Below are 70974 nucleotides of genomic sequence, written 5' to 3'. Positions count from 1 at the left end.
TCATCTAATTATCATATAGATAATTAGGAGGTTAATATCCTCATGTGGGTGGAATATCTCTTGATTTTTATCTAATTATCACCTAGATAATTAGGAGGTTAATTGTAACATCCCACATCGTCCAGGGGAGTGGATCATATAAGCTTTATATGTATATTCTCATCTCTACCTAGCACGAGGCCTTTTGGGAGCTCACTGGTTTCGGGTTCCGTAGACATCCTACATCGTGCAGGGGAGTGGATCATGTAAGCTTTATATGTATATTCTCATCTTTACCTATCACGAGGCTTTTTGGGAACTCACTGGCTTCGGGTTCCGTAGGAACTCCATGGGTGACCCACTAGGAAGTTCTCGTGTGAGGTCCCAGAAACAAAACTGTGAGGACGTGGTCAGGGCCCAAAGCGGACAATATCGTGCTATGGTAGAGTCGAACCCGGATTATGGTGGGGACCCAAGCCGGAATGTGACATTAATATTCTCATATGGGTGGAATATCCTTTGATATTTATTTATCCCATAAAATAAATCCTACACTTTCTTTGACACGAATTAATATGAGAAGAGGAATAATAAGACATAGAATATTATATGCAACGGTAAAGACTTTTATAACTTGAATTATTGACTTTTTACTTAACACGAATCAAGGAACTTAGGAATAAAAAAAAAAGTAAGGGTAATAAACTATATCAACTAGTCACCCCAAGGTGATCCTCATTTCTGATTTTCACGTATTAATTAAATTACTGAAATTCACACAATTTTCAGTTTTTATATGCTTAATAAACAGAGAGAAAATTAGAAACTGAAATGATTTCAAAATTCAAATTTTAGTAACACATGGAACTCAAAAATCACAATAATTTCATTTTTAATTTAGTACGTGTGTAAGCATGGCGTGTTTAAGAACAATTCAGAAAATAAATAATAACAAAATTTGGAGAAAGAAAAAAAAAAAGTTCGCGTTGAGAATGTGGGATTGATATTTAATCTCTCCACCAACTTAGAGAGAAAGATAGAGAGAGAGTTCAACATGATTCATGCAGGTAATGAAATATGAGCAATTCACCCAATTAATAATTATGCATGTCATTGTATTCAATTAGAAATTTAAGAGATTTTAACATAATTATAAACTCACATGGAGCCTATGGATTTTAAATGATTCACGCACACTTACACGAATTGTAAAAGAATTTGATAGAATCTTATGTTACGGAGTTTAATGATTTTGGTGGAGTCTTATGAATTTTAATTAATTCATTTTAAACTCGTCAACTCCACACACATGGCCAACTCAATAAATCATGACTATATTTGGCTGCAGTGGTTTAACCAAGTCTCAATTCTGAATAAGAGTATTATTCAACAATTATAATAAAGAACATATTGGTTACGAACGATCCTTGCTGCTTGTTTGTCTTCGTCATTCCTTTCCAGCAATTGAGTGTTACTTTCTTATTTTTCCCATCTCTAATATTTGTAGACATCAAAATTTCGGTGAAATGAATGTTGACCAATAATTAAAATTTCAACGCTCACGTATCACATAAATTTTACATGTAGCGTGTGCCTCAACGAAAAATCGAAATAAATTGGAAAAGTCATCAAATATGACACGTGTCAATACCTGGCAGAAATGATTTATTTCATCTGATTATTTAAATCCAAAAATCAAGTTTTGGAATTCTATAAATAGGGAAGCAAGGAAAGAAGAAAGAAGAAAGAAGGAAGAAAGAAGAAAGAAAGAAAGGAAGAAAGGAAGAAGCCTTGAAACTCTAAAGCTCTCAAGCAAATCCCGAAGGATCAAGAAAGCACTCTTCGTTCATCGTTCATCATCCATCATCCTTCAAGATCAAGCCCCAACGGCCCTTGAAGAACTTCCACCAACTCAAGATCAAGCCCCGACGGCCCTTGAAGAAAGCGTTCATCGTTCATCATCCATCAACCTTCAAGATCAAGCCCCAACGGCCCTTGAAGAACTTCCACCAACTCAAGATCAAGCCCCGACGGCCCTTGAAGAAAGTGTTCATCGTTCATCATCCATCATCCTTCAAGATCAAGCCCCAACGGCCCTTGAAGAACTTCCACCAACTCAAGATCAAGCCCCGACGGCCCTTGAAGAAAGTGTTCATCGTTCATCATCCATCATCCTTCAAGATCAAGCCCCAACGGCCCTTGAAGAACTTCCACCAACTCAAGATCAAGCCCCGACGGCCCTTGAAGAAAGCGTTCATCGTTCATCATCCTTCAAGATCAAGCCCCAACGGCCCTTGAAGAACTTCCACCAACTCAAGATCAAGCCCCGACGGCCCTTGAAGAAAGTGTTCATCGTTTATCATCCATCAACCTTCAAGATCAAGCCCCAACGGCCCTTGAAGAATTCCCACCAACTCAAGATCAAGCCCCGACGGCCCCTTGAAGAAAGTGTTCATCATTCATCATCCGTTCATCCTAAGATCAAGCCCCAACGGCCCCTTTGGATCAACAACCTCAACAAATCCACACATCCGTTCATCCTTCAAGATTAAGCCCAGAAGCCCTTGAAGATCCGTTCATCCATCAACCTTCAAGATCAAGCCCCAACGGCCCCTTTGGATCAATAACTTCAACAAATCCACACATCCGTTCATCCTTCAAGATTAAGCCCAGAAGCCCTTGAAGATCCGTTCATCCATCAACCTTCAAGATCAAGCCCAACGCCCCTTGAAGATCCATTCATCAACTGTGCATCCTTAGATCAAGCCCCGACGGCCCTTTGGATCAACAACTCATCCACAAACTCACATCCTACGAAGATAGAATCAGAGGATCAAATTACAAAGAGATTGTAACCCCAAAATCATTAATACAAAAAATATATTTTGTACACGTATTCTTGTCTCTCTGGTTTCAGGAATTTCTCGTGTTTACAAATTTGGCACGCCCAGTGGGACAATCTCTACCTCTCATCTCTATCCTCAAATCATCAAAAAAAGCAAATGGCATCAAGAAAGGATCAAGCTGTTCCTGCAATCAAAGCAAAGAACAAGAACATCATCGCCGCAAGTGGTGATATTTCGGGCATCATAACCCGAAGTAAGGCAAGAGATCTTTTTGCCGCGGCTTCCGCCCCTGCATTAACTCTGTCAAAGGAACAAGAGCACCTGAGGTACGAGCCTGTGATCACCCTAGCCTCGCTAAGGGCATCAAAAGGGGAGAGCCCAAGGAAATATTCAGAGTCCCTACTCTCCGACGCTGATTCGAGCGGCAGTACAACCATGCAAGTCATGACCACTGGAGCAACTTCAATCGAGGAGCAGCTAGCTCAGATGAATGAAGCAATCGCAAAGCTCACACGAACTGTGGAAGAGAAGGACTTGCAGATTGCCGCACTTGTCAACCAACTAGATGCGCTGCCCGACGTGAAAGTCGACCCAATTGTTGGCCTATTAAAGAAAGAAGATGACGAAGAAGAGGAGCCACCAGCGGAGAAAGTTGAAGAGAAGCCGAAGCTAGACCAAGCAACGGCATCCATGGGATCTCTCTCTATCCAGCAGCTACAGGAGATGATCGCAAGCACTATCAAGACACAGTACGAAGGAAGCTCGCATGACTCCGTACTGTACTCAAAGCCTTACTCCAAGAAGATTGATGCTTTGAAGATGCCAAGGGGTTATCAGCCCCCAAAATTCATGCAGTTCGATGGAAAAGGCAACCCGAAGCAACATGTCGCCCATTTCATTGAAACTTGCAACAATGCTGGGACAGAGGGAGACTACCTCGTCAAACAGTTCGTGCGTTCGCTGAAAAGTAACGCTTTTGACTGGTACACTGACCTCGAACCTGAGTCTATCAACAGTTGGGACCAGCTAGAAAGGGAATTCCTCAACCGTTTCTACAGCACTCGTCGTACTGTAAGCATGCTAGAGCTGACCAGCACGAAACAGTGGAAAGATGAACCTGTCGTCAACTACATAAATAGATGGCGTTCTTTAAGTCTGGATTGCAAAGATCGGCTTTCTGAAACCTCTGCCATTGAGATGTGCGTTCAAGGCATGCAGTGGGGACTACACTACATCCTTCAAGGCATCAAACCACGAACATTTGAGGAGTTAGCCACCCGCGCCCATGATATGGAGTTAAGCATCACCCGTCATGGGAAGAAAGAACAGATCGCCGACTACAAGAATGACAAAGTTTTGGGGCCAAAGGTGGATAAGGCTACGTGGAAACCCACCAAGGAAGCAATGACGGTCAACACAACTCCAGTCAAAATCCCTACACGAAGCAAGGCGATTCAAACCGAAGCTTTTCGTGATCAAGAGACACGTAGACGCACTTTGAAGGAGCTTGAGGAGAAAACTTATCCATTCCCCGACTCTGACGTGGTTGCCATGTTGAAAGACTTGCTTGACAAAAAGGTGATCGACCTACCTGAGTGCAAACGGCCAGAAGATATGAACCGTACTGACAATCCAAGGTACTGTAAATTCCACCGCTTCATTAGTCATCCGACGGAAAAGTGCTTTGTGCTAAAAGATCTCATCATGAAGTTGGCTCAGAAAGGGATCATCGAGCTAGATCTTAATGATGTGGTGAAGTCAAACTATACCACCGTCACTTCTGGCTCTTTGAACTCAAAATCTTCACCTCAACCGCTGGGGGCATGCTCCAAAACCATGTCAGTCAAGTCAAGTGAAGTTGAAGGATGGACTTATGTCACTCCAAAGAAAATGCACAAGAAACATAGGCCTCCTCCACAAGTTCGCCAATCGGAAAGGGGGCAAAGCAGCTACCGTCAACCTTCAAAGCTACATGAAAGTATTGAGGATGATGAAGTTATGACACAAAGATCGTCCGTTGCCATCACAATGCGCGATTTCTTCCCCAAAGACTTCTTCAATCACTCAGTCAAGACTCCTTGCTATGAAGATCGCAAGGAATGCCCCTCTAAGATCATTTGACAAATTCACCAAAGTTCCTCGTTCGCACGAGCCTAAAAGGCGACAACCAAAGCTCCTTGCCCGCACGAGCATAAAAGGCGACAACAAACGCTCCTTGCCTGCATGAGCTGAAAATGCAAACGGCACCAAAACGCTCCTGGCCCGCAAGAGCATAAACTGTGTACGGCAAAATCATCATCAAAATCATCATCAAAATCATCACCAAAATCATCATCAAAACCATCACTCGTTTGAACTACGTCATGACTTGATCCCTCCTCAACCAAGGGTACGTAGGCAACTTGAAACTTCAAAACTTCAAGTACAGTCACACCATCATAAAAAAATAAAAAAAAATAAAACGTTTAAACTACGTTTCGACTTGATCTCTTCGTTGGAAGGGTACGTAGGTAGCTCGAACGTTTAATTTTGAGTTCAGTCACATCAAAATGAGGTTGTAGTAAAAGTGACTAATGAAAGTCAATATTATTACGTTCTTTGTACAAAAAATTACATGTTGTTGGTTTCAAAAGAAAAAAAAATACATATGTTACTATGTATTAGAAAATATATATATATATATTCTCTATCAAAAAAAAAAAAAAAAAAAATACATATGTTACTATGTATTAGAATATATATATATATATATATATATATATATATATATATATATTCTCTACTAAAAAAAAAAAAAAAAAAAAAAAAAAAAAAAAAAAAAAGGAGAAAGCAAAATGTCAACAAGCCCAAAATGGTGGGCTGGATTGTTGTGTTGAGGACGAAGGCCCATATACCCAAAAGAACCGGGCCCTACTCACTCCTCTGCTCTCCCTCACCAAAGCCCTCCTTCCTCTCTCTCTCTCTCTGCTTTTTGGCTGATGAGATGAGCAGAGCGTAGAAGCTTTACAAAAATGGATTCTTTCTCACTCACTTCTCATCCTCCTCCGCCTCCGACGACTGCACTCTGCGCGTGTGGGACGTGCGAGAGCCTGGATCCACCATGATTATCCTCGCGTGCGATTGGAACAAGTATGACGACAGCTCCCTTGCCCAATTCCTAACCGGCGTCAAAACCCCGCGACCCTACTGGGTCCTCGTCTTCTTTGATGCTGCGAAGCTCTCTGACTTGGTTATGTGGGCAAACAACCTCACACTCTTCACACTTATTTCTTTCTTCTCTCACTTCCCACCATCCTCTGTGTAATTCCAAAAACCCATTACTTTAATTCCAGCTGAAACAAAAATGGTGGCGAAGAAATCACGGGTTGTGATCATTGGAGCGGGAATGGCCGGCGTCACGGCGGCGATCAAGCTGTACACTGCTGCTGGGCCCAGGGACTTGTTCGAGCTCGTGGTTGTAGGAGGCGCGGGACGGAAATTGCGGCGGTTTTGTCGGTGAGGCTGCATTCTTCCAATAGCTCCGACGACGGCGTGCTTGATTCGAGCAGCTTATCGGACGCCGGGTTGCTATGTTGGGGATCAGGGCCTAGCTGCCGTGGGACAGTGTTGCAAGCAGCTCGAAGATTTGAATTTGCGGTTTTGTGAGGGATTGTCGAGCAGGAAGCTCAAAATGAGTACGCAGTTAGGAGCCGCTCACTCCCTTGCATTCCACGGTGGATCTTTCTGCTCACATAGACGCAGTATTTGGGTCTGTAGTGGACTCAACAAATGAAAAATCAAACCATAGTTTGACTGGGTCTACATCCATGTCCACCGACTGGTTTCAAGATGATCTGTTGGGCGTTTCCAACTCTGGGTTTTCTGGAGGTCTTGAACAGTTAGAAACACTTACGGAGGTGAAGGTTGGTGTTCAAGGCAACCAATTGCAGACCACTAGCAGCAAGGGCGTCCTTCTTCCACCTCCATCGCCAGATCCATCATCAAATTCGCCGAAGAACGCCGCCTCTGCCCAGGCACCCGCTTCATGCCCAGCGATGGTTCCGAGGTTTCTCAAATGACGCAAGAACGATTTAAATCACGCACCAGAAGCTCTTCTCCGCCGTGACCCTCTTCTACCTCTCACTTCCTTTTTTGTCCTCCATGGAAGCCATCTGTGCCATCCACTTCTGCTCATAAATCTCAGCTCGATCACCATGTGACTGCAACATGCGTGGTGTGCGTGAACCAGCTGGCAGCGAGTATGAACGAAGTAGGGGAGTCGCGGAATTGCAGCTGCTTCATCTACTCCTCTCCATGACTCAGCGCCATCTCATCATTTTTTTTTTCTTTACATGGCACAGCAACATCTTGGCTCATCCTTAGGCAACAGTGTGTCATCAGGCAAACAGCAATGGTAGTGCAACAGCCTTCGTACAACAGTCCTCATGCAGCAGCGAACGGTGGCACGAGGTGATCTTGGAATGGAAATTCCAATTGAAAAGATCTTCCTTGCACAGAAAGTGATGATCTACAAGTGCAACATCCAAGGAAAACCTGTGGTCACGGCAACACAGACTTGGAATCAAATCAGATACGAAGGTCAAAGAGAGGAGCTGCGCCTGTAGCAGATGACTCAAATAAAAATAAAAATAAATAAATAAAAATAAAAAACCAACTTCAACTCTGAATCAAATCAGCTACGAAGGTCAAGGAGAGGTACTGTGCCTGCAATGGATGACACAAAAGCTTCGCCAGACTTGGAATCAGATTTGAACGAAGATCCTCTCTGCCTTCTTTCCGCCATCTATGAGCCCAGCAACCGCATTGTGCACTCTCGTCCTGACCGACAACAACAGGGAGTAGCAAACTAGTGACCTTGGAGAGACGGCAAGTCCACGGGCAGCTGGAAGTTCGACGATGAGGTGATGTTGATGTACGAGGGGTAGTTGGCGGAACACGGCAAGGCACTTCTTCCTCCCCATCCATGCAGCTCCTCGCTTCAAGTCCCTCAGCTTTACTTTGGCCACCATGATCAAAATCAACGAAGAGCTTCATTGACCGCTGTCAAACGACTAGCCGATCGTGAAGCTCGACACTTTGCACTACTTCAAGCTCTGGCTGCTTCTGCACCTCCGCCATGGCTACTGCCTTTGAATGTGATCAACAAAATCAAAGTTTGTCAACTCACACCCAAAGATCTCATCTGTCTGCTTGCCTCTGCTGCTGCTTTTGAATGTGATTGACAAAAACAAAGTTTGTCAACTCACACCCAAAGATCTTCTCCGTCTTCTCTCGGACTCGCCTGGGTTTTCACCCACGAACTCAGGCTTGCAGATGGCCTTATAAATAAATAAATAAATAAATAAAAAAAAAAAAAAAAAAAAAAAAAAGTAACAATGATGATGCTGGGGAAGCTTTTTTTAAAAAAAAAAAAAAAAAAAAAAAAGGTAGCAATGATGATGCTGGGAAGCATCTTTCAAAAGAATAATAAAAAAAAAAATAGCAATGATGATGTTTCTGGAATCATGTGAAAAAAAAATATATATATATATATATATAATAAAAAGAAAGAAAAAAAAATGGTGGTGCTTCTGGCACCATCTGAAATATATATATAAATGAATGGTGGATCAGCGCCACCGAAAGCAAAGAAAATAATAAAAAATTGATGATGGACGGTGATGTATATGTTTTATCTGTATTTAGCATAATATACTAAATAAAACAAAGCATGTTCATTGATTTTCGAGAAATTACAAATGTGTACAAAAAAAAAAAAAAAAAAAAAAACAAGTTGAAGCTTTCACAAAGGATGTGTACGTGAAGCCCCACTACGTGACAACACTCTCAGAGCAGGAGGCATCGGAGCAGAAGGCATCGAAGCAAGAGGCATCGGAGATAGAGCATTCGAGGCCTCAATACTTGGTGGAACGCTAGATGACGCCGGAAAAATGTGCCTCTGGAAGAAAGACGCAAGCCTTTGACGGTCACTTTGAATGCGAGATTCTTGCATCTCATCAAGCTTCCTCTTCATGCCCGACGAATAGTTATTTGCAAGCACATGCAAACTTCTATTCTCGTACTTAAGCTGTTTAATCTCCTGCTTAAGATCTTCCACCTCTGCCATCAATGATTCCACCTGACGGGACCGAGCAAGCAGGCGTTGGCCCATGTTGGACACAGAGCCCGCACACTGAACACTAAGAGCGAGGGACTCTTGAACGGCCAACTCATCGGACCGTCCTGAAAGCAGCCTACTATATTTTGGTGTGAGGAGGTTCCTAGCTACTATTGTAGCTGTTGTGGCGTCCTGCATCACGGAGTCTTCACCTGTAAGAGGACCGTTAGAAGATAAGAAAGAAGGACACCATACATTACCTTGAAGCGGCGCAACCGGATCACTGCTGAGACTCAATTCTAAGCTAAGGTTCGATGGGATAGCCATTTTTCAAAGGTGTTAAAAGAGATGGGTGGATGGAGTTAAAACTCAAAAGGCCGGAGATGATTTTCAGGAATGAGCAACCTTCAAAGTATGCATGTTACAGGTGATCAATACCTCTATAAAAAGGAAGAGGCGCTTGCTCAGAAATCAAAGAGGCGTTGGTTCAGAAATCGAAGGGCCGCTTATTCAAAAGTGAAGAGACATCGCTCTGCAAATCTCAAAAGCTGGATTTTCCGGCGTAAGTTAGGCAACGCTTTCTCGGCTTTCCAGAAAACACGTTCAACTTTGTCAAAAGATCTCCGACAAAGTTGAAAACACGTGGAGGCTGGCGACGCTTTCGCGGCTTTTCAGAGCACGGGTGCCACTTTGTCAAAAGATCACGTGGAGGTCATCATCGCAGCTAATCTTTAGCTGACAAGCGCAAAGTTCGGCGACGCTTTCTCTGCTTTTCAGAAAACGCGTGCCACTTTGTCAAAAGAGACGCTCGTTCAGAAATCGAAGAGGCGTCGTTCAGAAATCAAAGAGGCGTATTCAAAGATCGAAGAGTCGTCACTATTTCAAAAAGCCGAATTTGCGGGATCAAAACGTTTGTCGACAAAGGTAAAAGAACAGTACCACCACTTGCTATTGGAAAATCCCTATATATGTCGACCTTCATCTTTTATGGCAAGGCAAACCTGCAAACAAGAAAAAAAAATGCCCAACTCTTCCTCACCTCCGAGAGTACACTCCCAGCAAAGCATCTCAAAATGCTCAGTTTTCTTCCTCTCCGGGAATACCCTTGCAAACAAATGACACCAAGGCAAAAGTATCTCATATCATCAAGGGCGAAAGCAAAGGTATCTCATATCATGCTTTTCCCCTATCTTTTCCTTTGCCCTTGTTCTCACCTGCCAGGACAAGGACAGAGAAAGCAATATGTCGGAACCTCCACTCAAACTTGCGCTGCCACCAAGAAGTGATGGTCCATTCAAATGCAAGGTTTGCATTCAACTCCTGCATCAGGAACAAATAGTACAAGAGAAGATGCTAAACCTGCATAAGGAAATACCACTTCTGCAAAGGGGAGCAAGTAAGGCAAGTGAAAATGATGCATTGAAGCATGTGGAGACAAGCTACGACTGCATATGCTGAGCTATCCTCTAACCCTCTTCAATACGAATTGGAGAGATTGAACAAAGAAACAGAAAAAAAGGAGTAAGCTCAGACCTTCGGGGAAGACCAAAAGAATCCTGCTGCCCAGTTCAAGAGTAGCACAAAGGAAAATCAACGATAGGGGGAGACCAAAAGAATCCTCCAGCCCAGTTCAAGATCAAGCCTCGATGGCCCTTGAAGAAATCACAAGTCCGATTCAAAATCAAGTGTTCACCACCCTTGAATCAAATTCAACTCCAGATCAAAGGAGTAAGTTCAGACCTTCGGAGGAGACCAAAAGAATCCTCCAGCTCAGTTCAAGATTAAGCCTGCGGAAAATCAACGATTGGAGGAAACCAGAAAATCTTCCAGTCAAGCTCAAGATCAAGTCTCGATGGCCCTTGAAGAAATTTCCTGCCCAATTCAAGATCAAGCCTCGACGGCCCTTGGGTTGACATCTACATTAAGGGACTTCAAAACGCATCTTCTACACGTGACAAGCACATGTTTACGACGCGCCTTGAAGTGGGGGCATTTGTAGACATCAAAATTTCGGTGAAATGAATGTTGACCAATAATTAAAATTTCAACGCTCACGTATCACATAAATTTTACATGTAGCGTGTGCCTCAACCAAAAATCGAAATAAATTGGAAAAGTCATCAAATATGACACGTGTCAATACCTGGCAGAAATGATTTATTTCATCTGATTATTTAAATCCAAAAATCAAGTTTTGGAATTCTATAAATAGGGAAGCAAGGAAAGAAGAAAGAAGGAAGAAAGAAGAAAGAAAGAAAGGAAGAAAGGAAGAAGCCTTGAAACTCTAAAGCTCTCAAGCAAATCCCGAAGGATCAAGAAAGCACTCTTCGTTCATCGTTCATCATCCATCATCCTTCAAGATCAAGCCCCAACGGCCCTTGAAGAACTTCCACCAACTCAAGATCAAGCCCCGACGGCCCTTGAAGAAAGCGTTCATCGTTCATCATCCATCAACCTTCAAGATCAAGCCCCAACGGCCCTTGAAGAACTTCCACCAACTCAAGATCAAGCCCCGACGGCCCTTGAAGAAAGTGTTCATCGTTCATCATCCATCATCCTTCAAGATCAAGCCCCAACGGCCCTTGAAGAACTTCCACCAACTCAAGATCAAGCCCCGACGGCCCTTGAAGAAAGCGTTCATCGTTCATCATCCTTCAAGATCAAGCCCCAACGGCCCTTGAAGAACTTCCACCAACTCAAGATCAAGCCCCGACGGCCCTTGAAGAAAGTGTTCATCGTTCATCATCCATCAACCTTCAAGATCAAGCCCCAACGGCCCTTGAAGAATTCCCACCAACTCAAGATCAAGCCCCGACGGCCCCTTGAAGAAAGTGTTCATCATTCATCATCCGTTCATCCTAAGATCAAGCCCCAACGGCCCCTTTGGATCAACAACCTCAACAAATCCACACATCCGTTCATCCTTCAAGATTAAGCCCAGAAGCCCTTGAAGATCCGTTCATCCATCAACCTTCAAGATCAAGCCCCAACGGCCCCTTTGGATCAACAACTTCAACAAATCCACACATCCGTTCATCCTTCAAGATTAAGCCCAGAAGCCCTTGAAGATCCGTTCATCCATCAACCTTCAAGATCAAGCCCAACGCCCCTTGAAGATCCATTCATCAACTGTGCATCCTTAGATCAAGCCCCGACGGCCCTTTGGATCAACAACTCATCCACAAACTCACATCCTACGAAGATAGAATCAGAGGATCAAATTACAAAGAGATTGTAACCCCAAAATCATTAATACAAAAAATATATTTTGTACACGTATTCTTGTCTCTCTGGTTTCAGGAAAAATTCGTGTTTACAATATTATTTCATAAAATGTAAAGAATGTATTCTACAGAGGAGAAAGTATAGTATATAGACCTCTGTGCGTAGAAGATGAGACTTCTAGTATTTACAGAGATATCACGCTGAAATCCTGAGGGGATGCATGATTTGTGAGGGCCTTTGATATTTATAACTCACACCCTAGAGTCCATCAAAATTCCTCTAATTCATTGAATTCCACAAATTCACTGGCTTTTTCAATATCCACAGAGTTTAAAAGACACTTTCAAAGTCTAGATTGAATACCACCATACTTGGATTGAATCCTTCTTGTTTGGCACATCGTATAAGACACCGGATAGTACTAATAATACGAAGGACGGTGTTTGGTGTCTGTTTGGATTAAATAGGCACCGAATTAAATAATCCGGGCCCACCCTTTTTATACGTGTTTACCCTCTTCCTTATACCGTCCAAAAGCATGGTATAATTTAGTCGGGCTTCTCTCGCTCCCTCTTTCCTTTCCAGACCCTCTCGTCCTCTCCAGACGCACTCCTCTCTCGTCTGAATCCCAGGTTCGTCTTCTCAAATTCTTCTCTTCGTTTGCATCATAGTTCGTCTTTTCATTTTTCTTCTTCTTCTTCTTCTTCTTCCCGGGCTTCTCTCGCTCTCTCCTTCCTCTCTAGATGGCGGTCTCCAGATGCTCTCTCTTCCTCTCCAGAAGCTCACTCTCTCTCTCTCTCTCTCTCTCCTAGCCACTTTCCCCCAACTTTCTCCTCGTCTTTATCGTTACGCTGCTGCTTTTTTCGGGCTACCCAAAAACCGCAACGCTTGCCCGGTATGCCTCTTCGATTTTGAGTATAAAGTTCCAATTTTTATTGATATGGGTTCTTATTTTTGTTGTGTATGTTTAAGATTTTGCACCCACCGGGATCAAATTTTGGTGGGTTTTGTGAATTGGGCATCGAGTTTCTGATGCTTTTAGAGAAATGGGTTGCTAGTGATGTTTTGATATTTCAATAGTTGGACTTGTGTGGCTGCATGCGTTTTTTGATTTTTGCTGGATTTAGCTAACTGGGTTGTGCTGTTAATCTGTTTGTTCTCCAACTTTCATATGATTTAAGTGCTTTTAGGTGCAGTGCTTCCTGTGCCTATTTGTTCTGTCTTAGTACTTGTAGCTCAGAGGTATGAAATTTGATAGTATTTCGTGTTAATTTTTAATTTAACTTGAAGAATGAGGAATGCATATCTTGCTTGTGAATTTGATACTATTTTTCTTTTTGTTATTTGAAAATTTATGTGGTTTTCAAAAGGTATAAATATGAGAAAAGTTCAACAAACAAACAAAGATTTGTCAAATTGTTTTTTCCCTTGTCCTATCCGGTTCAGTACCAAACACAGTATAAATAATACGGTCATTAGTCTGATACTGCACCAAACGCCCGATTAATTTAGTCAGTACTATCCGATGGCTATTTATCTTATCCGACAAAAATAATCAGTACTGTCCGAGCTGCCAAACGAGGCCTAAGATTCTAAATTGAATTCCACTTGCGTTTAAAAGAGTCATTTAAAATCATAGTTAGATACACATGAATTTATAAATCCTTTAGAATCTAGCAGAATTCTTTTCCAATACACCCCCTTATATAATATGATCAACATCTTCATTAATTGATTTTTTTTTGGTTATGGTCATTTAATAACAATTTAGTTTTTAGTTTTTAATTTTTAATTTTAATTTTTTTTTGTTAAATTGAATTTTGAAACTTGTTTGGTAACTAATTACAATTTTCTTATTTCCATTTTTTTTTTTTTTTGGAAGCTTGAAAACTCAAAGTAGTTACCATGAAAACTAAAATCTAATATTTGGCTTCCTTTAGTTTTTAAAATCATTCATATTAGTTTGGATGAATGTGGTGTCCCCTAACATACAAGTTTGAATCCTTCTTCAGACAATTTAGATTAATTGAAAATCGAACGTAATTATGACAAGTTTAAAATTAAATATTGTTTATAAAAAACGTAGTATAGATCAATATTTATTCTAGGAAAAAAAAAAAAAAAAACAACAACAACTAGTGGAGTTTAGAGCGTTTATCCCCCGCATCTGCATAAGTTCAATTTTCTCTTCTTTTTTTTTTTTTTTTTTTTCAAAAACTTTTCTCTACCTTAATATTAACTTTATACAATAAAAAAAAAAAAAAAAAACCTAGAGGGCTATGGTAGTTAAGCCCACCCATAGTTTAGGAGCCGGCCCATCTTACTTGAGTTATGGACCGCATACAATTAGTGCACCCTTTTATGGATTCATGAACTGGCCCAAGTCGATCCTTAAATAGTGCACCCTTTTATGGATTCTACAGTAGTTGGCCCTATACATGAGTTGTAACCCTCGGGATGCTACTTTGACATCTAGGACCACTAATTTCATGTGTTTTAATTTTTTTTCACATGATATTATTATTTGTGTGTGACGTCAAAGTGGCATTCTAAGAGTATATGTAAGTCCCCATTCTATTGGTCAAATCGCTTCTCGTTTTTCTTTTCGAAAGCGATTCATGCAACACTAAAAACACATTTGATGGACCACAAGACTTTCATGTCTAAGTTAACACCTACGAACATTGCACGATCAGGTCGAAAAAGCAGCCGCAGACATGAAACACCTTTTACCGATGGTCACCGTGGCCATTTCCCGCCAATCTTGCCCCTCGTAGTAGTATTCGACCTACCATTTTATACTACTGTCAAAATTACCCACAAAAGTTGTGCATACTGATGGGAACTGGAAAACATTGTAAAATGAAACTTACTGTCTCTGCTATGTTTTCATCGTCTTTCATCCCTCCGATTACATACATGGTATCTTCGACAATAGCAGCTGCTGGATATCCCCTGGGGAAATACATTGGTTCAGCCGGCATCCATGACCCAAGCCGTGGATCAAAACTTTCCACGCTATGGACCAGTGAATCTCCATCAAAGCCTCCCAGAACATATCTGCAAAAGTGAATGTCCATAATTGTGAAGGTGAAAAAACAAGTTAAACACCAAAATTGAACAAAATAAAAGGTGGATCTGATCAGATCACACCAACCAAAAATCTAATGCCTGTATATTTTCTTAAGGCCTTGTTTGGTGTCAATGATTGGATTGCATTGGAGAACTCCATAGACTTGATGTACATGAAATGAAGAAACGGATGTCAACTTCAAATTTTTGTCGAAGTTAAGGGTAGAACATGATGGAAACTTATTCATTCCAATCCTAGCAAAATTGGTAAGATTGGGAAGGATAAGTTTCCCCTGCGACTAATCCCATCCCATCCTTTGATGTCGATTTAATATAGTGAGTTATCTAATTTATGTAGAACCAAGTAACCAGAAATTAGGGTTTAACGTACATTTATTCTGCATCACTAATCCAACTCAATCTTGACACCAAGTAATGCCTTAAGTGATTTGGGCAACCGGGCAATAGTACAGTGGAGCAACCATGGACTATCTTGTGCAGAGATGGTCAACAAAAGAAGTGATTTATGTCTAACTTTATGACAAGGTCTCAATCGAAAACGAATGTCTTATCAGATCAAGCAACGGCGGAAAAATTCATTACCTGTCTAAGTTCATGACAAGTTCTCATGTCAAATTATCTGCATGAGTTATGCATTTAGCGGAATATACATATCTAAGTCATCGTGGGAGCGTGTCTGAGATGCTGATTGAAACAAGTCAAAGAAATGTACTGACATTTTTTCATTAAGAACAACCAATGACTCGCAGCTTCTTTTCGAATGCGTAGAGGCAATTTTGGTCCGACTGCGTTCTCTGGGGTCGAATCTATCAACAGAGCTGAGATGCAAACATTTCAAGTCAACCATCGATATAGGAAAACTAAACAATAGAAAGGAGGTTCAATATCTTACTTCAAATAACTATTCCCATCATATCCACCGGTGGCATAAAGCACACCTTTGAGTTCTACCGCAGCAAGAGCCATACGCTGGAACAACAAAAGAAGCGCAAATCAAGAGCCACGAGGTAAAATTTTTGTACAAGAAAAACATATCATAGGGAAAGCGACTAAATATATATTACCTTTTGTAACATTGACTGTGTACGGATCCATCGTCCCAAGGCTAAATCAAGCATCTCAACATCTGCAAAGCAATCAACTCTGTTCCCACCACCCATTGCAAAAAAATTGTTGTTTGTCGTAGCTGCAGCTAAGCTACCCTTTTTCTCTCTCAGAGAAGGGCACTGCTATTAGGATTTTGGCTCGTCAAATATGTCCTAGTTGGTTTAGGATTGTTTTAGGAAACCTAGAAGTATACCAATTCTTGTCCTAGAGGGATTAGGAAAGAATTTCAGTTTCCTTATGCAATTTAGGTTTGGATTTCTGGAAGTCTATTTGGATTTGGATAAGTGTAATTTTCTAATCCACTTGGAAATAGGAATTCAATCAGCTTGGGACATGTAAGCCAACCCTATGTCCTATAAATAGGGTGAGGCAAGGCTGATTTTTACAGAGAAAGAAAACATCCAGACAACCAAGAGTTTTGAGATTAGTTATAGAGTTTGCAAAAGTTCTACAATCTCTATTATTAATCAAAGGAGCGGTGAGAGAAATCACAACTGGACGTAGACAAAAGTTCTTCCGAACCAATATAATTCTTGTGTGTTTCTAAGTTTTCTAATATTTGCTAGTTTAGTCTATTGTCGTTGGTTACATTAAAGAACAAGGTCTAGTGTGCGGGTTTTTCAACATTTGGTATCAAGAGCTAGGATCAAGGTGTTCTACGATGTCAAAAGGGAAGATGAATGTGGATCAAGTACCTGCGTTAAAGCCCTTTGACGGCAAGGATGACTTCACAGACTGGCAAAGGATGATGAAAAATGTACTGATGCAGCAGGATTTGGATGATGCACTCAATGGTGAGAAGCCGAAAAACATGACATAGGCAGCATGGACTAAGGTTCTCTAGAAGGCCAAGAGTTCTATCGAGATCCATCTCACAAGATCAGTTTGGTCACACATCACCGAAAAGATGACTGCCTAGGAAGCATGGGAAAAGTTGGAGAATGTTTATATGGGCAAAACCGTGTCCAATGAACTTTTTGTAAAGGATGAACTAGAGAGAGTATCGTATAGTGAGTGTCTAACAAGGGTTGAAGGTGGACGAAGGGACCTTGCCGAGAAAGGGAACGCCAGAGCACAAAAATAAATTAGCTTCAGCTCTTACTTACCTATTTTGGCATTAAAACATACTTGCATTCTTCCAATAGATGATATTTCCAAATAAAAATCATTTCAATGTAGATCAATTAGTCATTCAAATGTATAGAACAAATAATCCATGTATGTACATTTGTTAAAAAACACAATAATAAAATTTGTGCACACGTATCAAACTGTGACAACTAAACTTTGAGTGTGTGCTACCATTTTGATTTTTTTTTTTTTAACAATTAGTGTTCAAAATTATGAATTTAAAGCCTCTCAATAGAGTGAGTTTGAGTACCGCTAGACTAAACGATTATGTCCTTTATTAGATGAATTGTCTCAAATATAACAACCACGTATTAAATAAGGCTAAATTTCTTCAATATTTTCTTCATCTAACATTATTCTTTTCTATTTTTCCTTCCAAAAGTGAGAAATAAAATTGGGCAATGTCACATGAGTGATCTTGTCGTCTTTAACTTACAGTGTGATTGTGAATAAGGAAAAGTAAAAGGACCGATGGATTAAATTCAAGTTGTTCAAAAATTTTAATTTTCCGATGAACTGTCGTTTTTAACTTATTGCTAATTGCGAAACCTATATTTTCTTTTTTAGGCCCATTCAATCAAAGGGTAAAAATTGATCAAAACAAAATAATAAAATATAAATAAAAAGAACTTATGAAAACCACAAAACCAAAAAACAAAAGAACCATGAGGCCTTAAGAGCCCAAAAAGACAATGGCATGAGGTGAGGCCCAATGGGTTGGAGTTGGGCTGTCCCAAAATGTCGTTAAAATAATTTGGTCTAAAGTACAAACGTTTCATTCTAAGTAGCCAAATAAAATTTGCATTAGGAAAGGTGATTATTTTCACACTCTGTATTTATCTGTTTGTGCTCACATTATTTTATTTATATAATAAGCATAAATGAAGTGCAAACAAATAAAATTGGAGTGTAAAAATCTACGTTGAAACTCGTTATGGTATTATAGTAACAACTAATAGTTTCAGTGATAACTACTCAAAGGTTAAGAGATACAAACTCAAAGGAAAAAAGAACCTACACGTTGGTACTTACAAACTCAAAGGTTAAGAGATACAAGCAGTACAAACTAAATAAAACGAATTAAAGCATGATACAATCAAACAAGGCAAGCCAAGTGAGCTGCCAATACAAAACACAACTCAAAATCAAATCAAGACACAGCAGAAGAAACTTGGAGATAGATGGGGAAATATAGCAGACCCAGCCTCCTTGAACATGAGAAATCTTTTGCCAATCTTCGTTGATTTCGCACTAGATTCCCCTCTTCAATTGAGGACAATCCTTTACTTTAACTTCGAGAGGATGCATCCCTTCTGGTAGAGAAACCAATTTTGGACACTCTCTAAGGTTAAGTATTCTAAGGGATGTGAAACTTGTCAACCACTCAGGTAATGCATCCAAGTTTTCACAACCCCAAATACACAAGACTCGTAGGGTGTTAGCAGCTCCCTGCAACCATTCAGGCAATGCCACCATCCTTGGTACTCTAGCAATAAGCAAACTTCGGAGCCTCATTGGAATTTGTTGATAGTTTCCGTTCGCCAAATCAAGCTGCTTACAATCCTCTATTGTTAGAGTGTGTAATGCAGCAAGATAACTCATATCACGTGGCAAAGAGGTTAGATTACCACAATGCACAATAGAAAGATACCGAAGTGATTTCATGCATCCCACTCCATTGTCTGGAAAACTTGTTTGCTTTGTAGTTATGTAAAGCGATCTAAGGCTGATCAACTTGCTTATATCTCTAGGGCAATTCTTCAAGATTCACACATCCCTCAACACACAGAATTTCCAAGCTTCGCAACTTACAAACTGCAACAGGGAGTTTCGTGATTTTTGCATTTCCAGTTAATTCCAGGTATCTCTTTTGTCAATCTAGCAATATCTCACTAATTTTTGTACCCAATACAGAACTAAGAATCTCTTTTGTCAATCTAGCAATATCAAAATCTAGTGACACATACTGCCAAATCCTCAATTCAAAATTCCTAATGACTCTTGTATCATTGTACACCAACTGGGCAAAGTGTAGTCTTGCCTAAACCTCCCATTCCAACTACAGGAATAATGGAGACATGATCGTCACCTTGCTCAATCAAACGGTTTACTATCGCTTCTTTCTGAAGCCCTCTACCAACAACCTCCGAAGCACGGACGAAAGAGTGTGTCTCTCTCGCCTTGATCACGTACTTCAGATTGCTATCATGGTCATCACAGTAACCTTTACTATGACTAGTGAGAGAATCAAAGATAAACTTATTGGCTTTAAGCTCTTCTAACCTCTCCCATAACTCTTTGATTTCATGAGCCACCCTCAAACGGAATGCAACAGCATTAGAGCGGGAGAAGAAACGACGTACCTTTCTACATGTACCATGAAATTTTTCACCACTTGCTTTCGCAGGGCTTCACACTCAAACTCATCCAACACATCCTCGGCATCAAGAAACACATTTTTTACTTGTCTGAGCCAACTGCGTAGCTGCTTGTTATTTGCTTGCTTCTCTTCAGCATCCAAGAGCACATCTTTGATGGTGGACATGGTGCGCTCAAGCTTTCTCAGATCGGATTGAACCGCCCATGCCAAGCAAATCTCGTCGTAAGCAAGGGAGCCTAGCTTCTCCGTGAGTCTGACTGCCAAATCAAAGGCAAGTTCAGCCATTTCAGCTGAGTACAATGATTGTGGTTCTTAGTGAAGGTATGGATATATACAAATTGATTGTGAATATGCGTTTAAATAGCCGACGGTGAGGGTTCTACAGTAAAGAAAGATTACTCGAGGTGAAGGGTGGGTGGCATAGGACAATCATCAGACATTTAGAAAGATCTTAAAAGATTTCCCGTCGACGTCGAGGGGGTTGCCAATAAAGAAGACTACTCGAGCCGTATTATATAATAATTTGGAAGACATCCTTGACGTGTGCATGGAGAAAACTTATTCCCATAACATTTCTGAGAGATTGGAATGTTGATTTCCCATTTATCTAATCCATTAAAAAGACAACGGATTGGAATCTATCGAACGCAATCAAACGCAAGGCGTGTAAACTGCGGAATCAAGCAAGAGCTGAATGATTAAAAACATATTCTTGAGAATAAATAAAGACAAGAAAACCCATTCATCCAATCTAGGGTTCAGGAACTTGGAGCACAAGCTAGTGTAAAAATAAATAAATAAATAAAACTTGAACCATATTTTTTTAAATTTGGAATTAATACTACATTTTTTCTAAATTATTATTATTAAGGGAAATGAGAAGATTTGAAACTATTACAATAATTTAGAAAATTGGGAGTTTCGAACTCGGAACTTTAGGTGGAAACCCAACACCCTATTCAAATGATTCAGATAACTATTGTGTTTAGTATCTCTTTCCTTGTAGAAAATAAATACAGAGAAAACTACTCTGAGTCTTTGACAAGTGAGGGATGAAGTGGCCTTGCCGAGAAAGTGAATGCAAGAGGGCGAAAGCTTCACCCCCTTAGTCACTTGCTTTAATTTCTAGTCTTTGATTTGATAAATTAAAGAATAATCGCGAGGCAGAAATAAGAGGGAGAGTATAACAAGAAAAACGTTAAGTGTGAAAATCATGAGTCACAAATAAAAGAGCCCAAGTATGTGCCCATGCTCAATTTCAAACCATGACGTTTTACCTTTATGAGTATTACAATTTGACATGCACAATATTTAAAAAAAACCGAAAAAAAAAATTTATGCGCACACGTATTAAATTATGATTCTTAAGAAAGTAAACATGCCTCGATCCAAAGAGAGCAAATTATTTTTCATTCACAAGTTAGTATATGCTCACACTTTTTTCCTTCCAAATGGAGCAAAGTATTTTTCATTCACAAGTTGTGTATGCTCGCACTTTATTTGAATTTGAACCATAGCCTCTCCAATTGAGTGAATTAAGCTTGAGTTCTACTAGATCAGATGATCATGTGTTTTATCAGGCGAAGGTATCTAATGTCACATTCTAGTCTGGGCCTCCATCACATTTCAGGCTCGACTCCACCGTAATACGATATTGTCCGCTTTAGGCCTCAACCACGCTCTCATGATTTTGTTTCTGGAAACACGTGAACTTCTTAGTGGATCACCCATCATGGGATTGCTCTCCCGCGCTACTTGCTTAACTTCAGAGTTTCGATGAAACCCGAAGCCAGTGAGCTCCCAAAAAGTCTTGTGCTAGGTAGAGATGGAAATATACATATAAGGCTTACAAGATCGACTCCCCTAAACGATGTGGGATATTACATCTAATACAATATAATCAAGCAAAATAATTTCCGCACCTATTTTTAACTTTTAAATTAAATAATTCAAAAGAAAATAAAAATGTAAATATAATATATATATATACACACACACACAAGGTAAACAAAAGGCAATGTGAAAATCAGATCTCATTAAATATCATAGGGAAACGACTTTGAACTCCCTATTTAGCCCTTTATATTGAATAAAAAACAAAAGAAAGTCGGAGTATAAAAACAAGGCGAGAGTGCAAGCGGACATGACTGGAAAAATTGTTGAGCGTGCGAATCCCACATCTAAAATTACAGAACTCTGCAAAGGCTTGAAAATAGTGGATTCACTCTTCCTTTGCCAATTGATTTCAACGAGGCACCTCAACTTCCTAAAAAAATCACTATCCTTTATTACGATCAAAAGAAAAGATGATTTCTTCTCGTAAGTAAAAACATTCACAAAACAGATCAATCTACCATTTAGGCACTTATAGAAGAGATTATACGCACCCCAGAAAAAGGTTATGGTAGATTAGTACTAGATTAATTTGATAATACAAACTATATAATTGTCAGTGGCATATACAATCAACCATGCCTCCACGCCTTCATTCTCCAGCTTCTCTACCCTTGCCTCCCATGTCATGTACCACATACAACTTCTAAGGTGTGGACTCCGATTCAACCTTCATACCAAACTTTTAACTGCTGAATTTCAAGCTCCGCCTTCTTCTGAAATACCGGAACAGAAATCCAAAGTCACAAGAGGAATAAGATCAATGAAGTCGATTACGCAGCATTGACTAATTTCACAGTTTAATCTGCCTTTTTTGTTGTAGCAAAAAATGCAACTCTCAGTTTTTGTTTATTCGTTAATTGAGTTATCTTAATCGGCTTAAAGACCAATGCAGCAGGAACGCCAAAACTCACAGTAAGAAGACAATTAAAACCAGAACTGTTATCGACAAGAGTATGCTCCCAACGATTTCTCCGTACAACAGTTAAACGCAGTCATTCAAACAAAACTTTCATCAGGTCTGGACCAGGGATCCTGTCCGGCAACCTCTTATTTTGCAGATTGAGAAAGAAGCTAATATGAAAGCATAAACCGGGCCTTCAATACTCATTTAGTATTATGAATTTTTACTTAGGTACCAATGCAGTGCCACTGATGAGCAAATGCATTCTTAACTTGCTATTTAATGTTGGTTAGATGACTCCGCAGAAGAAGAAAAGCAGAGAAACCGAAATTTAGTGAATGTTTAACAAACATAGCATGTGTTACTTACCAGCTTGTGCTCCAATAAACCGATCTTCACAGATTGTTCTTTCTTAGAAGCCTTGAGCTCCTCCACCTCTTCAATCAACTGATGCCAACATAATAATACATAAGAGAGTGGTTGTAATTAAAACAAAAAAACAACAAGGATACCTAACATTAATTGGATTTATGATTTACAAACTACTAAAATGTTCATCTACCTTGGTTATGATTGGACTCTCAGAGAAGGATCGGGAACTCTCTCTGCTCTTCTGCTCAAATGAGGAGCGAGAACTCTCTGGCCTCTTCTCATCTAAACCCAACGGTGCCATTGACTCCTCAGTGTCCTCCCAGGTCATTTCATTTGAGACAGCACTATCGTCAACATTTCCAGAGAAAGACATGTCTTGACATTCACCGTTAAGATCATATTGAAGAGCCAACTCTTTCAGTTTTCCGTATACCCATTCCTGCTCCACTTGTTCAGCCTCTTTCACATCATATTGGGAATTCAATGCATTATATCTTCCAAATAAAATTGGGGCATCCCAATTCGGACATGAATCACTCAAATGCTCAGTCTCCGAGGTAAGTGGTTCAAACCATTCAGGTTCCTCTATTGTGTCATGTGAAGTAAAAGCCGGACATTTCTCTTTTGTGTCATGTGAAAGAGAAGCCGGAGGTTGTTCTTTTGTATCATGTGAGGGAGGAGCTGGAAAACAAGCTTTTCTCCAATTCAGCGCACCTTGTGGCACAGAAGTACTTGGAGCAACATTTACAGATGATGACTTAGGTATCTGTGGTATGGGATTACTTGGAGCAACTTTTACAGATGCAAACTTAGATGTCAGCTTGCTTGTTTGCGAGTGATCAAGCTCAAACCAGAAATGACTCTCGGTGTAGTAGTTGTCGGCAATGATGTCTTTATACTCGCTTTCAAGCAGTGGTCGGCATTGCATCCGCGTATGGAACTTAACCTTAAACGTAGGAAACAAAATATATCAGCACAAAAGCCTCATCCTGACTAACTTGTTCTAAATTGCTAAAAGTGCTTTTTGACAACTAAAAGTATTGTGTTTGGCAGAAAAAGTTAAAAGTGCTTCTGGGGCATAGAAGTTTTAGAAAACACTTGGATTTTCAATAAAAATTTCAATGTGTTTCTAACTAACAAAATCACTTTTTATCAAAAGCTCTTATGAGCAAACATTCTTCCTACACAAGCAATCCCAAACAAGCCCTTGTTTACCTACGATATAACTCAGGACAATCACAACGATTTTGAGAAACTATTTATTTTATACCTGCGCAGGATACTGCGTTCTCTCTGAACCATCAGTGCTCCATCCGTATGGATTGATATTCATTTGCCCAAGGCCAGTAGCCTCAAAAATTCCATGTAGCTTCCTATCGGAATAGTTGAAGAGAAAAAGTGGCAAGCCACGAGTAATGTTCTTCACATACATATAGTGTGCAGCTGGTAAGCCTGGAAGAATGTTGAACATAACTCATGAGTGCATTGACCCGAAACTAAACTAAAACATGAAATGAGCACTAGTATTGCACGAAAGCAACAGACAACGTTCATCATTTGCAGAAAGTTGTGTGCTTAATAAACTGGCTACACTGTTTTCAGGCTCGCGAAAAGGGAATTTACGTGAAGCTGGCAATGCACTTGCAACACAGATAAGGAAAAACGAATTGGCGCATATTCACTACACAACTGGTTTAAACCAAATTAAAAACCGAAAACAGGAAATGCAGAAGTTAGGAACAAACAAGTAGTAAAGCTAAGAACACTGACCAAATAGTTGTTTAGATAGACATTCGTCAATTGTGAATCTCGTGGCACCGAAGATGACTCCACCAAGGCTATTCCGCCGCAAATTCCTCATGGATGCAGAGTAGGGTGCCATGTCTTGAGAAGAAGATAAAGTAAAGGTCTGTGTCTTCCTGCCGGCCCCCATTTTCGATACAAAGGTCGAAATTATAACGCAAACCTGAAAAAGAAACAAAGATCATGTGCTACATACAGAATCATTTGTGACAAAATACAGTCTACCACCAAATGAATGAAATAGGACTGGGAGGGGGGAATACTCAGAGATTCCAAGACCTGCATAGACATGAAATTGAAGAAAGGAAAGTGGTTAGGGTTTAACCCGAAACTCTAAAGGCCGTAAGAATTCCGCCATCGAAATACATCCGAAATCAGCCAAAATTTCCAAATGAGTACAGTTATAACGATACATAAAAGATTATAAACATGGTTGTAGAGAACAAAGAAAAAATGAATGATCAAACGCCATTTTTGACACACAAAATAGCTTCACAAATTTCAGAACCAGAAGAAGAAGAAAAAACGCCATTTTTGAAAACTCCATCCTCAAAAAAACACAATTTCAGAAGAAATCCCGAAAAATATGCACTACCCATATTTTTATTTACTTCATTAACCCAAAAAGCTGCTACCTTTTAACAAAACCAAGTTCTTGAAAACAGTTTCTAACATAAAAACCCCAAGAATCCATGAAAACTCTGCAACTAGCTAACAAAAATTCAAGCTCGTCATCTCGATCAAACCGAGTAACTCAGAGAACCCAAAAAAATTCGACCTTTTTGATCAAAAAAAGCACGTCAAAACAATGTATTGAGTAAGACCCTAGCAATCCATGGAAATGTGGAGCTACCCAACAAATAATAAGCTCATCGTCTTGATTAAAAACCCATATGATTCAGAGAGCTAGTACACTCTGTATCTCTTCCTTTCCAGAACATTAATTGAGAACTTAAGAGAGAGAGAGGAGAGAGAGAGAGATTACCGTACCCTTGAGTCTCTGACAATGGTTTTATGAGAAATGATGAATCTTTCTGCAGGAAACGGATACGAGAAGCGCGAAATGGGACGAGATTGATCCGTCAGTTGATCCTACGGCTCCTATAATCTTATAGTTCATAAAGAACGAACCGTAATTGAGAGTCAGCTGTAGTACATACACCCCGGGCGCACTTTAGAGCAACTCCAGCGTTGGAGCCCTCCCCCCTGGCAATTCACTATTCAATCCACCTAATGAACAGTAATTGCCCTTAATGAACAGTAAGTAGCCCTGGCAATAGATTTTGCATCTCCACCGTTACACTTCTATAGCCCTGGCAATAGGCAATAAAATATTAGTATTTTTTTATTTATAAAATTAATACAAAATAATTTTAAATGTAATATCGGATAAGATTTTTAATCGTTGTCGGTGCGCCACGTGTCATTATCCTAAGTATTATTAAATAATACAAAATAAATAATTATAATATGGATTTCTGATAAGATTATTAACCAATCACGTCGCGCCACGTGTCATAATCGGTTCACAATCTTTGAGGATAGATTTCCATCAGATTTTAAACGAATGACGGCATGCCACGTGTCATAATCTGTTAACAATCTTGGATGATAGATTTCCATCAGATTTTTAACGAATGACGGCATGCCACGTGGCATTATGCAGAACCTAAGCCTTTCTGAATCCTCTATATAATCCACCATCCATCTTCACAAATCTCACACCAAAATTCTCAAGATCTCTATCATTGATCTCAAAATTTCTGCTTCCTTATTCACAAAAATCAGTTTCAATATTCATAGTTTCTGTTTCTTTCTTTCAATGTCTTCTTCTTCTTCCTCAAGGATGATGTGGGAATTGAATCAAGAAGAGGAAGACTTGTTTAACCAATCAGAATCAATGTTCAATCAGCAGGGGGTAAGAAATGAGAGGGAAGAAGATGAGGAGCGTCAAATGAGAGATGACGACGTAAGAAGGGGCAGAGCCTCACATTCCCGTCGAGTCATCCAAGCTGCGGCTCAGATCTGCAGGCCCAGGCGTTCCGGAAACATTGATAGAAGCAGGCAACGACGAGGTATGGAACTCTTGGATGATTATTTTGTTTCTAATAGTGCATTCCCTGATACGTACTTTAGACGTCGTTTTAGAATGGAACGACATTTGTTCAACAAAATCATGATTGCTGTTTGCAACCATGATTCTTATTTTGTGCAAAAAAAAGATGCTTTTGGTGCTATGGGTCTACTGCCGGAGCAAAAAATTACTGCTGCCTTGCGGATGCTTGCATATGGAGCATCTGCAGACCAAGTGGATGAGATAACGAGGATGGGGCAATCAACCATTCTTGAGTCCCTGATGAGGTTTTGCGGAGCAATCGAATCTATCTACACCGCTGAGTACCTCCGCAAACCCACACACATGGACTTGGAGCGGCTGTTGAAGAAGGCGGAGATGCGTGGCTTTCCTGGGATGATTGGAAGCATTGATTATATGCACTGGACGTGGAAAAACTGTCCAAGTGCATGGCAAGGCGCTTACGGGGACAGAAAAGGGGCAAAAAGTATCATTCTGGAGGCGGTGGCATCTTTTGATACATGGATTTGGCACGCCTTTTTCGGGGTCCCGGGAGCTCAAAATGACATCAACGTCCTTGCCCAATCCCCAGTGTTCAACGATGTCCTGCAAGGAAAGGCACCAAAAGTTACATATGAGGTCAACGGACGTATGTACGACGGGCCATACTACCTAGCTGACGGCATCTACCCGCGCTGGTCAACATTTGTCAAAACAGTGCCACGTCCGCGGAGTGCGAAGGAAAAACACTTTGCAAGCTGTCAAGAGGGGTGCAGGAAGGATGTGGAGCGTTGTTTTGGTATCCTCCAAGCTCGCTGGGCGATCGTCAGGGGTGCGGCCAGATTGTTTGATGTAGAGTCGCTTCGATCCATCATGATGACGTGCATCATTCTTCACAACATGATTGTGGAAGATGAGTACGATTATGAAGCTGTTGATGAATATGAGCCAGACCCGATGAACAATTCAAGAACACGTATATATTGTGCTCATGACGCCACCGATGACCCCGTGCAACACGAGCCATTACAAAGGGATGGACGTTACAATGAAAGGCTCATTCAACGATATACTGCATTTCAAATGCCAGACATGCACAATGCCCGACAAATTGACTTGATAGAGCACCAGTGGGCATTGAAACAAGCTGAGGATAATTAAGTTCATTTTAGTGTGTTATTTTGAATTTGGTATGTTTATGTTATTTTATTTGGTGTGTTTTATTATTTGGTATGTTTATGTAATTTTTTTATGTTTATGTTTATGTAATTCTTAGTATATGTTTATGTTTATGTTTATGTAATTTTTTTATGTTTATGTTTATGTAATTTTTTTATGTAATTTTTTTATGTTTATGTTTATGTAATTCTTAGTATGTTTATGTTTATGTTTATGTAATTTTGTTTATGTTTATGTTTATGTAATTCTTAGTATGTTTATGTTTATGTTTAATGGACTTTTAACAACATAAATAACTTACCAAATTAAATAACTTACCAAATTAATTCTTAATATAAATAACTTACCAAATTAATTTGAATAAATATTCATGAACATGGAAACAACATAAATAATACAAACAATAAATAATAAATTACAACCCAAAGTGATTGGAAAATTATGGGCTCCGATTACAAAAAGTACTCTATTCATCATCACTTAACCAATTTGTGCTGCTAGGATGATCTTCTCTTGCGGTGCTAGAACCACATTGGCTTGCTATTGTTTCTCTTGCACGCCTCCTTCGCACCACGTCCGCTTTCTCTGACTTCCAAAAAAATTTAGAATTTGGAGACTTCCCTTCTAAAGACATGTTCATAATCTCACGATCTTGTTGAGCTCGTCTTTCTTCTCTAACATGTTCCCTTTCTTGCCTAAGTAGCTCTCTTTCTCTCTCATTAGCATAAAATTCTCTCTCAACAGCTGCTGCTTTTGATGCCTTATCAGCCTTATCAGCCTCATCTTTCGCCAGTTCCCTCGCCAAAGTCAATTCACCTTGGCGAGTAAGTTCTTCCATGAACTTTGCATAATCGTTCTTGGAAGCACTCCCTTTTCTCTTTGTAGCCTTCTTACCTTGAGGCCTAATTGGAAAACGGGTCGAACCCGACGCTTGTTCAGGGAGGGGCGTTTCGGGCACTTCTTCTGCATCATCTTCATGAACATGATCGGGTGTAGAGTTTAGAGGGGTGCTGTTCATGTGCACTTCTGGACCAACTGGCACAACTCTAAATTTAGGACAATCTTTGACAATATTCCAACATTCCCACCGGTTGAATGATTTATTTTTGCCTTTGGTTTTGGCAGCATACCAAGCTTGTGCTTGAAGTTCCTACACAATAAAAATAAGTAACAAATAAATAATACAAATAAATAATTATAATGAAAATAAGTAACTAGCAAATATATATATATATATATATATATATATATATATATATAAGTAACAAAGATAATGAAAATAAGTAACAAAGCAAATAAGAAGGCTTCAAGTTTAGTAAATAATGAAAATAATTAACAAATATATATATATATACATTAATTTTAATGAAAATAAGTAACAAATAAATAATACAAACAACATAATTATAATGTAACAAATAAATGTAACAAATAAGTAACAATAACATAATTATAATGTAACAAACAACATAATTATAATGTAACAAATAAGTAACAATAAATAAATAAATTTTGTACGTAACAAATAAAGAATACAAACAATAAATAATAATATCTTGTTACCATATCCGAGTAATTTTCCCCACTTCGAATATTATTACTAGCTTGTGCCAAAGCGTCTCTCCACGTACTAAACGATTGGCTAAGTAATTTCCAACGACTGGACATCGATTCTTTGGTTCTTTTCCCACCAATTTTCTCAAGATAATTGGTATGAATAAGACTCCACATTTCTCGCAACTGCATCTCATTACCCGTAAGCGAACTATGAGTAACTTCAACCCAGCTAGTACACAACGCAACATCTTCAATAAGCGACCAATTCGTACCTGCACCAGTGGTCATTTTGTTGAAAAAAAATGGATTCAAACTTTGAGACAAAGAAAGGAATGTGATTGAAAGTGGTTGAGAAAATATGAAATTGTTGTGAAGGTAGATGATAATGAGAAGGTATTTATAGAAAAGTAAAAACATTTTTTTTTACAATTTCTTTCAGATTTTTTTTTGAATTTTTTTGAATTTTTTACATTTTTTTTTGAATTTTTTTGAATTTTTTACATTTTTTTTTGAATTTTTTTGAATTTTTTACATTTTTTTTTGAATTTTTATTCAATTAATTAATCTCTGCCGTTGGATATAAAAAAATTTGAATTCCAACGCTCCAGATTGTGCCACGTGTCACAACGGTAACTTTTCAGATTTTTTAAACTATTTTTTCATTTATTTTTTAATTTATAAAGCATTTTAATATCCACCGTTGATCTCAGATCGAACGGTGGATATTAAATCTGACAGTTTTAAAATTTTTTACCGTTGAGATCTAACGGTCCACATTAAGTGACCGTTAGGATCTAACGTACCGTGGGAAGCCACGTGGCTTCCCAACGGTAACAGACAAAACTTTTTTTTTTTCTGATTAAAGTGTCAGGACGCGCCCCCACGCGCGGGTGGGGTGCACGCGCCTGACACAAAAAAAATTAAATAATAGGCTGACGCCACCCTGGCGTCAGCATGGCGTCACTCCCACCCCGGGCTCAAGGCCTGTCAATTCCTCACGGGCCTGGCCCTCGGGCCTTCCCCTTCCCCCCGGCTTCCCAACGCTGGAGCTGGTCCACCTTCACTCGGGCCTCCGTTTTGGAGCCCGTCCCCCGAGCTAAACCCCACGCTGGGGATGCTCTTAGCGGGAGGCGAGCTTTATAACCCAAATTTGGAAACTCACGAATTGGGTATGTGAAACATTTTTTCTTTGTGAAAAACACACTTTAATTATGTTTGGACCTTTTTTTGGGCGCGTTTGACTCTTTTTTTATTTATTTTTTATTCGCACTTATTTTTACTTTTTATACATCTCTTATTAATGTATGTTCTTTGATTTCTTTAATTCAGTTGATTCGACGATTATATTAAAAAGCTGTGTAGGAAGTAAAAAGAGATGTGTCGATAGCACACCTCTTTTTTTTTTTTTTTTTTTTGCCAAAGTATGAGGCATCCCACATTCTAAAGGGCAGAATTAAATTTCATTAGGGTTTGGAAGACGAACGACATTTCAGTCTCCTTCTCATCACGGTCAAATTAATGGTACACGTGCTCCCAAAGTTTTCAACCAAATAACCATTTTTGCTTTTGTTAGTTTCATGTCTCGAATCCAAGACAAGAGAGCAAACTTGACTTGAAATTCTATCACATTTAACTAGACCACTTGTCATAATTTATTTAATTATGTTCGTCAATTATGTTAAAATATTTAATTTAATAATAAAAACTAAAATAAAAAAGTATGCAAGAGAGATTGGCAAGTGAATGTCCACTTATTTTCTTTTCTTTGGAAAATTAAAATATTTACAAAAACACTTGCTAAATTAACTGAAAAAAAATAAATTACAAATTTGAATGGTTAACATATCATTATTCAGTATTTAATCGATAAATTGTGAGTATGACCAGTTCATTAATTTAAATAGTAAATTGTTCAATTTAGTAAGATTTTTCAAAATATTTTTATAACGGATCAAACTTCCTATGCTTAATATTGTTTTCTTATTCATGTGAGTCAAACTTGAGACATTTTTCAATCAAGTGGAGATTCAGTGCGCTACTAATCACGTGCGTTGTACTAATCCTTTACAATATGTGTTGAGAGGTGCTACTTAGAAAAATTATCATGCACTTCTCTAAATGGTTATGTAAATGTATTAAATTTAAATAGAGGAATAACATTATTAAATTTAAATTGAGGAGGAATAACATTCACATGTATCCATGTGGGGCCAAAAGTCTGATGGTGAGCATTAAAATTTTGTGAAACAAGGAAAAGAAAATAAAAGGGAAAGCTATTGACCGAAAAAGAAAAAGAAAGGGACAACGGGATGAAATTCTGAGTTTGTACTTTGATGTAGGCCATAAATGGTTTTCGTAGTTATAAAGTATTGGGAAGATAGTCTGTGTGGTAAATAAAATTAGATTTAAACTCATGTGGTGACATCTATTAGGATTTATGTTCACAATTAAAGTTTTCCGTCATTCCTTTGTAAATAATCTATCCATGAACCTCACGAGTGAGGTTAAGATAGTCATTTCATCCATTCCATTCATTGCTCATAACCAAAACTCTCATTCACAGGTGCTCCCTATTTCGAAGCAATGAAACCGTGAGTTGAAGTGGAATCTGATTATGACCACGGGAACCATTCCGACTAGGCCATAGTTGGAGAAACTATTGGCCAAAAAAGAAAAGAAAAGAAAAGGGAAAGTTGGAATGATATTCTGACTTTGTACTTTGATACATAACTATTATAATAAAATAAAATATTGAAAGTTGTGCGTCTAAAGTATGAGAAATTTTTACATTGTACGCGTACACCGTTATAGTGGTGTTATTTATTAATGAAATCAATATAAGTTTTTGCTTACATATCTTTAACTCATTAGCAAGATGTCACGTGTCAGTTTACTCGTGTCGTATAAGTCATTCTCTTAAAGTAGCCAAATTCAAGTTTCATGTAACTTTACATTATCTATGATGACAGTGGATACTACTAAGTTGTGAGTCTCTACTTAGTCTCCATCACCGTCGTAGGCGTTGGGTAATGCTCTTTTAAGTTAGAAGTTAGGGAAATTAACCTAAATGAGGATTTTACACATTTTGATTCTTCAAAAAAAAATAATAATAAATAAATAAATAAAACAAAGAATTTATTTCAAAACTTTCATATTTTTTAAATTATTGTAATAATTTTGTTAATAATAATAAATTAAAAAACACACACACACATCGATCATATATTGACAACAATATTAATTATTGACAAAATAATCGATAAAATCTCCAAACAATTGAGATTTGTATTTCCATCATTTCATCCAATTTTTCAAGAGTATCATTCACTCTAAATACTCATGATAAGAAATCGACTCTCGCATTTCTTATTTTCCACTTTTACCTGTTGTGGAAAACCAACATAAAAATGCAGTTTCATCTTGTGCTATATGTTTTCCATCTCATCGAAGATTAATTCGCATTGTTGTTGCCTGGGCAAATACCAAATGTAGTATTTTCTCTATGTTTGGGTGGGTCCTGGACTCATATACTCCAACATGGATCATCGATATACTTCTTGGGCCCAGTCCAATGTTTCTCACCTGGGCTGGAATCACAAATATTCCTTATAGGCCCTGTTAAAACCAAGCTTGTATCTTTTGGATCATACCTTTCTTGATTTTTTTTTTTTTTCTCTTCAAAGGCGATATTTTATACTTCACGTAGGAGAGAAGGCACACTATCTTGATCATCTGGCCTAACCTGCCCTCAGATTGTGTAAAAAAGTGTTTGCTCATTTACAACTTTTTCTCCGATTTTTTACAAATACCTACAAACACTCAATATTGACAAATATTTAACCGTTAAATTTGATTCAAAGGCCTAAAGTGTGTGACCGAGAACCGTTAAATCAAATCCGACAATCAAATATGCATTGGCCATGAGTGTCCGTATGCATTCCTTTGCTTTCTTTTCTTGACTTTATCCATTATTTTCTTACTGGGTGCCTGTATTTGTTCAGTTTCTGGTTGTGAAGTTTGGTCAAATCAAAATCCAATGGTTATGTGAGACAAAGAGTCTGGGAGAGTGGCAGGGTTACATCTATGTCAATCCACTCAATCGGTCCAATCAGTCAGTCACTGAATTTTTTTAAGGTCCAGTCCATCTTTACATTTTTATTTACCAAATAAAGCAACACACTGATCGCGCAAACTTTTTGTGGTCTGACTCATTTTTATTTCTTATACATCCGCATACTTTTTTATTTTTGTAGTAGTTGGACTGAATAAGTAGAAGATGATTCAGTAAGACAAAACAAAATTGGTGCATAAAAAACAGCGTGTAAAAATTACTATTCATACAGAAATTACAGTTCAGAGTTGCTATTATATCTTTCGCAATCCTTTTTTCATTTGGGAATTTTTTGTGTGGTTGATAATTGGAATGCATAAATCAAAGTAAACTTCACGACAAAAACTATGAAAGAAGTATGACATAGGAAAACATTTTTCTTCAATAACGCGTAACATTGAATGGTGTGTAAATATATAATTGAGAATAAAAATAACAGATCGAAGAGTTATGAAAATTAAATTTAATAGTTGTGACATCCATGGTATTGAACAGAGTCAAGAAATTGTAAATGTAAGTGGACCAATTTTCAGCAACGGTTTCATACAGAAAGAGGCCAAGAACTCTCCAAATTTAGCATTGGGTACGAAAAGAGTTTGAAATTCTGTCCACCAAGCCTTGACTATTAAACCCCCATGGTCCCATTATAATGTCCAACTTTATCATTTGGTACTATAACTTACCCAAAAGAAAAAAGCAATCTTCCATTCGTATATAACTATATATGCACTATGTTTCTACAAACATAATTCAAAGAGCAATGACAGGCTAAGTCTGTCTCGCCTATTGTTTAACTGTGATAGTTGATACATGTGAAGTATATTCAAAGATTTTTTTCTTTTTTAAAAAAGTGATCAGTTGGTGGTTTTGTCAATTCAATCCACTCTTTCGATGGCTAAGAAAACTTACAGGTTATATAAAAGGTTTTTTAGTGTCATTAATTATATGTAATTATATTTCATCTCTTCTATCATATAATTGATCATTTAAAATATAAATACATAATTATATACAATCGACGATAAAACATGCTTTTTGTGGAAACAGAGCATATAGGTTTGGGTTTGGGTGTGTTTGAAGATGGATGAAAGCTAGGGTTCAGACGGCTGACATCAACAGTTTATAGACCTCCATTATTGAAACTTATAAATTGAAAAGAACATTACTTTTTTTAATAATTAATGCCAATGCTACAAGAGTATGCATGTATCCACGGCAAATCGAGCATGCCCCAGTTGGTGTAAAAAACGCTACCCCCCCCAAAAAATATTTCACCAAAAAGAAACCTCCTTGGTTTGAGATTCCCTGCAACTCTGCACAAACCCTATTACTTTTATAGCAAGTTTTAGTTCAATGGTTCACCACAAATATTAAAATAAAAATAAAAAACAATTTGGCCCAATTAGAGTATTGATCCATTCAAAATTCGAGATTATTTATTATTCAATTTGTCGCAATGTGAGTGTTTTGGGTGGTATTATTTAAGCACATTTTTTTAATTTACGGTTATCAGATCAAATGAATTAAATAAGATTAACAGATAAAAATTAATAGAGAATGTGTTGAAGGTGAACTCTCATATCTCATTTACCTTTTTAAGCATTTTAGTTTTGATTCTAAGACCTACTCTTATCCCAACTTGCTTCAAACTTTAGGCCAAATATGAGTTTTAAACCAAAACTCATTTTTTGGACAAATTGAGATCAGAATTCCCCCTAAGTCAATGGGCTTGCTCACCATATATGTGTGTTTATATATATATATATATATATATATATATATATTCATTGAATCCAACCACTAAGACCTAACATAATTAAATTTAACGGTTAACTGTCCAAATTTAAATCCAATGACTAAAATAATTTAAACAAATTCTTTAATGTGTTTATTGTGACAGCCCGTCCCGAATTAATCGTATTGTAGGTGTGAAATGACGATTTTGCCCTTGGAGGGTATTTGTCAATTTGGGTGGTTGTTGTGTTGTTTGGCTGGTTGCATCTGGACCACACACTCTCATCCTCATCTCCTTCCACCATGTACCTTCTCTGTCTCGAACACACACACACACTCTCTCTCTTTTTCTCCATTTGTACGGATGAGACCCAAAACCCTTGCAAACGTTACAGATAGAGGTGGAAAATTATACCTTTGTGTTCGTGAGGACCATACGAGTTCAACCATCCTAATTTCAGGTAAGGAATCCTTCGATTTCACGTTGAACCAGGAATCTCCGATTTGGTCACTGTTCATGCACACGTGAAATGTTGTTTTTCAGGGAATTTGAAGCTTATAGGAAGCTTAGTGAGGTCCTTAGGAAGCTCGGGGTGGTTCGTTGAGTGGAATTGGACGTTGGGATTGTGAGTTGTAAGTTTGGCCGATTTTTCTCGAATTTTTCCGGTGAGATCCTGTGATCTTTGAGGTTTCAAACAGGTATAACGTTGTTCTACTCATCTCCAGCTTTCCATTGGTGTAAATTTCATAGAAATTGGTGAAGAAACGAGTGAGAAACAAAGGTTTTAAGTTTTTCCGGTGACCAGCGATTCGCTGGAGAAGAAGATGGTATATTCCTTCAGTTTTGGACGGAATATGCTGGCGCCGTCAGTCAGTTTTAACGGAATATTTCTGACGGCGTTAACTAACGCCGTCAGTGTGCCTGGCACATGGCTGTGCCCTCGCAGGCGTGTGGAGCCTCGAAAAATTATTTTAAAAATATGGGGATGTTCGTGAGGTTGAGTAGATCACGTTGGTATATCCAAACACCCCATTTGAGCATTGTATGAGAAGTTATTACCTAGTTTTGGTTATGTGCTTTAAATTGACATTTTTATAGTTGTTTCGCATATAGGTGAGACCTATCCTGAGGACGAGCGCAGTCACTCAAGACAAGGGGGTTACGACCCTTCCACATATCAGTGAGTGGGCTTTTGGTTTTCTGTAAATACTTATATACTTGTGGTTTTTCCCAGAAAATGAAATCGAATGATTCCTTACTTGAAATTGATATGGTTGAACTCGTATGGTCCTCACGAACACAAAGGTATAATTTTCCACCTCGATCTGCAACGTTTGCAAGGGTTTTGGGTCTCGTCCGTACAAATGGAGAAGAAGAGAGAGAGAGAGAGAGAGAAAGAGATAGAGTGTTCGAGACAGAGAAGGTACAAGGGGGAAGAAGATAAGGATGAGAGTGTGTGGTCCAGATGCAACTAGCCAAACAACACAACAACCACCCAAAATGACAAATACCCTCCAAGGGCAAAATCATCATTTCACACCTACAGTACGAATAATTCAGGACGAGTTGTTTGGCTGGTTGCATCTGGACCACACAATCTCATCCTCATCTTTTTCCCCCATGTACCTTCTCTGTCTCGAACACACACACTCTCTCTCTCTCTCCATTTGTACGGACGAGACCCAAAATGACAAATACCCTCCAAGGGCAAAATCGTCATTTCACACTTACCGTACGAATAATTCGGGACGAGCTGTCACAATAAACACATTATAGAAATTTTTTAAAATTATTTTAGTCATTGGATTTAAATTTGGACTGTTAACCGTTGAATTTAATTATGTTAGAGGAAGGGACTAGCTTTAGTGGGATTAAACCTCACTCGCCTCGACTACGGGGCTCGCTAAATAGTCTTAGTGAGACCCCCCCCCCCAAATACCAGCGGATTGCTAAGACCCTTCTTTTCTCTCGCATTGTCCCGCTCGACTCCTCACCCTGCTCGACAACCTCGCCGAACCATCCTAGGACCACCGCCGCGTCCTTGTAAATCACGGCTTCCTCTGCAACTTTCTCTTCTTAGTTGCTCCGCGCGTCGTCTCTCCCTACTTCGCCGCTCTCATTTACTTCTTCCTCACTACCTCGCACATCAAAAAACCCAAAACATCCAACCCCATAATTCAAAACAAAAAACAGAAAAAAAAAAATTTACAAAATCGTTGTGCCTATGAAACCCAGTCGCTCCATCAGCCACACATCAGTCATTGCAGCACCTCCAAAATCCAAATCGCGCCATGGGCTCTATTGATTGTATGATTTGTTCATTTTGCTTGGCTGTGAGAGGATAAACTTTTGTCGACGACGACTGGGATGAACACCAATACTTTCTGTACTAAAAGGGAGAAAGAGGAAGTGAAGAGGGGGAGGTGTGTCTCTACAAAGTTGTGAGAGAGAAAGGAAGGGGTTTTAGTAAGGGTATCAGTTATCTTCCAAAAAGCAATGGCAGAAGCACAACAAAAAAAAAATGTAATGGCAGAAGATATTTTTATAATATAATTGTTATTTTGTTATTTTTATAATTTGAAAGTGAATTAAAAATAATAATAAAATATTATGGGTCTTAAAAATATTTTAGTCTGTAGTTTAGTCCGACATTGCATCAAACATTTCACTAAGTTAGTTCAGCTTTGTCTAGTCTAAACTAGTCCAGCTTAGTCATTGCAGCTAGTTCAATTTGAGATAATTTGGTGCAACAAACACACACTAACGGTGTTATCCAAAACTATCAGCGTTAAAGATACATTAGACATTCCTTTACATTTGAAATAAATTCATGGGAAGTACTCACAACTTTTCAGTTCAGGAACCGACTAAATTTCAAAGATCCATGTTCCGGTTTTGTCTTTACTTTTAACATTTAATCAAGTAAACCCAAAACCTCATCTGCAAAATCAGAAATATCTGAATCTTTGGGTGGTAATGGGCTTCCTTTCCTCCGAGAAACCCATGAGGGAGGAACTGACAAAATTGAAAGATAGATGGTAAAATGTGTCCACTTATTCAGAAGCTTTCTACTTTACTTGCTTTTGTTTCTTTCTTTTTCTTTGTCTAATGCTGCACCGTGTCGCTCTGCAGTACTGTATTAGCTAGCTGTAGCCCCTCATATACAAATGTTGGATTGGAATTTGGAGAGAGTTAAAAAATGATGATATGTTTGGAAGAAAAATAGAATCTTGGTGGGATTGAGCGGATTTGTGGTTTAATTTCCTGTGATTAATCTGATCTTCTTTTCAGGTGTGGCAGACTGTTATATTTTGTTTTTGGATTAAAGGCATGTTTGAACTTCTAGTGGCCACATTTCACATGCAAATCACTTTATTTGTTGTTATGTTATGTCATGTCATGTTTTTTAATGCAATTTCTTTGCTTAATTCCACAAATTAGAAGAAGTTCTTACTTACGGTTGGTCGTGTATGGCCTTCTGCCATAAAAATTTGGGTCACAGGTTGGGCTCGGTAACTCAATAGAACAAGTTGAAGTATCGTCTGTGTGGCGGTATAAATTCTATTGGTCATGTGTTATAATTTCTCACTAGTTCGAAGCAAAAATAATAAGGATAAAGAGTTACTTTACACCCTCGTAGTTTAGGTTCAACGACAATTTGAACGTCGTTAAATGATCAATTTTGAAAGGGAAATAGACAGAGTTGACAGAAACATAAAAATGCATCTCAAGACCTAAGTTGGAGGACTCGAATGCAACTTGAACTATAGTTCAAGACCATTAATGTAAGTAACCCTAAAAGTGAGGTGGTAATTAAAGGGGGTTATTAATCAAGTGGGGTGGTAGCACAGGTCAAAAGTGATTTGGCTCAACCCCGGAAAAGTGGAAAAGAATGATTTACCTTGATCATTTTTTTAATTAAACATTAGCTTTCACGGTTTTCAAACTAATATAATGTCAACAAACTCTAGTTTATCCTTAAAAAATCTGTACGTTTAATATGTCCAGATGAGATTTTTTAAGGTTTAAATGTTGGGAGCATTTTTGCTCAGAGGTGGATTGTCTGCCTTCCATTTTCATATTCTCTTCATACCCTCCTGTGATATGTGATCACGATTAAGCCACGTCAACATTTTATATTAATTTTTTTATAGAAATAATAAAATAAAAAGTAATAGGAATATAAAATGTTGACGTGGCTTAACCGTGACCACACAAACAGGAGGGCATGGAGAGATTATGGAAATGGGAGGGCAGACAATCCACCTCCTTTTTGCTCACCATCATAAAGTATGATGTATGCTCACCATATACCTAATCAATTGACACGTGTCATTTAACTTAATCTTAGTTAATTTTTTTCAAAATTGAAAAACTAATATTTAATGTGAAAGTTAACTGGAGTTAGGTAAAATGACACGTCTCAATTGATTAAGTATATGATGAGCATTGTGTTTATCTCCAATCAATTAAGGACATTTCCATCTAATTTCTATAAAAAAAATTATAAATTATAAAAAACTTATTTATAAAATTATTTATTTGATTTAAAATATTTAAAAATTAAATTAAATTAAAAATTAAAATAAAAATGATTCTCCTCCCAACTTCCTGACCCTTTCCCTAACATTAAAAGAAAAATTATTCCCCTCCCACATAAAAAAAAACATAAAAGCAATAATGTAATTGGTTGATTTGAAAAAATAATTTCTAACTACTTATATTACAAAATTTGGTATAATAAGTCGTGTTCACAACACACTGAAATTTTCTTCAATCGCAGGCCTGGGTTGTTTTTTAAAAGCACATATATGGATAGTGCCATATGGTACATAGTTTTTAGGCTAATACTTCATATCAGCATTGCTATAAGCATGCATTTTGTATAGATAATGCTACAATTCAAAGAACTAGCTGATCCACATAAGAGTTAGTGGGTACATTTGTCTCTACTTCTACTATTTTACACAGAAAATTATCTTTGTTAATTTGATATTCTCTTAAATCTACCTATTGTGTAAACAAAATGCAAGATAAAATGTCTTAAATAAGTTGAGGTAAGATAGGTAGCAAATGACAACTAGGGAAAAACATTGTGCATTATTTAAGTCTAATACATGGATAATCGCTGAAGTTGAAACACTTTTATTGTTGTGCTCAACACGTGAATAATCTGCTTTGATATTATGGACGAAATTAATAATTAATCCTGAAACCAATTGGCAATAAAAATGATTGAACTCCTTATGAATTCTTAGTACGAGTTTCACACTCTTAACACATAATAATTTAAATAAATTTTTTGAATCCACCACTACCAAATAGGGATATCCCATCTGAGACTAACTTTTGAAGTACGGAGCATGATTTTCAATGATTTAGAGCTTGGGTTGGTAAAATGATGGATGGGTCCTAATCCCATGGTTTATTGCTAAACAACCATATGCCTAAGGATGATAGGATTCAATATTTTACTGTATATGGTGTTGCATTTTTATTCATACGTCCTATATTTGAAATTTCATTTTCTACTAAATTACGGTAGCAATTTTGAATTATTTCCGTCTTCTTAATAACAATAAAATAAAATAAAAAATCAGATCCCAAAAATTTCTCATTAACGTCCTTGTCTCTTAGGTTATATTTTTGGTTTTCTCAAATCCTATGCAAATTATTCGGTGTTTCTTTAAAAGTGGGGCCGAAAGCTCATTGCCCAATTCTTTTCAAAGTCTGTGGTCTTTGCTTTCACATTTTCAGGCTTACTAGTGGTAAAAGGGCGACCTGCAAAACATAGCTCACATGCTTACATTTTGCATGACATCATCTGTATATAAAGTGAATAGACAAAAAAATAAATATTCTTAATTTTAAAACTTTTTTTCTCTAATTAACTTTTAAAATAAAACAATTTATTTTAAAACATTCAAATTAACAGAATAAATTACTCATGTAGTGGCCATTTCTTCTTGGAGAAAGCTTGGTTGCTGAAAAAATCAACAGCAGCTCTTGCTACTAGCGAATCACAAATGAACACATGTTCAAGTTGTGATTAAAAAATTAATTACTTGGACACGTGTCCACTCATGATTTGCTAGCATCAGGAGTTGCTGCTGATTTTTCAGCAACCAAGCTCCATTCTTTCTTCTTTTGCTTTCATTTTTAATAAAAAATATTTATACAAAAATAAAAAGAATAAAAGTTACAACACGGAGGATTTTTACTGTTTGATTTCTTATAATAAATCTTCATGGTTTAATTTTTAAAATTAATATTTATTGTTCATTTATTAGGCAATTCAATAGTTTTGAATTATTAGGATTTAGGAAGAAAATTTTGAATTAGCTATGAATTATTGAAGAAATTTTTTTCAAAACATACGAAAATATCTTTTCGTAAAAGGACATGATTAACTTGATGAGCATGATTTTAGGGAGAAATTGATCCTTGTCAAGGAACGAACAAGTGTGCTTTGCAGCTTTGAGGCGTGGGAACGCGATTGGGCCCACAGAAGACTGATAAGAAAAAGAGCAAAACCAAATAGGCCCACTGCCCCAACTCCTCACGATGGGCCCCACCTTCCTACGCAACGATCCCGTGCCCTCTTCCCCCCTCCCCCGGATGAAATCCTTCAATTATTATGACGCTTTTTTTACTCGGCTCACCCCCTCCTCGGCTCGGCTTTGTTCCCTCGAAAACCTAAACCGCCCGCTCAACGGCGCGTGTAACCCACACCGTTCAACTTTTGCCACTGCTGCAAGTACACCCCAACTCTATTTCCCAAGCCGCTTTTAAAACTTCAAACCCAAAACCGCGGCTCCTTCAACAAATCTCTCTCTCTCTCTCGCTCTTCCAATCTCTGTCTTTCTCTCTCTAGCTCTCTCTCTCCTCAAATCCCTGTCTTTTTCAACCTCTCTTTTGTCCGCTTCTGTCTCACCCCCTCGTTCTATCTAATAACACTCCAGAAGAACCTCTGAGCTCCCAGATAATCGAAACCACACCTCCTCCTCTGGTACCGCAAACCCAGCACACCCAGCAAAAGCCCATTAACTCCAGCTGCATTTCCTCATCTGGGTAATCTCTCAAAACCCCAAAATGGACCAGAAAACCCCTCTGCAAGCCCTCCCGGAAGCCTCCCCAAAACCCAGCAAGAAAAGCTTCGTCACGTCACTAATGTCCCCCCGCACCCCCTCCTTCCATGAAGACACCTACTTCGTCTCCAACCTCAAATCCTCCGAAAAGAAGTCCCTCCAAGAACTCAAAGAGAAGCTCGCCGCCTCGGACTCCTCCTCCGCCGCCATGTGGGGCATTCCCCTTCTGGGAAACGACGAAAAGGCCGACGTCGTCCTCCTTAAGTTCCTCCGCGCCAGGGACTTCCACGTCCCCGACACTTTCACCATGCTAACCAAATGCCTGGCGTGGCGGAAGGAGTTCGGCACCGACGGCGTCGTGGAGGAGGACTTGGGGTTCAAGGAGCTGGAGGGGGTGGTGGCGTACATGCACGGATTCGACAAACAGGGGCACCCTGTTTGCTACAACGCCTATGGAGTTTTTAAAGATAAGGAAATGTATGAGAGGATTTTCGGGGACGATGAGAAGCTGAAGAAGTTTCTGAGGTGGAGAGTGCAGGTTCTTGAGAGGGGGATCAATGCCCTGCACTTTAAGCCAGGTGGGATCAATTCGCTAATTCAGGTCACTGATCTGAAGGACATGCCTAAAAGGGAGCTCAGGGTTGCTTCCAACCAGATCCTCTCTCTGTTTCAGGACAACTATCCTGAAATGGTTGCAAGAAAGGTAATTTGATTAATGTCTTAATTGTTTTCTACTGGGTTTTTTATTTGGCTTAGTGGACTGTAATTTTGGAGGTAATTCTCAAGTTTACTTGCTAACTTAATTGTTCAAAATTTTAATTAATTTTTTTTGGGGTTTTGGTTTGATTTACTGGGATGTAATTTTTTGAGGTAATTCTGATGTGGGTTTTACTTGCTTCCTCAATTGATGTAACAAAATTTTAATTGATTTCTTGTGTGTTTGTAGTTTGATCTATTGGGATGTATGTAATTCTGATGTGGGTTTTCGATTTGGATTGGACTGTAGTTTTTGAGCTAATTGGGGGGTTTTCTTCCAGATTTTCATCAATGTGCCGTGGTACTTCAGTGTTTTGTATTCTATGTTCAGCCCATTTCTGACTCAGAGAACAAAGAGCAAGTTTGTGATGGCCAAGGAAGGAAATGTTGCAGAAACACTATACAAGTGAGTCCCCTTGTCATCGAACCCTTATCTGCGAAGGTGTTATTGTTTCTGAACCGGTTTTTTATTCCTTCGCCAGTTTTCCATTTGTGTTTGGGGTTTTGAAACAGTTTCTTCTCTTCTGTACCCTGTACAATTAGTGGCTACTCACTAGAAATAGGTGTTTGTTGTTCTGAAACAGGTTCATAAGGCCCGAGGATGTTCCGGTTCAGTACGGAGGCCTGAGTCGACCGAGTGATGAGCAAAACGGCCCCCACAAACCGGCTTCCGAGTTCACTGTCAAAGGAGGAGAGAAAGTGAACATACAGATTGAGGGGATTGAGGTTCATAAATCTTCTGCATTATTGTTACAACCCTTCATTTTAAGCTCTATAAATTAGCGGTATAAATGCGATTAATGTTTGTTAATTTTTCGTATGTTGGTGTTGAAATTGATTAGGCTGATGCAACAATCACATGGGACATAGTAGTGGGAGGGTGGGACTTGGAGTACACTGCAGAGTTCGTGCCTAGTGCAGAAGGCAGCTACACTATCCAAGTGGACAAGCCAAGAAAAGTGATGCCCTCTGAAGAAGCAATCCACAGCTCCTTTACTCCTAGTGAAGCAGGCAAGATGGTTTTCTCAGTTGACAACTCTGCCTCCCGCCGGAAAAAAGTAGCTGCCTATCGCTACATTGTCTGCAAATCTGCTCCCGTCTAGAGCCAACTTCACAACTAGGAGGGGGCATAATTTGTTATAAACTCGTAGTAAGGTTTTTGCTTTTGCATTTTGCTTTCTATGTCCTTTTTCGAGGGGTTTAGGTTGTGAACCCTGTTTTTAGTCTGCTTGAGAGTACTAGTAGTGTAATCTATAAAAAGGATGGCATGATATATATCGTTTAATATAGAGGAAAACATATCTATTGACTTTGGTTTGATACCACTCTCATTTCTTATTAGTGCGTTTGGGCGAGTGGCTTTAAGTTCCGCGGAACTTGAGAGCTAAATTCGCCGCAGCTAGAACTGAATGCGGGAAGTATGGAAAAACATCTTGTAATGTATTCAACCAGAAAATAGGTGGTAGCTCTGTATATCTTTTATTTTTATTTTAATTTTTATGACGGTATCATTCCCAGATCGATCATGCAACAACTATTGCTTTATTTCATAGGAATCTCCAGTCACCTTTCTTTTTATTTTTCTGGCCAATCAGTCTTTGTAACTTTTAGTTACAAGCGATCAAGAAGATCCTATCCAAAAGGTTGAGTCGACTTTTTACTGTCAAGTTTTAAAGAAATCTTTTGGGACCAAATACGAGCTGATTTGATCGGTCGAAAGAGAGATTTTCTCTGCAGTTTGAATTCGAACTGCAAAGATTATGATAGTAAGGAGTCGGCTCAGCCTTTTCTAGCCTTTCCAAAAGCCTGAGTCGACTTCTTACCATCATAATCTCTAAAGAGCCACTAAAATAACTAGATAGAGTTACTTAAAATTGCCTATATGCAAATTATTGGAGAGAACTTTCAAATGAAAGATTGATAGGTGTCTTCTTGGAAGTCCTTTATTTAGTGTGTTTGCGGTGCGTTTGTAATGTTCGAGTTGCGGCTTTCTAGGCCTTGAGTTGGTAATGCTCTTGTATATTTTAAAAAACCGAGTCAAAAGTTTCATGAGAACTTTAAAGTCGTTCATTCAAACACAGCATTAAGTTTGTCTACCTGCATCGAAGAAGATAGCATTTTTTTTGGGGTCTTTGGGTAATGGTAAGGAGGAGGAGAGATTCTTAAATATAACTTGAAAGTTATCTCAAAGGCAATAAAAATGTGTAAACGCAAATACATCTGAGAGAACTTTCAAATGATGCATTGAAAAATTGTGTGATGAGAGAAATAGAAAGATGACTTTTCACTTACATCCAAGTTTTTCTTGGAAGGAAGAGCTTTTGCTGGTGTGCAGCTGGTTGATTTGCCTAATGGCTCCAAATAATAGTCACTGCTGAATTATCATATATGTCTGGAAAGCTTGAAACTTGAAAGAGACGGATTAATGGTGACAATATTTGCTCTGATTTGCTGTCGCTTGTTGTACAAGATATGGGCGGAGGAGGAGTGTTGGGACTAACAAAAGATAGCAGAAGTGGGGATGATAGATATTGATCACACTCTGGGGGCCCCTGGGTTTGTTGCCTGGGCCTCTAGAATCTGCATTGGGTTTTCGGAGGTTTGCCAAGGAAAATTATATCTTTCGAGTTAAGAGATAAATAAACATATATATCTTATTGCACTGATTGAGAGCGTTCGTAGTGATTGAGTAATATATTATCATGTAAATATGTTTAGATTCACAATCTAATAAGAAAACATTTCGACATATGTAAATATAAGCTGATGGTGATCAAGTTCATCAACTAATAGTCCTTGTAAAGAAAGGGTAATGGTAATGCTAAATAATATTTTCTAAATTACAAAATTGTAAGATACAATAACAGAAGAATGTGTCTATGTATTTCTCTATTAATAGGTGTAGTCGTCTTACTATCTCACAACAAAAAAAATACTTATGTTGTCAAACTAGAATTGTGTTCGCAATCGAGAAGGCGATAACAAGCACAAAAACATTCGAACTAGAAACTTGGCTGAATCCATACATGTGGTGATTCCAAATAAGGAACCGAGCAGAGGTACTGGATGGTTATATCTTTCAAATTGGTATATATAGCTCTAAACTTGGCACCCGTCACCACTACAATTCGAAAGTACATACAATTGGCTTGAATTGAGAGCAGTCCTACACTTCAATAGAGAACGAAGAACTATTGAATCTCAAGAACATGGTATTATTCCCTAAGTTTTTTACCCTTCTAATGTACAAGATTTTAAGATAAGACAACCAATTTGACGAAAGAAAATGTCTTATATATTCTTCCGCTGTCAGACTATTGAAACAACGTATGCTTATGTTGTTAAACTATATTCACGTTGACAATCTGATGAGGATATAAGGATACATACCAACAAGAAAAAAGAAAACCACTACTAGCAACAAAAGGGCAAAGCATGACTCCCGAAAAACACAACAAATCACCAAAAAAAAAAATAAAAAATCAATATATCATCATCTACTAGAGGTTATTATCCCAAATTTTTAGTAGTGGTCAAGCAATATAAGGAAGCGTGTTCTAATGCTTATAACTACATTCATGGATCACTACTAAAAATTTGGGTCAAAGGTCACAAATTCATTCGCTATAATATGCTTATCATCCTAAATTTTTAGTAGTGATCCTTGAATATGGTTAATAAGTATTAGAACACGCTTCCTTATATTGTTTGATTTTTACATCTTCCATACTGAGGTCTCAGCACGACAATGATTAGTACGTCATTTTGTAGTAGATGCGATTGGCTTCACATCCAAGTTGTTTACCTCAGCGTTTGAAATTCTGTAAGATATCACCACCATGGCATTGGCACCTTGAAAACCCAACACCTTCGTCGCCGAACACTCCAGGTTTCACCTAGGAACAATCTCTGTCTCCTGATCTCCAAAATCTTAACATCGAACGTAAATTAAAAGCCAGGACTACGTAATCAGACGTCCAAGATGGGCTTGATGATAAGACACATTTGTTTAATGGTAGTCGAATACATCACAATTAATATGTGGAAGTTTAATTTGTGCACGGCTTAAAGGATGCAACAGAATAGTTCCTGTTTCTTTATCCAGTTTTGATAAAGTCAGCAACCATCCAAGGGAAGAACTAAAACGCATGCTCTGATCGACTTCTGGGAGACAAGGTTCGTAACATAAGCAGTGGAAAGTGCCTCGATCAACTGGTAAAGTTGTTTTTCTTCGCGAATGATCTCCTACTCGTGGCTAGCTAGGTTTTTGTTTCTTGGGTAGGATTTTTATTTGGGTATTTCAATTTTCAATCCACATGTTTATCTGGGTAAATAACACCAAACGAGGTGTGACCGTCGCACCAAACAAAGCTTCAAGGTAGAAGCCAACTTCGTATATTTCATATATTTTATATATCAGTATTCCTCGTTGAAATTGCACTTCTAACTTCATGGTTAGACAAATATCTACATGTACTCTTTTCTCCTAGCCAATTCTACAAGCAGAATTTGTGGCTGCACTGTTTCTTTCGAATTTGGCAGGAAGCTGAAATTGCACCTTCCGAGAGATGTTTGATGAATATTGTTGGTTGCTGATCCTTAACCACGGTCGCAAATTGCTCGATTTAAGGCCTCGTCACGGAAGCTAATTAATCAATGAGCTTCAACCTCTTCGTAATCCTTTGATGTTTTCCTCCGACTCAAACCATTAGAAAATTGAGGAAGCTTCAACATGGTATTTACTCTGTCAACACCTTTAATGGCATTCCACTCTTCCTTTGCGTCTTGTGAGACATTACAGTTCAACACGGTATCCTTCTCATCCTCCATCATCTTGCTGTTGATCTCGGATGCAGGGCCTCCCTGATCGCTTGCAACATTCGATCTTTTGCTATAGTAAGAAAGGGAAAGCTCAGAGTCATTTCCTTTGCCTACACGGCTCGCATGGGAATCGGATTGTGTTAATGAAGAAGCCGGTTGGTCCTTCAGGAACAAGCATATAACTGCACAATCATCAATTTTCGATTGGGGGAACTTTCGTTTCCATGCTCTAACTGCACGCTTTACTAGTAATTCTGCTGCCATGGATCGCTTCCTTGCTGATGCAACTATCTTTACCACATCACTGTTTGTTAAAGCATCCCAAATCTGCGCAATGCACAACATCAATATCTTAATGCAGCTCGATACTGTTAAGAGTCGCCAAATATATTCGACTTAAATGAAACTCTATCACATTACTCCGTAATTAAATTTCATGACTGTGTAGACCAAAAAATGAGTTTTATGAAGCAAAACACCAAACCCATTGGAGAAAAAAAATCAAACACTAAGAGAAGAACTGAACCCTACAAAGCAAAAGAACATAACCGTATGAAGCTAAAAACTAAACCCTACGAAATAAAAAACCGATCCCTACGAAGCAAAATCCAGACCCAATGAAGCAAAAAAAGGAACCCTATGAAGCGAAAAACAAATCCTTAATTGAAGGGATATTAAGAACTAGAGGGAAGCTTATGAGTAAAACCAAATTTTTTCTGCACTCGCTTCCCAAATAGTAATTAGAATATTAGTAAAACATTTTTTTTTTTGTTTTCTTACCCCATCAGTTGCCAAGACCACAAATTCATCATCACTTGATATCTTCCTGTAGAAAACTTCCGGACTTGAGGTTAGACCGTAATCTTTGACACAGAAATCCCCGAAAGCTCTTGCCATTGCAAGACCAGGGCAGTCTTCATCCGGCATCCATAATCTAAACACTTGTGGTTCTCCCTCCACTGATAAAATCCTGCCTTTGCATTTCATAATTCTCTCAGCTTCACCTAAGTTTCACCAGTTGGAAAAAGTACAAGAAAATCAATCAGGCCCAATAACTTGATCGTCATCATCATACAATTCTTAAGGAAAATATTAAGTGAAGTGGCTTCCGCACTCCTCTTTCTCCGCTTGTACACCCCTCTTCCTTTATGACCTTTGGATTATTGAATAATTCAAAAGAGAACCAAAGGAACGGAAATATACAGAAGTGAGGAGAAGGAGAGAAAGTTGTGCGGAATCCGTTTCCAAAAATTTGGAGCAGAAGTACTAAACATACTTGGAGTATCAGGTTTCAAATCAACTGTGAGCTGGACAGGAACGATTTGGTTTTTCTCTCCTGATCTAGTTCCAAGAACTGCACGAGAATCGCCTAAGTTGGCAATCACCAAATGATCACCCTGAAAACCAAACAGCACAAAATTAGAACAAACATCAAATTTTATTGAATTCCTATCTCTAAAATTTGATTGCAAATAAACATTGTACCTGTTTAACTACAGTTACAGCTGTTGAACCACTGCAGAAGCTATCAATGGTGTTATCAAGGCTAAGTTCTTCATCCATTTCCTTGAATGATTTAACGAAACTGGCTTCCCATGACGGAAGAGAGAGATCGCTACTGGCTTTCCTATCGTGACTTTTACGGTTGTTTGCATTGAGCTCGCTTCCGGCAACATTGATGTCGCTGAATATGCCGGTGTTGAGCTGGTAAATTTTGATGACTTCGGAGAGCTTTGAGGGTAAATTGTCACGTACGCATCTTGCAACTTTGTGACCGTCGGGGCCATGACCATCAAACACACCGCAGAAGTGCATGCCTTTCTCAGTAAAGTCCTACAAAATTCAATGACATAAAATAATATATCAAGGGAAAGGACCAAAGGGTTTCTGTAGGCTGAAGTCCACATTGAAGAATTCATGGATATAATAGCAATTGAACATGATAAAGAAACTTGGAAATCGGAAAGAACAAGTTTTGCTAGGGGTTCAAGAAGATTTGACATACATTGTGAAGAAACAAAATAAACGTAAACATTATTGGCATGTTTACTTACTTGGAATGAGCAGGTTTTGGTATCAAGAAAATCATGAATATAGAGGGAGAAGGGAATTGAACGAAACAACTACCCTCTCCCAAATTAATCGATCAAATTCCTAGTTTTTTCATGTGTTAGATAACATATTATAATGTGGAGCCACACATTTTTTGAGTTTCGTATAAATACAATCAAAGTTAGGAATCAGAATGATTCCAAGTCAAAATAATTAATATTCGTTCTAAGTAATTAAATATACCAATGTACATCGTAAGATTAGAAAACATAGCAGAAATTAATCACCACAAATGAAAAAAAAAAAAAAAAAAACACCAACAAATTGAAAAGAGACAAATTGACTAATCGTACCTCCCAAACTGTCATTGCATCTTGATTGATCCCTTTTCTTCCTTGCTGGGTGTACATGGATACGTTCCTAGAACACCCTTCCAACCTTATGCGTGCCCCATCGTCCCCACACCTTACACTATCCTCTTCCTTATCAGCCTCGGAATACTCATTCCGATTGGCCATACGATCATCCTCCATGTACCCTCCTCCATGCAATTTCTCCTTGCTACAACAAGCTCCCATGTCTCTCTAGAAATTAAACCAAACCTCCCACAAACGAAAAGGACCCACCAAAAACCGATCCACACCCAAAAGACAAAAGTGGGTGAAGAGGCAAAGGAGGGGAAGAGAATTGAAAGGTGATGGTGGTTTTAGGGACTTTTGTATCTGTGGGAAAATTGAAATTGATTGATATATTTCTGAAAAGACGAAATGTAAATCGTCGATATTGGAATAAGCATGCAACGAGTCAATCACGATTTCAGGGTCGTTCGGTTGAGGAGCATGAAGAGCACAACACACAAAATTTTAAGAATTTTAAAATGTCGTGTGTTGTTGTTGGAGGTTTTGCATATTGTGGAGGAGGGTGTTATGTTCTCTGAAATCTGGACGTGCTAATCTCAAGAAATTGTTACACAAAAATCACACTAACACCCTTTTTCTTTGCTAACTAAATTTTGCATCTCCCAAATGTCTTTAGCTAATCAAAGTACATAAACCATAATTAGGTAGAAAATCTTCCCTATATCGTAGTTGGTCAACTAATTAAATCCTATTTAAGGTGCATGCACAATAATATTTAGATTTGTATGTGTTTTAGTCAAAGAAGAACGTATTGCATTGCAATCACAAATTCGTAAGATTCAAATATTTTGCTTGGATTTAGAACTAAAAGTGATCCGATTATCTTAACAAATCTTTTTACCAGCCATTAGATGAAAATCCGATGGTTATAGTCCATTCCCCTAACATTTTAGAGTAGATTTTTGTTTAACTAATCAAAACTAAATTCGTTTTATTTTGGTGGTAAACTGCAAGAAATCTTCCTTTTTAATCACGCGTGCAACGCTCCATTCATCTCGTAGCATTACAACAGTATAAAATTGGGATTAAACAGATTGTTCCTTGACTTAGTCAATCAGATGGTTCGAACCATATAATAATTAGTTTAGCTTACGACCATCCTATTCAAAAGATATTCGTAAATGTAACAAATCTGTAGTTATATACTTGATTAGCAACAAACACTATATCATGTAAATGTTTAGTCTTCACAACTCTAGTAGTACGTATCTCGACTTACAAGTGTGTCTCATTTTCTTTGTCGGGACTAAAGGGGCTCGAGCCAACATCTTCCGCCTTGACAAGACGGTGCGAAGGAACTTCCTAGCTTCACACGACCAACTGATTAGACTTCCTCTTGTAACAAGTACAATCCATTTTTAACCTTGCCAAAGCCGTCATGGCCCAATCATGTATAGTTTGTACCAAGGGTGAAACTCACCATTAAAATATGCGTTTGGGTCATAACCATTAAATATGGGAATATTTTTCTTCACCACCTTTAAGTAATGGTGATGCTTACCTTCCATTGATTGTCGTTAGATGAGTTTAAATCTCAAGATCTGTGTAATGAATAGATACAAATTTCAAAATTTAAACTCATCCAATGATTATAAATATAATGGTGAGCGAAACTCTATCCTGATGAGTCACTTGTCTTAAAATTCAGGACAACGTGGGCTGGTTATTTGGCAGGCTCACAACTCTATCCTGATGAAGCAAAACATGTGCTGAATTCCCAATTCCATGTGCACTACCATTTCAGAAACAAATTGCTGGCAATTGCAAAATTGAACAAAAAATTATCAATCTCAAGTCGATGACTCAATGATTGGTTGAAATAAGTAAATATCTGGTCTGATCAAACTTCCTATTTTAAGGTTCAATTTCTAGTCCTTCGTGGGAAAACAATTTATATGAAATAAATTTATCGTCACTTAAAATCATACGTTAATATATTAGACTAGAATGTCACAAAAGTAACGTATCCATTACATATATATCATTCTCCCTCTTGCAACCAAGCAGTACCATGCATTTAGAAGCTTTGGTAGTTAGAGAGGACCTCATGTTGGCTGTTAACAGGGGTTATTAAAACCTTATTCCCGCAAGCGATTCTCACCAAATTGTCTTAGTTTTGCAAGAGCAATCCCTCAACCTCTCGCTGGTTGGCCCTACTGTTGAGGATGCAAAGGCTTTGCTAGACCGGATCAATGGAGCTTTCACCACCCATATCCACCGCCAAGCGAATGAAGCAGCGCACCGCCTTCTCAACTCATCACTTCTTTATAATGATTTTCGTTCTTGGTTTGGATTCAATACATCACTTCTTTATAATGATTTTCGTTCTTGATTTGACGAACCTCCTCATCTCTTAATAGATTTTTTATATAGCAGACGAAGACGATCAGATGCAGACGATCTTTCTTTCGTCTTCTCGTCTTTGTCTTAATCTCCCATCTAGCACTAGAACTGGGCGCATCTGACGAGCAAGGAGCCCTCTTCCGCATCAAACAAAGAAAGGGAAGGAAAATCAACAGTCCCAGAGCCTATTCTTTCAAAGATGAGGAGGGTCTCTCTTTTGCGTGACTCGTCTCTTTCATGCATTCCAAAAGAAAAAAAAATTGTGGGATGACACCTATTACCTATAGCGACATTTCACAATTCCAAAAGGAGCCGCAAACTCCATGGATTTATCCTAGTGGTGGATTCGCTATTCCATTTTCATACTCTCTTCATGTCCTCCTGTTTGTATGGTTACAGTTAAACCATATCAACATTTTATATTCCTGTTACTTTTTGTTTTATTATTTCTTTAAAAGATTAATATAAAATATTAACGTGACTTAACTATGATCACACATCACATAAGAGCATAAAGGAAATATGGAAATTGAAGAGCAGACAATCCACTTCCTTCTATCCCTTTGTCTGTCAAGAGGTCCTATTGTAATGATTCTGTTTCCAAATACTTTGAAACTTAACAAACAAATTATTTACTTTTTAAAAAGGAAACAAATATCATTTAGTAATTGACTTTTATGGTCCACAATACTTTACGCTTTGAATCATCTCAAAACCAATTTGCAAACTTTCATAAAATTACCCAAAAATGCTTTTGAGACGTTATCACATCTTCTGTCCAACCATTTTCAGAGTAAAATTTTGTTCCCTCTTATCTACGTTCTCTTTCTTTTCATTTTCTCACATTTTACCTTTTGTCTCATTATTTTTATAAAAAAATCAAGGATTAAATGTCAAAATGATCTATGTATTTTAATCATAGGATCAATTTAGTCATGTGTTTTCAATTTGGCCAATTTGATCCTTGTGTTTATCTCTGTTAGCCAATTAAAAACATTTTCATGCAATTTTTGTAAAACAAAAAATAAATTATAAACTTATAAACTTATAATTTATTTGATTTAAAATATTTAAAGTGAAATAAAAAAAAATTTAAAAAAAAAATTATTCTCCTCCTAACTCTCTGACCTCTTCTCTAACATTATCCCTTCTCTTTTCTATGTCACAACTCTAATCATTTTTCAGATTGAAAGTTTTATTTCTTATAAGTATTATTTCTCATTGATCCGTATTTTTCTGTAAAGAGAAAGCGTAATTATTTCTCATATGATTTTTCTTATGAATTTTTTAAAAGAGATTGAATAAAATGTCCTTAATTGACTAACAGAGACAAACACAATAACTAAATTAGCCAAATAAAAAACATGGGAACCAAATTGACCATATGGCTATAAAATAAGGACCATTTTGACATTTAAGCCAAAAATCAATTAGATATTGACGTGATTTAATCATAATAGTTCAAAAATGAGTGAGAGGAAAAAGAGAATAGGAGAGGAGAAAATTCTCCTCCACCATTTTTAGGGAGCCGAATGAACTTTCCTGCAATGTAGACGATAGCGTGACGGTATCTCAAGGTAATTACTCCTCACAACACTGAAAAGTTGAGATGCAATAGTTCCCTAAGGCACTATTCCAAACCAATCATGCACCGTGCCGGAAAGTTAAAATGCAGTAGTAGCAGAGTGCCAACTAAATCAATACAAGAAAATGAAATCTTCATTTAAAAAAAAAAAAATTATTTCAGCTGCAATTCTAAAAACAAACGAATTCTAAAGTTATTCCTTTTTCCTTTGCAAAACAAAATTACAAAAAAGAAAGAAAAAGCCTGCTAGAATCAAAGAACCTGCAACAATGTTACCACCATTGATGAACAAGAACTCCACTTTGTCTCAGTGAAGCAAACAGGTCCAAACACTGACCGTAACTCTTCTCATACTTCGAACTCCTCTCGCCGGGGCAACACCTCTGCCACCGATTGTAATGGCACTCGAGAAAAACCTCGTCGATCAAACAGATTGCCCCTGTCTCGAAAAGCCTCGGAATCAAATCAAATTCCGTCCCTTCCACATCCATCTTCATCACCACAAAATCCTTTTCCGAAAAGGTGTTCTTCAACCAATTTGCGAAATCAAACCCCTGAATCCGATCCACCTCTCCGTTAAACCCGCCATTGGATGGATTCGCCGGCTGGATCCTCCCCATTCCTCTGCCTTTATCCTTCACCTTCTCACCCGGGTCGCCATTGATCTCGAAGGACAATGTCTCGTTCCTCACCCAAGCTGCGTAAGGCAGCAATGTGACCCCCTTCTTCAACTTGTACTGGTCATGAAAAGTCTTATCGGCTTCAATGGCGAAAACTTCGAAAGTCTTGTTCTGTTTCGGGTACTGCTTCTTGAACCAGCTGCCAATGCTGGAGCCATAGCTCCGAGCTCCGACATCCACGTAAGCATACCGCTTCTTGAAGCTTATATCCGCCATTGTTGGGAGGTACTTCACGTTCTGTATGTTCTTCTTCAGAGTAATCCACGGCTTCAACGGCTCTATTTCAATCAAAGGCTCGGCCTTTCTGATGAGCTCCATCTTATGCCCAGGAACTGAGCACTTATTACCAGCACTGCCACCAGGGTTCTCGACCCTGTGACCGAAACCCTCACTCTCGCCGCAATCCTTCCTCAAAACCATCTCGCGAATCTTCGGCATCGATGAATCGAAGCCGTCGATGTCGCGCGAAGTCACGAGCTTGCTGCAATTGAACAATTCAATAAACGAATGGAAGCTGTAAGTGTCTCTAGCGCCGACGTGGACCACCGCAAACCCTTCGGGCTTCAGCGTCCGCACGATCTCAGCGGCGAAATCCGCCGGCTTTGGTGACTTCTCGAGCCGTCCGCCGGCGGAGAAAACAAAGTCAAAGCTGTTGTCAGCGAACGGCAAACGGTGCGCTTCGCCGGGAATTACCAAAGGCCTCGACGCTTTCTTGAAAACACCGACCGCGCCCTTGACGCCGGACTCTCTCAGGGCGTAGACGTCGTGCCCGGCGGGGGTCTCGACGCAGAGCGACTTGGCTTTCCGGGAGAGGAAGCCCTGAGACATGAGATCCTGGAACACGGCGGAGTAGAAATGGACGGCCTTGATCCAGTCCTTGCTAGTGTAGAGATCGGGCTTCGTGGACCCCGCCAAAATCGACGGAACGGCTTCATTTCTTACAGCGATGGCCGTACCGCCAGTATTCGCTATAACGAAGTTGAGATTTTCCGGGAGAGAGAAGAAGCAGAAGTCCCCGAGCTCGCACGACTCGCCGGTGACGGTGACGACGTAGGCGAAGCGACAGAGCACGATCAAAACGCCGAACAAAAACAACCGTACAAAAACGTTCTTCAGTAGGCCTGGCTTTCCTGCTGCGGCGGCACCGGGTTCCATCTCTGCAAAAGATAAACCTTTTTCTCTACAAAAAATTGGAAAACAAAAAAAGAATATTTTTCTATCTGTTTTCGGAATCGAAATCTAAAAATAAATTGAATTTGTATAAATTTAAAGAAATCGTATTGGGGGTTTTGGTTTAGCGGGAGCAGAATCGGGAGGAGGTGTGGTTGCCGCCGATAAGGGCTGGTGGTTTTAAGAGGGAGTTACAGATCTTGGAGATGTGAGGCGAAGGAGAAGCCATGGCTGGTAAAAACTTTATTTCTGTTTCGGCATGCTCTCTCTCTCTCTCTCTCTCTCTCTGAAACTGGGAAAACTGAAAAAGACTGCGTAAGAGTGTTAGAGAAGAAGGTGTAGGGGAGATAAAGGGGGTAGAGAATGACGCGGCCGCTCTCGCAAGTTTGGTGACCGGGAGAGCCGGTTTGGCACGCGTGATAAGAAGATGCGAGAATGGCGTTATATTCCCAAGAATATAAAGTGGGGCTTTACGATGGCGCTTGCTGAAACTTGAAATGACGACATTGCCATGCCGGCTTGCACAGTTGCACGTTGAATTGAGAAAACGGCTTTACCCGAATTACTCTCCAAATTGCAGCATTAGGTGGAAAACCTAATTAAATTGTCACAGCTTATTTTGTACTTTTAGTTAAGAGTGTTGTTATTGTCTCGTTCCTTCTTAACTTTTCCCTAACTACTCAATTAGTGTGACAGTTCCTCCCTCCCTTTTTGTTTAGGAAATAGTTCACTCGCTTTTTGTTAAAGGGCGATTGTTCCGTTAGTTGATTTAGAAAGAATTCAAAATGAGTAAACAAGAAATGGTATTAGATGATTGAGTAGATAAGGTTGGATAGATTTTTTACTGTGTTCAGAACACGAGTTAGTACAATACGTGTTATTATATAAGTGATGTGATATTTGTATTAAAAGTTTAACAACTTAAGAAATAAATTTTCCACCACTTATAGAATAACACGTGGTATACCACTTAAGTATTCCAAGCACAATGAAAAATTTCTCGTAAGGTTGATAGAAATACATTAAATATATATATATATATATTTATATAGCTCCATGTATTAATGAGTATCTTCCTTAATTCTAAGCTAAGGATGTGATAAATAATCAAAATCATGTACACGTGGCAGATTGGAATTTGGGGGAAATGCTGCATGTGATTACAATAAATGGATTTCTCGTTAAGTGAGTTGATTATATATAAATCCATGATTATTTACTCCCATAGCAAGTAACAATGTGTTTACTTATCAAAAAAGAAAAGTAATAATATGTTAAGAATCTTATTACTTATGTCATCAAGTTGATGCAGTATCAAATAAGATCATAGACCCTCATTTTGGCTTTTTACGTATTTGGACTAAGAGGAGTTTTTATTTTTTATTTTTTATTTTTTTAAATTGCTACGAGTTAGAAGAAAGTAGATATTAGAATAATTTGATGAGCAAATTTTAAAGATCGTTTTGTTTATAAAGAGACAAAAATTATAATAATAGTTCAACGATCAAACCTTTATGTATAGTTCAACCAGTCTAATCATTGTAACTCATCTTTATTTTTTTTCTGTCCAGTTTTTTGTGTTTTGGTATTGCCTTCTCCTCTTTGTTAACATAACATCGAGTCATCTACCTTCCTTGTAAAATAAAACTTAAAAATATTCCAAGGGCATGAATAAAATTTTGCCTTATCAAGGGGTATTAATTTACATAAACAAACCTCAATGTTCTCATAATTACCGGATCAGCCGGTCACCGCATCCCCACAAAGCTTGTTGGGGGCACTACACACGGGTAGCATACCATGCTGACGGTGGGTGCACAGAACACCGCACTAGCCGTTGTTGTGAACTTTTTCTGTTTTCGTGAATGTCCTTTTCCTGTCCATGTTAATAAGTCATGCAAAAATTGATACGCTTAACTGATTAGACTTGAGAAATGAGAAACGAGTGATGTTTGTGTCATTTACGCGTCATACTTATTATCTTAACAAGTTTTTAACGTAATTCGTTAACAATCTAACTCGTTAATAAATTCTTAACGAGTGACCAGAATAGTTTTGTTTACTTGTTAAACATCAAAGGCAGAAGGAACAACTGCAGCGCTGACACAAGAATATAACAACTCAACTCGTTGAGTTTACCCAAAATTTGCTATTTTCGTTTTGTTTTGCGTTAAGTTGATTAGTGGTGCAAGAACTTGTCAGGTTTTTCAGTCTAATAGGCTCTATCCATTATGTAATTCAAACCATTCTCGAGGCTTTGTTTGCCTCGCCGGGTCCATAAGCGTTTTTTATCTTGCAATCTGGATTAGTGGATTGGGGTAGGACCGTCTCCGAAGCATACCCATCCTCCGGATCCTTCTTCTTTACGGTTTGAGTTGGCATCCTAGCTTCCCTGGCGCTGGTAACCGGCAACTTCAAAGTCGTCTGGAACAACGAACTCTGCTCGTCATTCTGAAAAATAGGATGCGTAGAAGTTCTCCAGAAACAAGCAGAAAAAATGAAGAAGAAGAAGCAGGATTGAAGAAGAAGAAGAAGAATTGAAGAAGTTTGAAGACGAAGAGGAAGCAGAAGCAAAACTGAAGAGATGAAAGAAGAAGAAGGATCCGGAGAGGATCCTCCCTAGTGGATTGGCCGAGCCAATAAAAATGATTGTAGCCCTTGTGTTGGAGTTTGTAGTTTACCCATGTATGAGGTTAAGTGATATCAAAATATAGATATATAAGTGGGAGTCTGTAAGTTTTATTATCGTGAATCATAGGGAATGAGCTAGGTTTTGCATGTCAGTACATTTTATTATTCTAAACTACTATAAGGAGAGAAGCAATATTTGAACCCCACACAGAAGCGTTTGAAGAAGAAAATCGTAATTAGCAAGATAATCCATCGTTTTTTTGGTATGTCAGTTAACTTGAAACAACATCCACAACAATACCTATGACTGGAGGAGCAATATTTGATCCTCGAGGGAGTGTTTGGAAAAGAAGTAGTCCTAATTACCAAGACAATATGTTAATTTTTTATATGTCAAATAGCTTAAAACGACGTCCACAACAATACTTATGCCGGGAGGAGTGATATTTGAACCCCATGCAAAAGTGTTTGAAGAAGGAATCCTAATTACTAAGACAATCCACCTTCTTTTTTATTTATTTATTTTTTATGTCAGTTAGCTTGAAAAAACGTCCACAACGAAAGGAGCAATATTTAAACTCCACGCGAAAGCGTTTGAAAGAAAAAGTTCTAATTACTAAGACAATCTACTATTTTTGTCAAATAGGTTGAACAACGTCCGCAGCAATACTAATGCCACATCAGCTCCAATACGTTAGGTGTAGTGGTTATACGACACGTAGTTTGGTAGACAATCAGCTGGGAGATGAGGCCTTTATGAATATGAGCTGGCAACGGTGTGAAAGGTGTATTAGGGATGACGATACGGATTCTCTTTGTGGGATCCTCACATCACGATCGTTTATCGTATATCGTGCGATCAATTTTCGTAAAGTGATATTTGTGTTTAAATTTAAATAAATAAATTCAAAATGATTTCTTATTACACGATGTAAAATAAACTAGTTAAATATAAGGATTCTGAGGATCTTCACAATTTGAATCCAAATGAGATCCAAATCCAGGTATTAGTGATACGTGTAATACATGGGTGGTCAGGATGTTTCCACGGCAACGGTGATGGCGTAGATAGGAAGTTGGTGCACCGTGTAAGTTGTGGGTCATGCAAAATAAAAAGAGCCCAAAAGAGCAAAAGAATGAGAGGAGGCCTGCATGTCGTATTAAGTGCAGTGTAGCCAACGCCGGAATCAACGCCCTCACTGACTCGTCGTTTCCCCACACCCCATCTAACTTCTATTATTTCCTTTGTTTTGGTTGACAACCCTTCTATCAAGTTATGATTGTAGCAACTGTAATTTCATGGAATTTTTTAGCATGCTCAAAGGTGCTCTATACATTGTAATTCAGTTTTTGTTTATGAATTCTAGAGCGTAGAGGGGAAGCTTGGTAAGGCCACATAATAGACAATTTAATTTGATATCGAATTCACCATTCACGAGATTCAAACTTAAGACCTCTCACTTTCAAGTGAAGAGGAATACTACAAGATCATAGTACTAAGTGATTGACATAAAATATTATGAAGTTTAATAAAATTTTCGATAATTTTGTTGTTTGGGACATTAATTCGCGTACTGAATTTTGTGTCTTGTAAGGAATCGTAATCTTTCAGTTTAACCGACTAATTATATAGGGAATTGTTATTAACACTCCAAAAATCTCATTATGCATTCCAAACTTTATATATTAGAAAATAAAAATACAATTATGAGAAACGTAAAATGAAATTTTTGAAGTACCAATAACATTTTCCATTATATATTGATCTAGTTATACTTCTCAGTCTAATATAAAAAAAAAATTCTCCGACGAATCTGCACTACTCACTCTTTTATGTTGGACCAAGTATAGTCGTTTCATTTTATTTTATTTAAAATAAGTTGTAGAGTTATCATCAAGTTTGACCCAAAAAGCTAAACAATTATTAACATCCATGCTAAAGTTAGCATTGGAGAAGGTACGTATATTTTATGTGCCCTTTTCAAATTGTAACTCATCATTCGCTGTCTTTCCTTTATTTTCATATAAGTAGGTAGATTATATTCATAAACAACCTTCCAAATATGACAATTTGATTCAACATTAAATTAAATATTTACATCACATAAACAAACCACTGAGTAATATATCATTTTAGTTTTCGCAAGTGTAGTTGCTATGCTTGTTTGGTGCTAGTTTCAAATTGAACTGGATAATTCATTTTGACCCGTTATTTATTAAATTGAGATTAATTTTGTCATTTTGACCTTATTTGATAGATATTTTTCACAAAATGATCAAAATGATTGATGGTGAACAATCACAGGGACCACTCTTATCGATTTCAAATCTCAGGAGCCAGAGTAAAGAGTTATGTCGATCTCATGAACTATTTTGATCAAAATACCTGTAATATATGAGTTTAAAAGTAGAGGCAACTAATTTTTCCTTTGTGGGATCAAAAGAGATAAGATTTCTTAATGCATAATTCAATTTTACTTTTTAAGTTGGACACAATATCTTTATTTTCCCTTTCTAACATATTTTTAATGTAGCCATTCAGTATTTCAGTTTAGTAGTATTCTTCTCCATTTGGAAGTGAGAGGTCTTAGGTTCGAATTTCGTGAATGACGAATTTAATATCAAATTAGACTGTCCATTGTATAGATGAGCTGAAATCCTTCTCCCCTGAATGTAAAAATATCGATATACTAAAAAAAAAAAAAAAAAAATTAAACGTAACGAATCATCCAATCCAACGTGATCATAACCTCAAACCAGTCCTTATTGTTTCCATAGTTACCTTCCATTGAATTTAATTCATTTTTTGTACTCGAAAACATGGCTGAGGAATCAATATTGTGGCTGAGATGGAGGACCCCATGCATGTGAACATTTTCAGAACCATTTGAGGATACATCAGTGGCGGATTCAGGATTTCAAGATAGGGGGTCCCAAGAAGTTCAAAAAAAAAAAAAAAATATTAGACTAGTTAATTTGCATTAGTGACGGATCCAGGATTTCAAAATCGGGGGGTCCCAAGATAAAAGTTCAAAAAAAAAAAATATTAGACTAGTTAATTTGGTTCCATATCATGATTTTTTATTGAATTTGGTTCATTGAATAATCAAAATTAATCAACCACATTAAGTGATCCAGTGGTAAGGACACGGATTTTGGCTCCCAAAATAGAAAAAATAGGGAGGTCCAAGGTTCAAGGCTCCAAGCTGGTGAGTCTGCTTGACTGTGGCTAGGAGAAAGCTAAAATGCCTTTGTGAGTCTTTCAGGCCCCTAAAAGGGGTGGATAACCATGGTTTGCCACTAGTTGTCCCGCTTTTTTAAATAATAATAATAATAATAATAATCGAAATCAAAATTAATCTCAAATGTAATAAAACCAATAAATTCTTCTTAGCAACATAACACATCAATTAATGACTCTACAAAGATGAAATTTGTTAATGTAACATATATATTACAATTGGGAGTTGAGACTAGAGTCTAGTATTAAAAAACTTAAATGAATTTGGAGGAGAAAGCTAAAATGCATTTGTGAGTCTTTCAGGCCCCTAAAAGGGGTGGATAACCATGGTTTGCCACTAGTTGTCCTGCTTTTTTAAATAATAATAATAATAATAATAATCGAAATCAAAATTAATTTCAAATGTAATAAAACCAATAAATTCTTCTTAGCAACATAACACATCAATTAATGACTCTACAAAGATGAAATTTGTTAATGTAACATATATATTACAATTGGGAGTTGAGACTAGAGTCTAGTATTAAAAAACTTAAATGAATTTGGAAGAAATAAAATTAGGCAGCTAGAGGTGGTGGAACAGCAAATGGTGCTGGGGGATGGGGTAACTTAAATTTAAAGTTAGGAGGTTGTGACGATTGGGGGTTGAGAGTTCTTAAATATAATTTGGGAATACTGGAAAGGACCGGGGTTCTCGGGCTCTATATAAAAAACAGAGATATTTTAGTTTTTAAATCTTTTATAATTACCTGGCTAAAAAACGCTATCGTTTCGGCTATGTCTTTTAAAACAAAAATTAGAAACCTCTTCTTCTTCGTTATAAGCATTGATGCATGCACATCCATGGAGGCAACAAACCTCTCCACTGCACTTGTCCAAATTATTGGAGGATCCTGAAGTTCGATCACAAATGTTTTTTCGAACTTCTGGAGGATCCCGATTCTCTAAATGGATCCGTCCATGGATGCATGACCGATCGATCCGAAACATTTGTACGTTTTCCTTGTTCTCGTCTCGTGATACTGTACCGTTAAACTTGGCCATGCATGCAGTTTTGTATCTAGCAATATGAAATCTTGAGCGGTTACTATTCTCAAAAGGAGAAAGTTCCATGGTGGCGATTCTCACACCCTTTATATTTTAGATGATGATTCTCTCCTTTCCCTTCTTCTCAAATTTCTTCTTCTTTCTCTCTCTATCCTTTTTCTTCTTTCTTTCTTTACAAAGATGAAACCTTGAGCGTTGAAACAACAACGGAGGAATGAAAAGAAAAAAAGAGGAGAAATAATCATTGTCCTTACTTTTGTGCTTTACTTATATGTGGGGTCCTCTTTTGTATATAGAAATTCTATATAAATCAACGAAAGAAAAGACCCTAAATCAATTAAAGAAAAGCCCTAATCATCAACTGAAGATAAATTCTAAAGGATTTGTAGTCAAAATGGTTCATGATGTTGACATAATTTCTCACTTTGGTCTTTGACAATGAACATTGATAGAAGTGGTCATTGAATTTGTCTACTATAAATCATTTTGGTCATTTCGTGAAAAATTTGTCAATATTCTTGTTAAGTGGAGGGGTTAGTTTGACAAAAATATCGTTAAAAAAGAGGTCACTTGGTTGTTCACATAACAATATGACGAAGATATCCATAGGTCAAGACAAGAATAGATTGATGTAACATAAGTGGTCGCCTTCATAAGGGTAAGGTTTCAGCGCAAAAAGATTACGCCCCCATATCTCTATCTCTCTACCCGGAGCCCTCCTATTCATATATCGGTGCGAAAAAGCCGCCTTCTTTTTTTTATCAGTTGGAAATTTGTCAGTCGAGCTAGTAACCGTTTCCCGTAAGTGAGACGAACTTAGAAGGGATTTGCATTCTCCTTTCCGCTTCTACAATCGGGAATAGGTCTGAGGTCAACTGTACTCTAATAGGTTTTAACTGCTTGGGCAACGCTCATCCCTTGTTTAAGGAATCGCTTCTTTTAATAGTATCTTTCTCCTTTGCCCGTGAATCCCTTCTCTTTCTTTTCATTCCAGTAAAAAGTCTTATACGGTCTGGCCTCCACGAAAGGACAAAAATAATTTACGATGTACAAACTTAGAAACCACTTCTTTCGATTTTTATTTTTAGGTACAAAATAAAGAATTATGTCAATCTCAGATATCATTTTGGGTAAAAAGCCAACTCTAAATAATCAACTATGGTTGTGATCCTTCGCAGGCTTTCGTGTTTACATCTCCGACATTCTACGAAAATTGTAACTTATAATTGGCCAAGTTAAAGTTATATTTAGGACATGAGTCCTTTCAGTTTGTCAAATTGTAAGGACAACATGAAAACACATAGAACATGTAATTTGGTCGCTTGAGTGGCCGGTGATTGATGCCGATGCTTTTGTCCAGACTGCCAAGTGCATCTGTATGAATAATGATCAATTGGAATTCCTTTCAGCCACTTTCAGGTGTGTGGATGAGATGTCTATGACTACAAATGAGTCGGTCTCTGGATGCCAGTGGCCCTGAGCCTTGGATTAGCATTAGAAGCTTTTGGATGCTGTCACAAGGGCACAACAACACAAGGGCCCCGGGTTTACTAGCAGCCACCCCCTTGACAGCACACCCAGTAACATGCACATGTATGCTATGGCTGGTCGGTCAAGCGTGTGAGTGACTTTCGACTGTTAATGCATGTAGCAATCATGTTGACGTTAGCAAAATCCACAATTTTGATATCTTTCTCGTGCATTTATAAGACATAATCCATACAATTTATAGTAAGATATTAATCCTAAGATTACAATCGATCAATGCCTCATTAAAAATCTCCTGAGGGTTTGTAATCTTTTCAAGAAATCGTATGGATTCAGTCTTATTTAACTACCTACCCTGGACCCTGCTCCTTATTTAACGAACAAAGTAGCACATCGCATGAGTCTAAGTCAACATGATTGGGCTTAGCCTAGTAACGCTATATTGGGCTTTATACATTGTTATTATTAACCTAAGGCCCTCAACAGGTTCCAAATAATTTTATTTATTTATAGACAATAGATAATAAATCATGGAGAGAGGAAGAGTTTAAACCTGAGACACGGTGGAAGATCCTATTCACCAAGGCAATCCATCACTTGCATTTCTATTTGATTAGAAAAGTTTAGGTCAGGCGTCCGCCCATGTTATCCATGTGAAGTGACTGCTTTTATTACAAACATACTCGTACAAATGATGTGATCACATACACCCGACACAATATGTTCTCCATTGTGATACTACACAATTATGCAAAATATAAGTGGAAAACGACTGTATTCTAGAAGATAATCGCAATCACATGTGAACATGCCTTTTTCTTCTTTTTTCTTTGTGTGGTCTTTCCTTTGGTCGGATGGAAGAGCTGAATATGTCAACACATGATGCGATTACCAATTCCTTTGGTGCTGCTGCGCTCTACTTTCCGCCTTATACTATAATACTTTACACATTGGCCACCATAATACTTCGGCTTAAAACTTGTAGTTAGATGTCACATTTTAGTTACAGCGTGCAATTTCATTGAACAAATCAACATTAATGTTCATCTAATAGGAATTGAAAACTAAGACTTCACTAATTAAAGATTGCACCTTTTAATTGTTCAACTACGATTGTTTATCACAAGCATTTTGATATTTATGCATATTTTTCTCGCCTTCTAATCTTTCCTTTTAGTCAATCGTGTTTCACGTATGCATACAAGAAATGAGCAATAACTACCCCATATAGTGACTATTTAGTTGTTGTTGTTGTTGTAACAATGATGTTGTCAATGTGAAATATGTGATAAAAAGCCAAAAACATAGGTAATAGCAACAGAATAATAATGACTAATGCATTAAAATATAGTTTAACATCATTGTTATCCAGCAACATACAACAAATAGCCACTATATGTGGTTACTCTTGCTCACTTTTCTTGCAGTGATGTTTAAACGCATTCTCGAGCCTCCGTGCAAGATGAATGACTAATTGTGATCAAAATAAGTTGAGTTCTGGTTTCAAATAAATTTGATATACTTATAAAACCTCATTACGCGCGGTTTCAAATAAATTTGTTATCCACGTTATACCCTAAACTCTAGGATTCTCTCTCCTCCTAGTCTCTCTCCTCTTTTCTCCCTTACTATTTGAACGGTTACGATTAAATCACATCAACGTTTTGTATTAATTTTTTAATAGCTAGAAGAAGACAAAAGCAATATATGAGAGGAGAAAAGATAAAAGCATGAGAATATGAGGAGAAAAAAATCCTACTCCGTTGATCACATAGTAATATTTCACATGCATCAATGATAAAGGTGCTCACTGTCTGTCCTAATCTTGATTTCTACAAAAACAATGATCATCGATCTAGGAATCATCTGGAGTCATTGGCCTGCGGTCACCAAGGAAGTTAGTTAGTTAGTTACAATCGATCAGCAGTGCACCAACTAACTATATAAGTGCACCACTCACCCAATCACTCTCTGCCACGTCACCCCATTTGCAAATTTTACCCTAATCACACACGCATTCAATGGTTCACTGAGGCGTGAGCGCAGTGGTTCCCACGCGGCATGCCAGACCGCCACAAAACGCTGACTTGTCACTATAAAATAACCCGGCAAAACTCCCTTCCTTCCTCCAGTTCCAATTCATTCCCCAGCAGAATCAATGACCAATCAAGACGACACGCCCCCGATGCAGGAAGAACGGGCAGCCGGATCACCGCCGCCAGTTGTTCCCACGGCTCCACCGATTAATGATGTGGAGAACCAGACCCCGTCCCACGCCAGGACTACTGGGACGGGGATTGGGGTCGGGGGGATCCTGCGGCGGTGGAAGAGGGAGGACTTGTTGAGGAGAGGCTCTCTGGCTCTGAGGGGACTTGCTTTGGTTTTTTCATTGCTGGCCTTCATCATCATGGCCAGCAACAAGCACGGCCACGGGAACAATTTCGACGAATATGAAGAATACAGGTGAGGGATCAAATTCGGTGATTATTTGTTAATCTGAATATCTGTTGTAATTAATAAATATTAAATTATTTTATATGATTTAATTTGATAGGTATGTGTTGGCTATAGCTATTCTGGCGACGTTGTACACAGTGCTGCAATCATTCAGACATGCACGCGAGCTTTCCACCGGCAGAGAAATGTCTCAGCGACGGACGTCGGCGTTGGCTGACTTCATCGGCGATCAGGTAATTTGTTTATTAATATCCTTCATTTTTCTAAAAAATTGTAGAATTTTATGATGAATACGCGTAAGCCTCCAATAATGACAATGAAGTATTAAAGAAAAGAAGGTTCTCCTAAAAGTCTGACTATTTTAGTCAAATAGTCTTGTGAGTAGCATAACTTTTTGTTTCGGTTCCTAAGATTTAAACTTGATAAAAGTGGTTATTAAGTTATACAACATTGATTATTTTAGTCATGCCGTAAAAAATTTTGTTAAATAAGACTAAAGTGACAAAAGGACCCTTAGTTTTTGTCAAATCACAACGGCCTATTATTTATTAAATTGAGGGTACTTTGTCATTTTTAGTCCTTATTTAATAGAATTTTTTTACGGGATAACCAAAATGATTGATGGTGGACAAACTCAGAGATCGCTTATATCGATTTCAAATCTTAAAGATCAAAATAAAGAGTTATGTCAATCTCATAAACTATTTTAGCTAAAATTGACAACGAAATTGGTAAAGGGACCATGACTTTTCATATGAGTGCCAACCACCACTTAACAAAACTAGAAATGCAAATGAAACAACTGACAAAAATTTGATTTGTGAGTTGATGGTGTGCTGCAGATTATGGCCTATTTACTGATATCGTCATCATCTTCGGCAATTCCGTTAACGAATAGAATGAGAGAATATCAAAACAACCTATTCACAGACGCCGCAGCATCCGCCATTAGCATGGCCTTTCTTGCTTTCGTTGCTCTTGCACTATCGGCTCTAATTTCCGGTTACAAATTATCAACTCAATCTTACATCTGATAGTTTATTACGAGCTTTATTTCATATTTGTAACAAAATGTGTTGTAATTAGGTGTACATTAATTCCTCTGCTTATTGGAGTTCAGTGTTCATATTTGGTTTTGAGGTGATTACCTCATTCATTTTAGATTAGGGATTATAATGCGAATAATATGATGAGATATGTATCTTGTTTTACACGAGTATAAAGACATATACTTATTGTTGATTGATTGTGGGTTGAATGCTCGTATTCTAACGATATGTATGTTGAACAATAGATTGGCTTTCTTTATTAAGAACTGAAGTTTCTAAAGTCACTTTACAATGGGATGTGCCTATGTAGGGTTGTATCCACTCTGGCTTTCTATCTCCAGAGCAGTTGGATTCGGAAATTTGAACCGCTCAATTTAAATCATATTGTCCTCATTAGCCCCATCCCACTGGTCCATTGTACAGAAAACAAAATCTTTACAAACAGTTCGGATCTCTCTCTCTCTCTCTTTAATGGCTTGGATTTCCAGATTTAATTACTCCGAACAGAGATCTGGATATGATCTCAACTCCCCAAATGCAAAGGTTCATTCCTTTGTGAGAGTGGCATAATCAACCACGTACTAATGAATTTTGTGACATGATCAACCATGTACTAACGAATTTTTTCTTTAGAGTGGGGTTGAGAGATTGTACAAAATTATGACTTCTAAAACTCTAAAAAGTTGGACTTGGAACACTGGCAGACATCGTATGGCTTTGTTGTTATATTTTGTAGATGTTAAGAGTTCTTGAAAAGCCTATTACTGAAAAACAGAAACAATTTAGTCTTTCCGTTATTCAGGCAGAGCCCATTAGGATTGGATTGGCTTTTTCTTTAACTACTTTTGGAACTTCAACAAATCCTAGTTCATATCATTCAACTTGTTACTTCTCTTCAACTTAAACTTCTTATCGCAACATGGAGCAAAAAGAATATACAAATGCAATACTACCAGTCTTTACATAATTACTACTTGGGAACTATACAACAAAATGTGTTGTCCTTTGCTTCCTTGGCCCCGAAGACACATCCTCGTGTAACATCATTTCCGATTTGCAGCGCTCTCAATTCGCTTTCAGAAGTCAGAAAATCCATGACTTCCTGCACTCTGCAACATTTTGAGAGTGTACGATTGGTTTTCAGTGGTTGCTGGCTGCCTTCTGTTCTGAATAGAGTTGAGGTAGCTCAAATTAGAATGGTTAGGCAATGCCAAGGGCCTCACAGCCATGGACACATTGTTGCTGTTATTATCGGCAGCAGGTCTACTTGCATTGCTATAATTCCCGCTGCCTCGCGCTGCCGGAACATCGTGGTTGTGCTTCCCTTCGTACGTGGTGATCACCGCCCTTGTGTCCTGCGATGCTCTCTCCACATGTTTCCTCACTGGACAACCTACGGACGTGCATTTGTAGTAGCTCCTGAAGATAGGAAAGCAATTGAAAATGTTAATTAGCAGCTAATTTCAAAAGGGGTTCCTTGTAGTTAAACACATTGATAGGGTTTCTACCTTGGATTTGGATTTCCCTTCACTACTTTCTGTCCATATTTCCTCCACCTATACCCGTCATCCAGAATATCGATTTCGCTCGTTGTCTGCACTACAATTCTCGGTTCTTTCACAATTCTACCGCCAGAAGATGCATATGACTGATCATTTGCATTGTCTCCCTTCCTGCAAAATATGATAAATAAGTTAAACAAAATTGAATTTTATAAAAAAAAAATTCTATGAACACATACAAAATTGGCAAATCCAGTCAGAAATTTGTATGAGCTTACCATCTTTTCGCCTCAGGTTCATTTTCATCTTCAGCTCCTACTGAATTACTTATTGGAGAGTTCTGTTCAAACTCATCCTCTCCAATTGAGGTAGAAGAATCCTCCTGTAGTGAGACGGACTCAACTTTCGGATTGGACAACGTCGGAACGGATTGATCAGAGATTCCATAGAAAGAACCCTGAATCGAGTTAGAGCTTGATCTTCTTGTAGACTGAGGCTTATGATGGTTGTGATTACCCTTGTACACAATTTGAGTAATCTGTCCATCCAATGATCTCTCAACCTTCTTCTTTGTGGGGCAATTTGGAAACGTGCACTTGTAATAACTCCGCGGATTTTCGCTACCCTTCACTTGTTTCTGCCCATACTTCCTCCAATTGAACCCATCATCCGATTTTTGTTCTCGAGCATATTGCGAAGATTGATTAGAATGCAAGTAATCGGACTTTGGAGCACCATTAAGTCCATTACTCTGCGTATTCGCTTCAATTGGCTCGAATTCGGACTTCACTCCCGCCTTCTCAGCATTAAAATCCCATGCTTGCCTTTCTCTTTTGAATGGTTCTTCCTGTTCAGACAAAAACGATCATTAAGCTACTAATATCGCCTAATCCTCTATGTTATCGCGGTTAAAAAAATAAAAAGAAAAAAGAAAAAGCTTCCAACTGTAATTAACTAGTAAACATAAGCGAAGAGCTCTTACCACTGAAACCATGCTAGAAGAAGATTGAAGATTAGTAGCAGGCCTCGATTCGGGTTGGAACGAGAAATCGGAGAACATTTTCGGCTCCTCTCTATCCTTAATTCCTTGCTGGGTGTCTTTAGTATCATTCATCCAATCGAAAACCTGACTCGAAAAAGCTCCTGTTGTTGGAGATTC

At 38.1% G+C, this 70974-nt stretch overlaps 7 protein-coding genes across 8 annotated transcripts in view; 3 read left to right on the top strand and 4 right to left on the bottom strand.

Annotated features, from left to right (window-relative positions):
* Positions 1–14824: 14824 nt before the first annotated feature.
* Positions 14825–25602, bottom strand: LOC125476837. Its single transcript, XM_048583400.1, has 13 exons — positions 25156–25602; positions 24798–24993; positions 24298–24479; positions 23218–23973; positions 23025–23102; positions 22422–22467; positions 19842–20115; positions 19542–19794; positions 16305–16469; positions 16133–16209; positions 15957–16058; positions 15021–15207; positions 14825–14935 (listed from the first exon to the last, which is right to left on the bottom strand). Exons 1-13 carry the CDS (start codon positions 25243–25245, stop codon positions 14840–14842), a joined length of 2502 nt encoding a protein of 833 aa, XP_048439357.1. The 5' UTR covers positions 25246–25602; the 3' UTR covers positions 14825–14839.
* Positions 25603–26967: 1365 nt separating this feature from the next.
* Positions 26968–27816, top strand: LOC125476693 (protein ALP1-like; the record flags this gene model as incomplete). Its single annotated transcript, XM_048583046.1, has 1 exon — positions 26968–27816. A coding segment is annotated over one exon (849 nt), but the record flags the coding sequence as incomplete, so codon positions are not given.
* A 14720-nt stretch (positions 27817–42536) lies between these two features.
* On the top strand, positions 42537–44643 carry LOC125476941 (patellin-6-like). Its single transcript, XM_048583632.1, has 4 exons — positions 42537–43277; positions 43612–43736; positions 43915–44056; positions 44173–44643. Exons 1-4 carry the CDS (start codon positions 42579–42581, stop codon positions 44431–44433), a joined length of 1227 nt encoding a protein of 408 aa, XP_048439589.1. The 5' UTR covers positions 42537–42578; the 3' UTR covers positions 44434–44643.
* Positions 44644–47709: 3066 nt separating this feature from the next.
* On the bottom strand, positions 47710–51125 carry LOC103962150 (probable protein phosphatase 2C 65). 2 transcript variants are annotated; one of them, XM_048583582.1, is made up of 5 exons: positions 50557–51125; positions 49637–49984; positions 49428–49548; positions 48932–49155; positions 47710–48478 (listed from the first exon to the last, which is right to left on the bottom strand). In XM_048583582.1, the coding sequence occupies exons 1-5, from the start codon at positions 50779–50781 to the stop codon at positions 47984–47986; spliced, it is 1413 nt and encodes a 470-aa protein (XP_048439539.1). In that variant the 5' UTR covers positions 50782–51125; the 3' UTR covers positions 47710–47983. The 2 variants fall into 2 exon arrangements, with proteins under 2 accessions (XP_048439539.1, XP_048439540.1); XM_048583583.1 differs by having other exon boundaries at positions 50206–50676.
* Positions 51126–54733: 3608 nt separating this feature from the next.
* Positions 54734–56738, bottom strand: LOC125476903. The gene has a single exon (XM_048583524.1). The coding sequence runs from the start codon at positions 56383–56385 to the stop codon at positions 54823–54825; it is 1563 nt and encodes a 520-aa protein (XP_048439481.1). The 5' UTR covers positions 56386–56738; the 3' UTR covers positions 54734–54822.
* A 10183-nt stretch (positions 56739–66921) lies between these two features.
* On the top strand, positions 66922–68506 carry LOC125476902 (CASP-like protein 4B1). Its single transcript, XM_048583523.1, has 3 exons — positions 66922–67270; positions 67362–67497; positions 68107–68506. The coding sequence occupies exons 1-3, from the start codon at positions 66966–66968 to the stop codon at positions 68296–68298; spliced, it is 633 nt and encodes a 210-aa protein (XP_048439480.1). The 5' UTR covers positions 66922–66965; the 3' UTR covers positions 68299–68506.
* A 659-nt stretch (positions 68507–69165) lies between these two features.
* LOC103962153 (WRKY transcription factor WRKY24) overlaps positions 69166–70974 on the bottom strand; it is a 2223-nt gene continuing 414 nt past the window's right edge. The window contains exons 2-5 of the mRNA XM_009374827.3: positions 70798–70974; positions 70094–70662; positions 69822–69986; positions 69166–69732 (exon numbers count right to left, since the gene is read on the bottom strand). The exon at positions 70798–70974 is cut by the window's right edge and continues 6 nt beyond it. Of these exons, the coding sequence (XP_009373102.2) occupies positions 69390–69732; positions 69822–69986; positions 70094–70662; positions 70798–70974 (1254 nt within the window). The 3' untranslated portion in view covers positions 69166–69389. The remainder of the gene's footprint in view (positions 69733–69821; positions 69987–70093; positions 70663–70797) is intronic.

Source organism: the organism of the source record quoted next, unplaced genomic scaffold (assembly GCF_019419815.1).
Source record: "Pyrus x bretschneideri cultivar Hongxiangsu unplaced genomic scaffold, Pyrus_bretschneideri_v1 Contig2, whole genome shotgun sequence".
NCBI lineage: Eukaryota > Viridiplantae > Streptophyta > Magnoliopsida > Rosales > Rosaceae > Pyrus > Pyrus x bretschneideri.
Note: the sequence above shows the minus strand (reverse complement) of the source record. Positions and strands in the feature narration are given on the sequence as shown.

What these genes read in the sequence shown, in the direction of transcription:
- LOC125476837 (XM_048583400.1), bottom strand. Translation starts at nt 25,245, where the DNA reads ATGTATCGTTATAACTGTACTCATTTGGAAATTTTGGCTGATTTCGGA. An exon ending in ATCATGTCTCCATTATTCCT is followed by an intron (nt 16,470 to 19,541) that starts GTAGTTGGAATG and finishes AAATCCTAATAG; the next exon opens with CAGTGCCCTTCTCTGAGAGA. An exon ending in CACAGTCAATGTTACAAAAG is followed by an intron (nt 16,210 to 16,304) that starts GTAATATATATT and finishes TTGTTGTTCCAG; the next exon opens with CGTATGGCTCTTGCTGCGGT.
- LOC125476903 (XM_048583524.1), bottom strand. Translation starts at nt 56,385, where the DNA reads ATGGAACCCGGTGCCGCCGCAGCAGGAAAGCCAGGCCTACTGAAGAAC.
- LOC125476902 (XM_048583523.1), top strand. Translation starts at nt 66,966, where the DNA reads ATGACCAATCAAGACGACACGCCCCCGATGCAGGAAGAACGGGCAGCC. An exon ending in GACGAATATGAAGAATACAG is followed by an intron (nt 67,271 to 67,361) that starts GTGAGGGATCAA and finishes TTAATTTGATAG; the next exon opens with GTATGTGTTGGCTATAGCTA. An exon ending in CTGACTTCATCGGCGATCAG is followed by an intron (nt 67,498 to 68,106) that starts GTAATTTGTTTA and finishes GGTGTGCTGCAG; the next exon opens with ATTATGGCCTATTTACTGAT.
- LOC103962150 (XM_048583582.1), bottom strand. Translation starts at nt 50,781, where the DNA reads ATGGGAGCTTGTTGTAGCAAGGAGAAATTGCATGGAGGAGGGTACATG. An exon ending in ATGCAATGACAGTTTGGGAG is followed by an intron (nt 49,985 to 50,556) that starts GTACGATTAGTC and finishes TGAATTTTGTAG; the next exon opens with GACTTTACTGAGAAAGGCAT. An exon ending in TGGTCTTGGCAACTGATGGG is followed by an intron (nt 48,479 to 48,931) that starts GTAAGAAAACAA and finishes TGCATTGCGCAG; the next exon opens with ATTTGGGATGCTTTAACAAA.
- LOC125476941 (XM_048583632.1), top strand. Translation starts at nt 42,579, where the DNA reads ATGGACCAGAAAACCCCTCTGCAAGCCCTCCCGGAAGCCTCCCCAAAA. An exon ending in GTTGCAGAAACACTATACAA is followed by an intron (nt 43,737 to 43,914) that starts GTGAGTCCCCTT and finishes GTTCTGAAACAG; the next exon opens with GTTCATAAGGCCCGAGGATG. An exon ending in TACAGATTGAGGGGATTGAG is followed by an intron (nt 44,057 to 44,172) that starts GTTCATAAATCT and finishes GAAATTGATTAG; the next exon opens with GCTGATGCAACAATCACATG.